The sequence below is a fragment of the Nothobranchius furzeri genome, chromosome 14, assembly GCF_043380555.1.
Source record: "Nothobranchius furzeri strain GRZ-AD chromosome 14, NfurGRZ-RIMD1, whole genome shotgun sequence".
Taxonomy (NCBI): domain Eukaryota; kingdom Metazoa; phylum Chordata; class Actinopteri; order Cyprinodontiformes; family Nothobranchiidae; genus Nothobranchius; species Nothobranchius furzeri.
In genome coordinates, this window is record NC_091754.1 from 62,172,168 (window position 1) to 62,244,256 (window position 72,089).

The window sequence follows — 72,089 nt, forward strand, 5'->3', positions numbered from 1 at the left end:
GCTGACGGCCTTTCTTCTCCCTTCAGGCCTTCCTGGAGCGTTATCTCAACCCAGGCCCCACCCTTCAGTACTTGGACAACAACAGGGGGCGCCAGTGGACACTAGTGAGTGAGGAGCCAGTGACAGCCTCCCTCCGTCATGGTCAGGTCTTCAGCCTGAAACGCCTTGACTTCTCCCTGGTCGTCACGGTAACGCCCCTCCCCTTCCTGCGCGTGGGCGAGGAGTTTATCGACCCCAAAAGCCACAAGTTTGTCATGAAGCTTCAGTCTGAGACATCGGTGTAGGCTGGAGGAAGTTGGTTAGTCAAAGATACTAATCCTGCAGGGCGTTGTTTTTCTTGTCGACTGTTTTAGTATGAAGCTATTTTACATGATGAATGACTGATGACAAACGTGGCCAGCGAGGATTATGTGTTTATCACCAAGCTGTTTGGGCAATGTAGGACCAGAAATACTCACTCATGGTTCTGATTGGTTCAGGGAAGAAAAAAGAGAAGCTGACTGTTTGTGATAATGTGCTGGGCGCTTCCTCTTCCGCCCAGAGTCAAAGACTTAAAAAACGTTGTTGTATGGACTGTGGCTAGAAACAAAAGCTCTCCAAAGTTCACATTAAACACTGGATTCTTGTTTTATTTGATGTCATGTTTGCTTCTTTATATTTTTTACAATTTAAGATGATCAGTGATGTGTGAAGAAGCTGCTTCTGCTTTTATCATGTGAAGCCTCATTTTGTCACAACTGTTCTTATTTCCTCTTTCACTTTTAGCTTGTGACTCAGTTAGCATAACCGTAAAAGCAGTACTTGGAAATCACCTCTTCCTAAGCCCCCTTGATCTTTACTAACCTTTCCATCTGCTTTTGCTGCTCTGAGTCAGAGTAGACAACATTTTAATGTTTAACATTCATACGTACTAGTGGGAGCCTCTGATTGGCGGGTATAATCAACCAGCGGCGGCTTCCCACGTACAAGAGTCATTAGGAATCTGGATGCAGCGCGGACCGTGGCAGAGCTGCAGCAGCAGCACGAGGACCGTCCATGAACGCTCCTGGATGGGAGAGGAGCCCACAGCAGCGCTGCTGCTCCATGAGAAGAGGAAGCTGCGTGCTTCATGTCCGAGTCTCCCAAAAGCAGCACTTTTGTTTACTTATTTGTGGTGGTTCGGAACAACACCACGGACTTCTCCATTAGGCAGACGCCACCCAGCTCAGGCCAACTTGACCAAAGTTTTAATGGGCCAGGAAACAACCAGAACTAAAAACTTGGAAAAAGCCCAAAACTCACGAAGTATCCAAGTTAGTAACTGTTCAGAGCAGAGCACATTCAGGATTAAGACGTCCTGTAAAAACACACACAATAAAATAAACATGATGTTCCCTTTTCTACTATGAAGAGACAATTTCTGTGTTCCCGTATTATCCGGACTATAAGCCGCTACTTTTTCTCACGCTTTGAACCACGCGGCTTATAATGAGGTGCGGCTTTAGTCAACGAGAAAGGATGGATGCTGGAAAGTCTAATGAAGGAATGGTTAAAGGAGCGCTACGGAAAGCGCCCGGGAGGATTTTTTTCACAGTAAAACGGCGCTGCTTGTTTTCCCAGCTTCACTCCGGGATGATGACAGCGACACTGGCATCGCCACAGAAAAGGTATGTGACGAAGCTCTTCTGAGGCTGTTCAACTCCGACAGTGAAGAACACTGAAGGACGATGAATAAACTAATCAATAACTTTTCTGTTTTGTTTGATACTGATCCGTTCAGTTAAACTACATTTTCAATTTAGCAGATATCTGCGGCTTTTAGCCCGGTGCGGCTTATATTGAGGTGCGCTCTATAGTCCGGATATTACGGTAAATAAATGATCCAGAGGAACTGTTTACCGCTTAGTAGTGAATTCATCTCTGATATTCAGGTGAGAAAAACTACTATAGGTAGTACCGACCAGTTCATACCACCACATTCTTCTAGAGCAGGGATTCCCAAAGTGTGGTGCGCGAGCTGCCGCTAGGGGGTGTGCGAGGTGAAAAGTGTAATGGCTGCGGAGCTCAGAGAAGTCTGTCATATGTCACCATTAGCGTAGAAACTCATTTGTGGGTGGGCCTAAGAAAAAGTAAGTGGGCACAATAAATGTAATTGAAAACAAGTATATTTTTGCGCGTGTGTGTCCTCCACATGTGCCCTAACTTCATAATAACAATGCGCCGAGCTTCAGCACTCTGGCCTGCGCACGCCGATATGTTCCGTATTTGATAATTTTTAACGGTGTTGGAGGAATCTGAAGGTGGCGAGTCATTCTGGCAGATTGTAATTAACACCTGTCTCATGCAGGTGTTCTGACATTGTAAACCTCACACACAGAACATTGTGGATGTAACTAAATAAATCAAGAAATGATTCCCATTCAGGCTATTAACAGCGCGCTGACGATCTGAAGTTCAGAGTGCGTCTGTCAGAGGTCAGACGTGTTCCAGCTGAACCACGGCTCACGGGTGCACAAGTGAGCACATCTGGGCTGGGCAGAAGGAATTTTACAACATTGGTTTAAATAGCGCAAGACGCGGTGACTTGAGCGGCTGTGCCGCGCGCACGCGCACACACACGCACACAGATTCAATAAGCTCACACGCTGCTTTAACTCCGGCGCGCCGTCAGACTGAAGGCAGAAATGAACGCTGCCTCCACCGTGATAAAAACTTTTAAGATGTTATTTTTCATTCAAGGTCAAATTAAGATATTAGCTTCTGGGATGAGTCGGGTCCGCTCCAGCCAGTGACTCCTCATGAACCTCACCACATCTCATGTTACTGCAGCATATGTTATTCCGGTCAGCATGACAGCGGATCGCAGATTCAGCCACACCATGAAACAGCAATAAGTCGGTCTGAGGTAAAAGTGAACATCATGGTTATATCTTGTCCCCTATAGACATTTGATTACGCACGAGTAGGTGATCAGCTCAGGTTTACGCAGAGCAGAAGGAAGGAGAGCGCTCTGGCCGCACAGGTTAAACATTCCTACTTTAAGAAAACCGTTAAATTGCATTGTTTATGTGCTACCTGGACACTCTAAATATTTATTTAAAATTAAATCAACGGAAATTGTAATGGTATCGAATGTTTATTAATTACTATTTAAAAAATGAAAGTGATAGGGAATTTTTTTAACCCTCTCTGTTTAGCTTGACATCTGAGAGAGAGAGAGAGAGAGAGAGAGAGAGAGAGAGAGAGAGAGAGAGAGATGTCCCGATGTGGGGGCTGGGGGGGGGGGTCGACATGGTCAGGACATAGAAGGGGGTGCGCGGCTAAATAAGTTTGGGAACCGCTGTTCTAGAGGTACAAAACAGTATCCATGTGTTTGATACTGATCCGTTCAGTTAAACTACATTTTCAATTTAGCAGATATCTGCAGCTTACTGATGGGTAAAACCATGAGACCAACAGTGAGAAGCTAGACTGCTATAAAGTGTACTATAATAGATGAAATCATCTTTCCTGTGGTGGCTGACAGCTGCGAAGCAGAAAGGGGTGAGCCTAACCACAAAGGTCAGGATACGAGGTGATAACTGAAAACACGAGAGAATTAAAAGTTTCCACACAACGTGGTTCACAAAATCCATGTTTCTAAAAAACATAAAAAAAAAAAAAAACAAGATTGTACTATTATTATTACTACCATTTTAAATAAAATGTTTATGAGTCACCAGGTGCAGCTCACAATGGGAAGTTTCTGCAGTTCTTCTTTTTTGTGTCCGTTTCCGGAAAAGCTCGACAGTCAGAGGAACCCACAGCTTACATGAACACGAACGCTCAGTGGAAATGAGTCTTTTAACTGTCTTTCTACTTCTACAAGGTATGTATTGTTAATATTCCCAAAAATTATCACTCAGTAACATTTAAAACTTACAAAATGTTTGAAATATTTAAAACAATTTATTATATTACTGGAAGATAGGTGACTTTCTCAGATCTATTATATAGATAGGTTCAAAAACTAAAGCTATATTCTTTACTATGATACTTTAAAAAATAAGAGAAGGATGGTAAGAAAGTTGTCTTGTGGTGTTAACACCCAAACAAAGCTAAATCGGGAAGTGGAGTAGACGCTACTCTTTGCATTGCCATTTGTTTAAGAGATGACTGTCGATAAATGGCGCCTAAATAAGTGTTTGAGGCTGTGATTATTAAAGTACCAGAAACTACTGTCACAGAGAGAATATTTGAAATGTGGATGCTACATGGTCTAAAATAGATTTCTGTCAGTGATTTGTATTTTTCGGAGTGTAATTTTTGATTGATCTGCCACCCGTCCAGACAGACTAAAACTTTATTTTGAATACAAGTTTTGTCCTCAGAAAATTATTTTTGAAGATGCCTTTAGAACCACAATAAGTTTAATGACTGGAAGGTTTTGTTTCAAATTTAGATACTAGATGGTTTACAGTATTACCCCGTAATTACCCCATGAGTACCTACAGAGGAATATTGTGAAGACATTTTTATTGTTTATTTTTGGATTGGATTAACTGGTGACATAATAGATCCCCATCCACGAACTATGGAATGAAAAGAACTAGGGATGCTTGATATTGGCTTTTTTTCCCCCCAACTCTACTAATTTACTACTTTATTAACTCTTAATTTCAGATACTGACATTTGTTGGATCTAATAAAAAAATTAAAATGAACCATTTGGTGAAGAGGGAGCTGAGCCAGAAAGCCAGGCTCTCGATTTACCGGTCGATCTACGTCCCAATCCTCACCTATGGTCATGAGCTTTGGGTAATGACCGAAAGAACGAGATCGCGGATACAAGCGGCCGAAATGAGTTTCCTCCGTAGGGTGGCCAGGCTCAGCCTTAGAGATAGGGTGAGGAGCTCGGACATTCGGGAGGGACTCGGAGTAGAACCGCTGCTCCTCCGGATCGAAAGGAGCCAGTTGAGGTGGTTTGGGCATCTGGTCAGGATGCCTCCTGGACGCCTCCCTGGGGAGGTATTTCGGGTATGTCCTGCCGACAGGAGGCCCCCGGGTCGACCCAGGACACGTTGGAGAGGTTACATCTCCAATCTGGTCTGGGAACGCCTTGGGGTCCTGCCGGAGGAGCTGGTGGAGGTGGCCGGGGAGAGGACGGTCTGGAGCTCCCTAGTTGGGATGCTGCCCCCGTGACCCGGACCCGAATAAGCGGAGGAAGATGACGACGACATTTGGGTTGCTAACATCACATATCTCCCGTCATGAACTCTTAAGCTTTAAACATTATTAGTGCAAATGACAACTACTTCATGAGGCGGAGGGTCTGAGTTTGGAGTATCCAGACGTTCCCTGGGGGTGGGTTCACTGCGGGGGGGGGGTCTGGGGCTGGGGTGCTGCTGCCTCGCTCTGGAGGTGCTTGGGTTGCCTCGTGGATGGACTACTGGCAGTTGTGAGTGGGTCCACTTGGGGGGTCTTGGCAGTGGCCATGGGTTGCTGCCTGGTGGCTGCATCGCTCCTGAGTGTGTCTGGGTGGGGGCCTGTGGGCTCAAGGTGGGGGTGGTAGGCCCCATGTGAGGATCTGGGCGGGGCCTTGAGGATTGGGTCCTAACTTGTATGCTGCCAGGAAGAAACTGGGAACATGCAACAGGGCATGGCCCAGGTTTAGGGGCCTCAGGAGGACCTTGGCTCCTCTGAAATATTAAAAACTCTGACCCATCATGGGGTAGGGGGATGTCCAGGAGGGGAGGACCTAATCTTACCTAGAAGTCTTATGTCTTACATATTCTGGAAGTTATGCAAATGCAGGGATGGGAGTAGATATTTTTGTTGGGGTGAGGCTGGGTTGGTGCTCTTGGACTCCGTGGGGCTCTGCAATGCTGCTGTTTGGGCCCTGGCTAGATGGGCTGGGGTCTCCATGTCCTGGGTGGCATTTTTGGAATGGAGGGGCCTATTGGGGCCAGTGGGGGAGCTGGCTCGCTGGAGGGCTTAGGCCAACCAACCATTCCTCCACATCCCCATACATTTTTCTCCTCCTGCTTCCTCACATCATCACACAAACACGCACAAAGGACCTTGGGGGGTGGGCAAGTCCGGGGGTGTGGGTATGGATCCCATTTCCACAGTCCTGTGGCAACCTGCCCCCCAATGTTGTTTGCACATTAAAGACTTCCACCAACGACATTCCACACAAACACTTAGTGCCTTAGGAGTGAGCACACTCAACGGCATTTGGCAAGGGGATCTTTCAGCCTCACCCCAGTGCCGGTGCCCACTTCCAATTTTAAATTGCACTTAGACACAGAGGGCTGTGGGGGGAAGTGGGGCTGTGTGGTGGCACCAGCTGGTGCAGGCTCAGCCGGTTTGGGGGTGAGAGGCTGCAGGCAGGCCTGTGGGTTTGCCACTGTTATCTCCTGGGACTTTGCTGGTTGCTGGTTGTGCACATTCAACTACAACACTGATTTCTCTACACAGGTCTTCTGGTGGTGCCCGTTACGTCGATCAGTGAAGCTGTTGGGTATGTTGGTGAAGATATTACCCTGCCCTTTGGAGCCAACGCATCTTTAAGTCTGTCAGTTATTGAGTGGTCAATATTGTCCAATAACACCTTGATTGCCACCTATCGCAATGGGGCTATAAAATTGGACCGTTTCCATCTCTATAAAGGAAGACTTACTCTCAACGCACAAACAGGTAAAACCTGTCCAGTGAAGGTGTATAAAAATGTAAATCACTAATGTTTTTCCCCTACCTTTTGTTCCAAAGGTGACTTGACCATCCTTAATCTGAGCCAGAAAGATGCCATGGAATACACAGTACGAGCAGAACACGCAAGCACAGAAATTCAGAAAAAAATTAGGCTAGCAGTGAAACGTGAGTGTCCATAAAGATACAAATAATTCTGCTTCATCATTGCAAATGTATTTTAATTGATTTATTCATGATTTATTTTACTTTCAAGATTTATTAGCTAAGCAAAGCTTACATTTTAGTTGGTTTTTAACATAAATGCATACATTGTATTAATAATGCAATGTATGTATTTATGTTAAAATGATGTTAACAATATTAGCATGTATCATTCTAATACTTGTAAGTAGTGTTATTTATAAAAACAAAAAGGTTAATGTTGGAAATTTTACTGTTTCAACTTTCAACCCTTGCAGAACGCCTTCAAGCACCAACCATTAGGGTGAACTACACCACAGCAACAGAAACCGGCTGCTTCTTGTTGCTCACTTGTTCTTCTCCAGATGATGGGGTTGGCTTCTTCTGGAAAGTTCAACCTCACTGTTGGCATAGTTGGAATAATACTGAAGGTGACCCTTCACAGCTTGTGGCATATTGCAACACACAAGAGTCTGTCGAATTCACCTGCACCTCCAAAAGGCAAAAGGAAACAATGGAAGCAATATCAACAGAGTTCAAAATAAAGTGCGACGGTAAGGTTTTGACTGTTAACTCATTCACTGCCAGCTGCTTTCTGATCAGAAAGCCCCCGACTGCCAGTGCTTTTGAGCGCTTTTACTGTTTTTGAAGAGTAACAGAACATTGTGCTCTATGATGATGCAAACACCAAAACAACCAAAACAAAGGGTAGACTCACGTCTTACATCAGGATACGTTAGTGTGTTTCTAGCGTTACGCGTTCTTTCACAATCCGTTGTCCAAGTGTGAGCAGCAGAAGCTTTTCCGGTTACTGCCTAGCTTTTTTCACATCAGCATCTCGAAACGATCTCCTAACTCACGGATTTTCTGCTTCCTGATCACGTGTGACATTCGTGGGTGAAGATCAGCTTTAGAGATGTGATGTTGAAGCCTGATTTATACTTCTCTGTGAGCTTCCAATAGGGGGAAATCAAACAGTGTCTGAAAGATTTTCCATGTGAACTTCAGCACAGGCAGCAGAATGTTGCAAAACAATTCCCCGCCAGGACAACAGAGGGCGTAGCGCTTTTCTGTGGTGTCCTGCCACCATAACACTCATGTATCTGGTCCATGATAGTGTATTTACTATGTAATGTATTTATATATTTCAGAGACTTTACAACATAAACAAATTTGTCCTTCATTCTCCTGCACCTCTTCATGCAGTCGCCACCTCAAAGCGCATGTTTCCCGTCATTTCCGTCCATGTTTGCTCCGTATTTTGTAGCCTACTCCTTCAGTCTCGGGTGAATAACCGTTCATATTTTTTGGACATTTTCTGTGATGCGTTTTTTAATCTGTTCTGGGTCTGCTGCTAAATATTTATAAACCTTTTAACAGAGCTACAGCAGTGATGTTGATGAATTTACAGGAAGCGGTGTCCTGACCAATCACAAGCCTGCGGTCTCTGTCATTTTTGACGGATATTTAAAATTTTAGGCATGCCTGTGAGCCCGTCGGAGAGCCCTTGCACGAACACTTAACGGCGTTGCATGTCTCCGCACCGACAATTGACAATTTTAGGCAATGACAGCAAGCGATTTGATTTAAAATGAAGACTAGCTGTAATTGGCAGTAAATTAGTCAAAATGACTTAACTGCTTTAATAAAAAAATTCTTGGAGCGGTTGTTAAAGTCTCGTAGTTGCTACACACACTGGTGAGTGGTGAAAATTGTCGTCTGCAGTTGACCCATCCCCGTGGGGAGCGGTGAGCTGCACCTGTGGCTGTGCTTGGGAACTGTTTGGTGGTGTAACCCCCAATCCAACCCCGTAAATCTGAGTGTCAAGCAGGGAGGATTGGGATTTTAACCCCAATCTCCCAGTCCCAGGGCGGACACTCAACCACTAGGCCACTGCGCTGGTGTTGTACCGTAGTCGGTAGTTTTACGTTTGATCCTCAGCTTCCTGTCAGCCTTTAGTATAATGACACATGTGGGTAGTGCCCTCTAGAGTTTTTTCTTTCCTTTTTGTGAGTTTGAAAAAAAAAGAGTTAAGTGCATGAGCAAACGATTAAACCAAGAAAACAATGCAATAACCTACAGGTTAACTTTCGTCTTCATCTGAGTGTTTCTACATTATTTTTATGTTTCCTGATCCAAACAAGCTGGTGTAAACATGTGCCAAGCCTCAGTGTGACCACTGAAACTGTCGCTCATTTTATTTATGACCAAGTTTTTAAGAAGTATGTTTACAGAGTCCAGAACGTTATGAATAATATTCATGTTCCAGTAAACATAGAAGTTAATCTTTGACGTGAAAATGAACAAAACATCAGTTTAACATGCTTTAAAAATGGTAAATTTGCTGTCATTGTGCTTTTGTAACATTTTTGCTCTTTATTATATTTTTCTCTCTTCTCTTTAGTTCCAAATGAAAAGTGTTTGGTCAGAGATAGATGGGGTCTTTTTTTCATCATCCTTATTCTAAATGTCCTCGTGGTGGTTTTGTGCTTCTTAAAATCAGGTAAGAGAAAACCCCAAACATTCACATTCTTAAAATAAACCTAGCCTCATAACCTAGTCTTCGTTTTACCCAAAGCTGTTTGTCTAGAAACAGTACACGTTCACGGCCAAATCTGCGTACGTACAGGAACTTCCACCTCATCCAACTTAAATCACAACGGTAAAATGATTCCCGAAGCAGAAGCAATTTTACCAAACGTGAGATTAAATCACTGTTTTTGTGGGACGTAGGGATACAAAACATAGAAAAGCTGCTGGCTGTTATTTTATTTTGAGACACGAGCGTTCGTCATCGCCCAAGCAACTCCATAACCACGTTCATAAACTACCTCTGTGTGCAGAACATAAATAGTCTGTCACACCAGTGTGCTAAACATGAGCTGCAGCAGATTAATTTATTGCAGATCAGTTTCACAGACACCACTAGTCCTCGCAGGAGTGGTGACTTCTGGATGGGTAGATGGGTGAAGAGCAGTTCCACTTAAGCCTGATTCATGCTTCTCCGTCTGCGTCAGCGCGGAGACACGCAACGTCCTTGCAGGCCTGCCGGAGAGCTCCGCAAGGACGGACGGAGTCGACCTCTCTTTTCTAAACATCCGTCAGTCGAGATGGACAACGCAAGCTTGTGATTGGTGAAAATATATTCTCATATGAGCTCTTTTATATGAACAAATATGTATCTCTCACTTATGCTCCTTATATATTATCATGAATACATTATTATATGCCTTTTCTTGGAATCATGTTATAATATCAAAGGCCTCTCTGTGCTTCTCTCCTGCACGAGCTCTAAACAGCTGCAGGAACTCCAAAAGGGAGTGAAAGTGTTCCTTCCTTCAGTTCCTCAATACAAGAACAACTGTCTTTGTTAGCAAAGGATGTTGCAGGATGTGTCCTGGTCATCTCAAGGTTGCATGTCCTTGGGATGAATTGGTCTTTCATTAACAAGGCTATTAGCTGACGTGCATCTGCAGGTGCAGATGGCAGAATTACGTGTGTGTATGGCAAACTGCATATGTTACATTCCTGTGCTTTTCAATAAAAATCAGCCGTTTCAGCAGAACGGCGAGAGTCTGTCTGAAGCAACTGTCAGGAGCAGATCGCGGGACCTGCTGGAAGTTGCAAGGCTCTCCCCCTCATGAGTGGTGAAAACAGTGACTGGACTTCTGATCATTTGACTCCACATTCTGCCAACTCAAAAGGTGTTTAACTCCATCTTCTCCGTACCTGTGCTTGGTCTAACAGAAGAAAGACCAACATTGGTCAGGACGCCGCTGTCGTCTACAGCGCCGCCATTGCGCCCTCAAAAACATAAAGAGAGCCGAGGATAACTAGCGGCAGCTTGGAGAACACCTCGCGAAAAAACTCTAAAAACATGAACGTTTAATTCCCCCGTGACTGGAGGAGCGAAAAGATGCTCAGCAAGCGTTTTATTTGTGGACGGAAATGACAGGAAACGTGGGTTTAGAGGTGGCGAGCGCATGAAGAGGTGGAGGAGGATGAGAGACAAATATGTCTGTGTTAAAAAGTCTTATATACACAAAAAACACAATATAAACACACTATCTTGGACCGATACATGACAGGATACCACAGAACAGCGCTACGCCCTCTGCTGTCCTGGCGGGGAATTGCAACACTCTCCAGGAGACGGAGAAGTATGAGAGCAAAATGCTTCTGTCAATCCGTGCGTGTCTGTCCCTTGTGGAGCTGACGGAGAAGCATGAACCAGGCTTTAGTCTTTACAGCCTGAAACAGGTTCGGTAAGCTTTAATTCAAAATGTACAAAAATTTCTTAAACCTAAACTTAATTGTTTATATTTTATTGTGTAACATTGTCTCTCGTCTTTTATTCACTCTTATTTCATCAGTTTGAATGTCATTGTTAAATAAAAACACATTTTTATGTCCAAAAATAGAATATTTTGCTCCTGACTAGTTTTCTTGCTCACAACAAATGATGACGCGTAACTCCATATTTGCACAAATGTAAGCCCTTCACGCAGTCATGAGAAGTTTATTTCTTGTCCATAGGGAGCCCAAGTCTCCTCCCTTTCCGGTCGGCTCACGGGTCCCCAGAAGAACGAAAAAATGAACGCAAGTCAACGGGGCTAAAAACGCTATTTTCTAATCCACTTAGCCTTACGCCCTGGATCGCACATATGTTGTACTGCAATTTAAATGAAAAGTACTGATGGGTGTTTCGACCACGCCAGTCACATCATTTGAGATTTATCAGCTTGTAAAAGTTTGTAATTAGCATAACGACAAATAAGATATCGGCACATTGCATATGTGACGTCACCACATAACCTCCTCTCCGTAGCTGCTAACTCCCACATGGCCAGATTTATGGTGGTTTTTTCCTCCTAAAGGAAGGATTTTAAGTTTGCTAAACTTACAGCCTGCTGTTTTTCTTCGTGTCTGGTTCGATGACGTCACTTTCGTGACATGACATGATCATCCTGAGAGTTTTAGCTGGAAACAGCTGGACGTTTCTGGATATGTTGGAGACGTTTAGCCTCTCATCCCAGAGGCTGCTTCCAGACTTTGGTTGTGGTCAGAAACAAACACACTGGTTGTGCTGCAAGTTTTTCTTTTTTTCTCCAAAACATGTTTTTGTCTAAATGAAGGTGATGTTGTTGTTCATAGAGTTAAAATTCATGTTGAAGTTAAGATTATTTCATCCAGTAGGACCCGTGGTTAGCTGGCTCGTGTAAAGCATGTCATGTCTTCAAAGAATCAGAATCGATAGGAACCGGAATCGAAACGAGGAATTGGAATCGGAACTGTTCAAAATCAAACGATGGCCAACCCTATAAGTGAATATTGTTTTTTAAATATATTTTATGTGCATTTTTTTTAGGGATTTTACGTTTTCTGTAAAGATTGGTATGCTGAGAATCAGTTGATGTTTTGCATAAAGCACGAGGTTTTGGTTCGTAATCGACTGGGAGAATAACAAATGACTGACTTGGATAGTGTTGATCAGACGGAGCTTTATTGCCAGCGTTCCACAGCACAGTGGCTTCAAACACGTATATAATAGTGTTAGTGTTTTCATAAACCACTGGATGAAATTACACAAACTGACTGAGCTCTAGTTAAGGCTCTTGCAATAGTTTGTGTATGTGTGTGTGTATATGTGTTTGGGGGAGGGTACATTGGAACTTTGTCCCCCCAGTTTGAAAATCCTATCTGCGCCCCTGCATACAGTTGTGGTCAGATGTTTATAGTCCTTATGGGTTTTGTCTTTTTCTTATCCAGGTTGCAGGACGGAAGCCTCCACAGCCTAGCCACCCACCATAGGGCTATCGTCAGTGGTGGCTAGTGATGGGAACTCCAGCTCTTTAAGGAGAACCGGTTCTTACGCCTTGGCTCACTAAAATGAAACGGACTCTTTCAGCTCTCAAAAGGCTCCTCACATTTTTTGTTTCTTAACTTAATTTATCAGCAGAAATTACACAGAACAGTGTGTAAACTGAATTACTATACATTATAGCAAATGTTTATTATTTAAATAATTTATTTAATTCAACATGAAGCAGAGTGCTATAAATCACATTTTAAATGACAAAAAAAAACTAAACAAAAATATTGATTGGCTTTTAACTTTTAGAGCCTGTTGGTTATATTTTCCTTTTGCATATTGTCACTGTAGTAAAACTGTGTCCTGCTGTCACTCATGTCCTCGCCTTTCTGTCACGCTGTTTATTTTTCTTTCCTCCTCTTTTCCTCCTTCCGTCTCATGGCAACCAGAGGCATGCTGCGTGTGTGTGTGTGTGTGTGTGCACGCACCACGCGCATGTAAAGTGGCGAACCGGTAATCGGGAGAAACGGGAGACTTCCCGGTGGCCTGGCTGTTAATCTGACCCGCTCAGTGATTGCTGATGGTCATGGCGTGCATGATATCCTAATGAACAATCAGTAATACAGCTCATCAGGGCATCTGCTCTCCTGATGCTCACACAAATGGAGCAAACTAGGCACAAAGACACCCCCAGGTTTGGCAGAGCGCTGCAGAGACCCCCCACCCCAGAGGCAAAATGGACTAAGATGGGCCAGGACAGGTGGAGCAGAAAAGGAGAGACTGAAAAAGAAGAAAGCTCTGGCCACAGATGCATGTCCAGGCTGGCCTGTGATCATGTTGGGAGAACCGGTTTAAGGTGGTTTTGGGGCCAGTGGAAATACCTGGGTGCGCGGGGTGGGTTGGGGAGGGAGAAAATGCGGCTGATCATGATGACCAGGCGCTGATGATAAGGTCATCAGATTAATTTCCTTTTTAGACGGAGAGCAGTGCTTTGGGCCAGTACCCGCACAGCCTCCACTTCTAATTATAACCTTTCAGCATAACAACACTTTTTTCTAAAGCCAGGCGTACGCTGTGCGACTTTTTCACTTTTTTGAGCCGATTTTCCAGTCGTGCGAGAATCCACGACATCGGGGCGAGTTTTGCGCCGAGCGGTCGTGTAGTGTACAGGGGGTTACGAGAGGCGATTAACACCACGTGACCAGCTGCCGATCAGCAGTCGTGAGGTCGCAGGGACTTCTGGTGTGTTTAATATTTCGCTCGTCCCTCGTGAGGGTATCGCACTGTTGAAGCGGCGCTGCGAGCAGCTACGATCCAAAAAGTATCAGAACCGCTCACGGCGCATGCGCAATCCTGCATCAACGCCGGCCGGTCGCTCGCTATTTCCCTAATAACACACGCTGTTCGTTTTTGTTTCTACACGTTTTTTTACTCACAAAGTTTGTCAAGAAAGCGTGTTTGTCGTGTTCATGTCAAATTAAACTGATCACAAAACACAGATTCACTTTCTTTATTTCGTTTTCCTCATCCAACCCCCATAAATCCCTGTGTGTCCTACTGCAGCACTCCCGAAGGACAACAGGCAAAACAAGACAAAAAAGTCTGACGTGTTGAGTAAAAACTGCTATTTTTAGCACATTTTTAGGGCCGACGTGTTGCTAGCAGACGTACAGTGTGAGCAGTCAGGTCGCATGCGAGAACTGGGTCGTGCAGTGTGAGCGCATGACTCGTGAGATCTGCTCTGCGAGGAAGTCGTACAGTTTGAGCTGAAGCTGAACGCTGCGAGTGAAAAAGTCGCACAGTGTACGCCCGGCTTTACGCACTGTTGAAGCGGCGCTGCAAGCAGCTGCGACCCAAAAAGTACCAGAACCGCTCAAGGCGCATACTCAATCCTGCATCAACGCCGCTCGCTCGCTATTTCCCTAATAACACACGTTGTTCGTTTTTGTTTCTACACGTTTTTTTTACTCACAAAGATTGTCAAGAAAGCGTGTTTGTCGTGTTCATGTCAAATTAAACTGATCACAAAACACAGATTCACTTTCTTTATTTCCTTTTCCTCATCCAACCTCCATAAATCCCTGTGTGTCCTCCTGCAGCGCTCCCGAAGGACAACAGGCAAGACAAGACAAAACAGTCTGACGTGTTGTGTAAAAACTGCTATTTTTAGCATATTTTTAGGGCCGACGTGTTGCTACCAGACGTACAGTGTGAGCGCATGACTCGTGAGATCTGCTCTGCGAGGAAGTCGTACAGTTTGAGCTGAAGCTGAGTGCTGCGAGTGAAAAAGTCGTACAGTGTACGCCCGGCTTAAGGAGGAGGGTACTTTGCCACTTTTATCTGGGTCTTAATAATCTACTGCTAAGCAATGAGCAATTTAAAATTAAATAAATTCAGTGATTTATTTCTCTGAAGTTGGCAGTCGGTGTTAAATCTTAACAACTGGCATTGCTGCAGAGAAAATAAATATTACCTCTAGGACCAGAAGCAAAAGAAAAATTCATTGTTTAAAACAGCAAATGTTTGTCACTATTCGGTGTTGGTAGGACCCAAAATGCAGTACCCAGGATGACACAAGGCAGGGATGAAGATTAAGTAAAATCCTTTATTTAAAAGTGAGCCAAAAACAAAAGTAAATCCAAGGCTGAGAGCCAAAAATCCAAAAACCAGATAACGATCTGGAAATCCAAAAACCTTAGAGAACTCGAGAAGACCAAAAAACCCTAATAATCCAAGCGAGACGAGACTGACAGAATTACAAAACAATGGACGGACACAAGACAGAGACAAGACGGGGCTTATATACACAGGGAGGAGTAATTAGGGAAAATGGCAGCAGGTGTGTGGAGTGAGGGCTGGAGGGAAGACAGGTGAATCTGATAATCTAACTGGGAAAACAGAAACAGAGGAGGGCAAATACCTAAACACAAACCTAAACAACAATTATCTAAAGACGAAGGGAAGGGCTCAAACTAGCTGGAGGAGGACATAACACACACACACACACACACACACACTAAATTGGGGAGGATATGCACACACACACACACACTTACACTGAGTTGGGGAGGACATAACACACACACACACACACACACACACACACACACACACACACACACACACACACACACACACACACTTACACTGAGTTGGGGAGGACATAACACACACACACACACACACACACACACACACACACACACACACACACACACACACACACACACACACACACACACACATACACTAAATTGGGGAGGACATGCAGACACACACACACTTACACTGAGTTGGGGAGGACATAACACACACACACACACACACACATACACACACACACACACACACTAAATTGGGGAGGACATGCAGACACACACACACACACACACACACACACACACACACACACATACACTAAATTGGGGAGGACACGCACACACACACACGCACACACACATACACTAAATTGGGGAGGACACTTACACACACACACACACACACACACACACACACACACACACACACACACACACACACACACACACACACACACTTACACTGAGTTGGGGAGGACACACACACACACACACACACACACACACACACACACACACACACTTACACTGAGTTGGGGAGGACACACACACACACACACACACACACACACTTACACTGAGTTGGGGAGGACACACACACACACACACACATACATGTATATATATACTTGTGAGGACACTGACCCTACCTATCTTTGTGAGGACATCCACTTCCTGCATAGCTGTAGTGTTGGGCCATGAAAATCTGACACTAGATGTGAGTGAAGAGTCAGAATCTCACTTCAAATTGTTGAAAAATCAAAGTAAAAAAAATATTTATTTGGTGTACTTGTGAGGACCCACAACCGTTGCTAGGCAGATTAGGTGATGTCCTCACAATTCTGTATTTCCTCCCTAACCAATTTTTGATTAAATTTCCACATGAAAAATTAAAAATTCTTAAACTTTCAAAGCAATTTTAACTAATCAAACTGTTTTTACAAATATGTAACACTTGTTTATTATCAAATTGGCAATAGCAAAGTAAAATTTTAACATCTTGAATCACAGAGAAGCTTTTAATGTTTGCCTATAAAATACTCTATCAGTTTAAAATTTTTGTTTAGTTTTTCTTAAGAAAAAATAAAATATATTAGCTTAATTATTTTCTTGTTTGAGTGTGTAAGTTGCTAGATTTTCTTTATACTTTCAAAATGTTTTGCTTCTAATCCAAAGAGCTTTGTAATATTAAAGTGGAATGAGTGGAGCATCAAGCCCAAGTATTGTAGTGTGATTTTGGAGCTTATCCCTCTCCTTATTCTGGTCAGAATTGACAAAGCTCCTCAAATAAGAAGTGAAACATATTCAAATAACCAAAACAACTCAGTTGCCTCAACCCAAATCTACAAGGAATAACACAAACTGCATTTCGGAGAACCTTCACCAGGATTTAGCTTAAATAATATTAGATAAGGATTTTTTCTGTAATTCCCTATTCCAAGTTGTGCGGTGAAGTCTGAGCAGGTAACAGTTCATCGAGGCACCACACAAATGCTGCAAACTAAAAGGACAGACAATCATCAACATTAGGGATGCACAATCTGCATCAATAAGTTATTTTTAACATATTGGTATTGGTCCGATAAATAAAACTTGGTCAATATTAACAACAAATATTTTTTTTTCCATTTTGTTTCCATTTGTTTATCTGTTTCAGATGGTTAGGGGGGTGGTGTGTATTTGTTTAGCCATGTGACAGTTATTTTAATATTCTCATAAGCGTAAATGTGTGTGGTGTGTGTACATAACAACGTAAATTCAGCTTTAATAATTTTCAATCAGTTCAAAATTTGCTTATTTTAGAAGCATGTCAGTATATCTGTATCAGCAAATATCAGCTATCGGCCATAACAGTGATATCATCCATCCATCCATCCATTGTCGTCCGCTTATCCGGGGTTGGGTCGTGGGGGCAGTAGCCTAAACAAGGGAGCCCAGACTTCCCTCTCCCCAGCCACTTGGGCCGGCTCCTCCGGGGGAATCCCAAAGCGTTCCCTGGCCAGCCATGAGACATAGTATCTCCAGCGTGTCCTGGGTCTTCCTTTAGGCCTTCTCCCGGTTGGACGTGCCCGGAAAACCTCACCAGGGAGGCGTCCAGGAAGCATCCTAACCAGAAGCCCTAGCCACCTCAACTGGCTCCACTCGATGTGGAGGAGCAGCGGGTCTCTAAGGGAGAGCCCAGCCACCCTGCGGAGAAAACTATTTTTGGCCATTTGTATCTGCAATCTCGTTCTTTCAGTCACTACCCTAAACTCATGACCATAGATGAGGGTAGGAACATAGATCGACCGGTAAATCGAGAGCTTTGCCTTCTGGCTCAGCTCTCTCTTCACCACGACAGATCGGTACAACGTCTGCAGTACTGCAGAAGCAGTGATATTAATATCAAATATTGGTATCGGCTCATCGACTAATAAACATAGAATGATTTTGGATGGTGAAAGGTATCAAATTATCCTGGAGGAACCCAGACATACATAGGAAAAATATGCAACCACCATAAAGACTAAGCTGGATTCAAACTGCATTCAGCCGTGCAGCTCCCTGTAAATCTTAGTTACAGAACATAAATAACAGGAAACATGACAGAAATTACTACAAAGTAGTTATTTTATTGAAGTAAAAAGGATTTCATTAAACTTTGCAATTGTGACTGCAACAGTTGAACTAAAATAAACTTTAGGCACCTTTAAACATTACATACATATATGAACTCAGCTCCTGTTTCTTTTAAAATTGAATATGTTTACTTTTTTCTTTTTTGAGCTAAAATGCAGTTATACATGCAGTTTTTAAAATCTTTCTAATTCATCTGCTGATAAAATATAAATTTTAGATACCAAATAAAGTAAACACGGTGCATAAAATTACATAAATGAACTCAGATCCTTCTGCTTTGAAAAAGAAAATTTTCAAATATTGTTTTTATTTTCTTTTTGAGCTGTGATGCTGCTCTACTAGTAGTTCTGACATATTTCTAACTTCTAATAAATTAATACAACTTTAGGTACCATTAAATGCTCTGCATTTAACATTGCATGCATTAACTCAGCTTCTGCTGCTTTTAAAATAAAACATATCAACTACAGTTTTTTTTCTTTTTTGAGCTGTGATGTAGGCTTGCAGAGATTAACCAGTTTGACTATTAACCCCTGATAACCCCCCTTAAAGATGTCTACCACACCAACAATAAAAAAAGGACTATGGCGTGACCCTCATTGACAAAGACAAAAGTGAAACTGAACGTGCTCACGCAGCAGAAGCAGAACCAGTGACAACAACCTTCGGGACTCCTCCATTTCCACCTAAGAAGCGGTTGAAGTCTCCTGTGTGGGATGATATCTAATATATCTAAACTATTTCCACACAGGAGAATTCAACCTCTTCCGAGGTAGAAATGGAGGAGTCCCGATGGTTGTTTTCACTGATCATGCTTCTGCTGCGGGCGCGTGTTCAGTTTCAGTTTTGTTTTTGTACTTACGAGTTACGCTATTGTCTTTTTGTTTTAGTTTGATGGTGTTGAAGATCTATTTACTTGGGGTTAACCAGGGTTAATAGTCAAAACGATTAATCCCTGCAATGCTACTGTGATGCTGTTCTACTTATAGTTTTTAACATCTTTCCAACATGTAATAAAATTTAAATATCTTTAGGTACCATAAAATGCTCTGCTTGTAACATTTTTGATCTGCAATGCTGTTATAATTATAGTTTTTAACATATTTCCAATGTCTCATAAAATAAAAATAACTAGGTATCATTAAATGCTCTGCTTGTAACATTACATGCATTAACTCAGCTCCTGCTGCTTTTAACGCAAAAACTACAGCCTTTTTCTTTTTTGATCAGGGATGTGGTTATAGATGCAGTTTTTTACATCTTTCCAACTTCTGTTCTAAAGTGCTGTCTCTGTACTGAGTGCTTTCACACACAGCATTTTACCAGGAACTCTTTCAAGAGTGATGTACCGACCAAGCTGTTGCCAAACCGCTTCTTTCCCAGATTTGCTCCAAATCTTTCGGTTGAATTTCTTAGAGGTTAAATCCTGTTGATCCATGTCTGTAACAAAAAAAAAAAAAAAAGAAACATGCTTTTATTAGTTAAAGTCATGACATCATGTTTAGGTTGTGTTTTCAATTCTGACTGTTTGGATTAGTTTCAGAAGAGTATCCGGTACGGATAAAGCATTTTTGACAAGTGAAACGAGTAAAAATTGTAAATATCTGTAATCGTGCTGAAGGAAAATCCTCATTGGGTAACTGACTGTTTTCACGCTCTGTGATTGGCCAGTCAAATAGAGCACCCGCCCCTCCCTACACACAAAACTCAGCAGCCGGGAGCTCACAGCTCAGTCCGTGTCCGGTCCATCCAGAAAACTCCAAATCTTGCAAAAATTCATCTTGCAGTGCAAGGTTACAGACTTGGATCAGTGGGAAAACCCCTTTTCTAACCAGCCCAGTCAATTTCCTAAGATGGCAATATTTGGTTAGCTTTAGCTAGCATTTCATATTAAAAAGTGATGAAAAATACTCTGTAAGGATCCTATTTTTTGGTGACCTCAATAATCACAGCCTGCAAATGAAATAACAGGAAGGAATACAGGAGTTATTTTAGACCGGGGACTACATTACGACAACAAACTGCTGCATGGCGCTGCTGCAATGCACAAGAACATCACGCAGCAACCCCAAAAAGACACCTACATTTATAAACACAAATACATAGCTACTGGGCTTATATCTGGGCTTAGATTCCAGTTCCTGAAGGACCTTGGTTCAGCGTGGTTGGACCTACAGAAATATTTGAAATTAAATTACTTACTACAAGTTTTTCAAACGTCTGTAACCCCCAAATTCCACTACCTCCGCTCCGCTCCGCTGCGGTCCGCCCCTGCCTTCCGCAGCCGCTCGCTTCCGAACTCAATTTTTACCGGTATGCGCTCTACAACGGCTCCGCTCCGGTGCGGAGACCTGAGGTGGGCAAACAAGCATGCGCGGGATTTTCAAGATCTTGCGATACAGTCCGAGCAATAAACGCGGAAGTTAGATCCAAACACCCGTTGTGTTGGAGAAGCATCGGCATGAACTGTTTAATCTGCCCATCATTTGTGTAGAGATCAGCAGTGTTTGGATCAACAAAGTGTGACTACTTTGATAGTGAAAACTGTATTTATGGCTAACTTTTGTGCATTTAAACTTCAGCCGCCACTGATAGTTGTTAAAAGTTGTTAAACCTGTGCATATGAAACAAAAAACGCCTTTTGTTTATCGATTTATTGTGAAAAACGGAAGTTGTGCTTGCTCTTTTTCCTGTTGGGCGATGGTGATTTCTGTCCATTGACTGCGGAGGTGCTCCGGCGTCCGGCGAAAATAGGATCGATTCTATTTTTGCCGGACGCCGGAACAGAGGACGGCGCACGGCGCCGCACTGCCGGAGCACAGCCGCAGTAGTGGAATTGCTCTGATTGACTACAACGGGACCGATTTTGCTCCGGCGTTCGTGTCGGAGCGGAGGTAGTGGAATTTGGGGGTTAGACAATGTTTCCCATCCCAAGCGTGAAGCTGACAACGGAGCTGGAGAGTTCCTTCAGTAGCAGACTTACGCATTCTAGGTGTATGAAGGCATTTTGTCATTAATCCTTCCTTTCTGCAGCTGTTAAACTTTATAACTACCAAGATCACCACAAACCAAGTAAACAGCTTTTTTATCCCTGCTGACTTTTGTTATTTGCACAGTTTCTGTGTTTATTATATAATATTAAATGCACTATCTTGGGCAGGATAACACAGAGCAGTGCTACGCCCTGTTGTCCTGGCGGGGAACTGCTTTACAACACTCCCCAGGAGACTGAGAAGTCCGAAAGCAAAACATCTCTGTCCGTGTGTGTGAATGTGGAAACCACGCACCTGTTTTGTCCTTTCCATTTGACTCCTTAGACCACTCAGCTCCTGAAGGTTCTTGGCTCATCATATCTGGATGATCTACAAAAACATTTTAGATTATATGGCTTAATACAAGGTTTTTTTAGACTCTGAACTGTAGCTAGGAAATGTATCAACAGATCTATAATTGTTGTTGATAAACAGAAAAAGTTTAGCATCTAACTGAAGGAAAACTGAAGTCAAGTATCTTTGTGCCTAAAATGTTAATATGGTAATGATTTGATGAACTTCCATCTTTCTATAAAGGTTTATGTGAACTCAAACATCCCAAATACATTTCTGTATTTATAATAAGGACAACAATGTGAAATTAATGGGAATAAATGGCCTGTATAGGTATAGCGCCTTCTAAGGCCCCCAAGGCGCTTCACAACACAATCTGCTGCTGTTGTTTCCTTGGGCAAGGCACTTAACTCGCTTTGCCTGCTGGTGGTGGTCAGAGGGACCGGTGGCGCCAGTGTTCAGCAGGCCATGACAGCAGCACTCTCTGGTTGGAGCTGGGATCAAACCTGCAACCTTCCGGTTTCTGGACAATCCTCTCTACCTCCTGAGCTACTGCTGCCCCTAAGTAGTTAAGTTGTTCATACTTGTTGTAAAATGTCAAACCTCAGTTTCTTTTTTTAAGGTAATCTCTTTCAGTCTTTTATGGGGAGAATGAATTGCATGTTAGCCATTTTCAGTTACTTAAATATTTGAAAATCTGAACCAAACCTTGAGTAAAACCATGGACAGTGAGCAGGGAAGGGGAATGGGTGGGTGTTCCTTTGTTGGTCTGCTTCTTCTTTGATTTCCCTGTAGGCCTTTGGGTGCACAAGGTGGGTTCATCTAGAGTGATATGAAATTTATGAAAAAAAAATCCACTTAAAGCATTATAAAAAGAAACGGAGGCACGCCAATCTCAGTAAGCCATTGATCATTGACTGACCTTCAGAACTTTGGTCGAGCCCATTGCTTTTGTTTCTCAGCTTTTATCTTTTGAAAGATGCTGCAAAGAAAAGAAAAATAGATCTAATGTCAAGCTATAGACATAACAGTAATAATTTCCTTAAAGAGCAAGTCACCCCAGAGTATAACTTCACCCACACTTCCCATTTTAAAAATGCAACAAAAGGAGGAGTTGCCAGCTTCCCCATACTCTGATTTTTTCCATCATCTGTGTGTATTTTTAAATCCACTGAGTCATACTGTTTTCGCATTCTGATTCAGGTGTCTCAACCCACAATCATTACTAGGGGTGTAATGGTACGTTGAACTCGTATTCAGTTTAGTTCAATGTTTAATATTCCGTATATTATTATTATTATTATGATATTTATTTATTTAATATCTGAAGTGACTCGTTACAACCGAGGAATGCAGCAAAGCATTTGTGAAGCCACAACATGCACAACCTTGAGGTGGATGGGCTACAGCAGCAGAAGACCCCACGGGGCACCACTCATCTCCACTACAAATAGGAAAAAGAGGCTACAATTTGCACAAGATCACCAAAATATGATGGTTGAAGACTGGAAAAATGTTGCTGGTCTGATGAGTCTGGATTTCTGTTGAGACATTCAAATGGTAGTCAGAATTTGGTGTAAACAGAATGAGAACATGGATCCATCATGCCTTGTTACCACTGTGCAGGCTGGTGGTGGTGGTGTCATGGTGTGGGGGATGTTTTCTTGGTACACTTTAGGCCCCTTAGTGCCCATTGGGCATGGTTTAAATGCCACAGGCTACCTGAGCATTGTTTCTGACCATGTCCATACCTTCATGACCACCATGTACCCATCCTCTGATGGCTACTTCCAGCAGGATAATGCACCATGTCATAAAGCTCCAATCTTTTGAAATTGGTTTCTTGAACATGGCAATGAGTTCACTGTACTACAATGGCCCCCACAGTCAGCAGATCTAAACCCGATAGAGCATCTGTGGGATGTGGTGGAACGGGAGCTTCGTGCCCTGGATGTGCATCCCACACATCTCCATCAACTGCAAGATGCTATCCTATAAATATGAGCAAACATTTCTAAAGAATGCTTTCAGCAACTTGTTGACTCAGTAGCCATGTTTACATGCACCAAATTTCCTCAATCCAATTCAAATCTTGGTTGATCGGAATTTCTGAATCACTGTTCACATGGACACAAACTGAAATGATCTGATCATGCCGTGCTTATAAATGCATCAAGCATTTAATCCGATTAAATAGGTTGAGCATGCGCAGAAAGTTGCCTTTCCCGGAAGAAAAATTGTAAACAAACACCATGAAACGAAATGAAAAATGTAAAAACAGAAATAACAATTCTTCCTGCTTTCCCGATTCATTTATTCACTTCAATATTTTTATTTTTCTCATAGAAGTTACGTTTTCTTCAGTGAATAACTGCAGATCTATGCTTTGCTGCATTTTTATTGTTGATTAAAATAAGGGAGGGTTATGTTTCTGCCTCTTGATCAGCTGGTCCGTGGGTCTGAAGTGACAGATATGCCGTTGCGCTGCACTGTGGCGCAGAGTGGGGATGGGGGCGTTTAGACTCATGTTTTATTACTGAGCTCTGTTGTGGCTTATTATTCTTAACATGTGACAATCAGCTGAAACTGTTGAGAAAAATCTGTTTAAAATAAAACAACAGAAGACGTTCAGAAAGTTTAGAAGCCTGTGTTCATCATTAACGAACAGCATCTCAGGTCATCTGCGTTAATGTGCTTTTAACACGGACTTTACTGTTGTCCAGAATATTTAACCGATGATGTTTTCCTACCCAACATCAGCCTCCAATCAGGTCTGTAAAACTGATATTATCCTGTCTTCTTTACAAGCGTCTCTGGCGTCTCCATCACCTGCTGCAGAAGTTGCTGCGTTCAAAGCTGACAGAAACGGGGATCTGTGCGCTGCAACCTCCGCAATAAACTTGGGTATTTCCAGTACAGATTTGAAAATGTTTGTCGAGTGATTTGTGCAATAATCAGATTTTTATTTTACTTCTACAAAATGCAAGTTCTGAATTAAATATTACTGAAACGGGACGGCTTGTTATCAAATTTAAAAGCCTCTGCTCATTGATTACGCTGTAATTTTTGAAGTCAGGCAGTCCAAATGACAGCGGAGAGGCCCGCTCGCTGTTGCACACATGCGCAGTGGGCATTATTTTACCCCAACAATCCGAATAGCTGTGTACATGCACGTCAATCAGAATGATGATCGGACAAAACCACCTCCCTCAATCGAATTGAAATTTCAATCCGATCGGGCCAAATCGGATCAGAATATTTGATTGACATGTTTACATGCAGAATTTTTTATCTGATTGGGCATTCAATCTGATGAAATATGCGCATGTAAATGTGGCTACTGCCACGTCGAATTAAGACGGTTCTGAAGGCAAAAGGGGGTCAAACACCGTATTAGTATGGTGTTCCTAATAATCCTTTAGGAAGAATAGAATAGAATACACTTTATTGATCCCACAGTGGGGAAATTCACTTGTTACAGCAGCACCAACACTTAAGGGGATAATCAGAAGAAAATTATGATATAGGTACATGTATATACACATAGGCAGTAATCTAGTAATGTAACCTTCGACCACTAAAAAAACACGAATAAAAATGAAAAAAACTTGGGTTCCAACACTATGCAGCATGCTGTGACAACCTGGGCCGCATTCCGCTTGGCCTGCCGGTACCCATCAGCTGCCTCTGGAGTCCCACAGGCCAAACAGACCCTATAGGACTCTTTATCTTCAGCTTGACGGCATCCCTAACCGTTGGTGTCCACCAGTGGGTTTGGGGGTTGCCACCACGACAGACACCAACAACCCTGCGGCCGTAGCTCCGGTCAGCCACCTCGACAATGAAAGCACGGAACATGGCTCACTCGGACTCCATGTTCCCCTTCTCCCCCAGAACATTTTGGAAGTTCTGTCCGAGGTGAGAATTTAAACTTCTTCTGACAGGAGACTCTGCCAGACGTTCCCAGAAGACCCTCACAATACCTTTGGGCCTGCCAGGTCTGACCGGCATCTTCCCCCACCATCAAAGCCAACTCACCACCAGGTAGTGGTCAGTTGACAGCTCCGCCTCTCTCTTTACCCGAGTGTCCAAGACATGCGGTTGCAGATTAGATGAAATGTCAACAAAGTCGATCATCGAGCTGCGGCCTAAGGTATCCTGGTGCCAAGAGCACATATGGACACCTTTATGTCTGAAAATTGTGTTAGTTATAGACAAGCCATGACGAGCACAGATATCCAACAACAAACACCACTCAAATTCAGATCAGGGGGGCCGTTCCTCCCCACCACACCTCTCCAGGTCTCACTGTCGTTGCCCACGTGAGCGTTAAAGTCCCCCAGCGGAATGAGGGAGTCACCAGAAGGAGTGCTTTCCAGCACCTCCTCCAAGGACTCCAAAAAGGGTGGGTAGTCTGAACTGTAGTTTGGTGCATAAGCACAGACAACAGTCAGAACCCGTCCCCCCACACGTAGGCAGAGGGAGGCTACCCTCTCGTCCACCAAGGTAAACCCCAATGTACAGGCACCAAGATGGGGGGCAACTAGTATGCCCACCCCGCTCGGCGCCTCTCAGTGGGGGCAACTCCAGAGTGGTAGAGTGTCCAGCCCCTCTCAAGGAATCTGGTTCCAGAGCCAGACCCATGTATTGATGTGAGTCCGACTATATCTAGTCGAGGTGACATTCCACGTACCGAGAGCCAGCTTCTGTAGCCAAGGATCAGACCGCATCTGAGCCTTCGGCTTCCACCCATCACACATTGCACCTGACCCCTTTGGCTCTTCCCACAAGTGGTGAGCCCATTGGAAGGGGGACCCACCTTTTCTCTTTGGGCTGTGCCCGGCCGGGCTGGGTGAAAGCCCAGCCACCAGGCGCTCGCCGACGTGCCCCACCTCCAGACCTGGCTCCAGAGTGGGGCCCCGGTGACCCACATCCGGGTGAGTGAACACTGTGTCAATTTATATTATTCATCATAATGGGTCATTGGGCTGCTTTTTGTCTGATCCCTCACCTAGGACCTGTTTGCCATGAGTGACCCTACCAGAGGCATAAGCCTCAGACAATATAGCTCCTAGGATCATTGGGACACACAAACCCTCTCACCGCGGTAAGGTGGCAACCCAGGGAGGGGCGTCTGGCGCAATTACATGTGAAAACTCTCTCGGGATGTAATGGGCTGGAGACCAACAGCCAGTAACTCAATGTCATTTGTGCAGAGTTTATTTTTAATGGTCACATACGCTGGGTTGCACCATTTCTCATTATTAAACACAACCAGACCCCCACTCTTGCGCTTCACACTCCACGCTCCTGTCGGCCCACGTGAGTTTAAATTCTCCCAGTGAAACCTCAGTCAGCTATGAGCTCATCCGTCCACGTTTCCTTAAAAAATAACAGACTACACTGTCTGTAGTCTTGCTGCAACCTGGTCAGTGCTGTGAGCTTGTCCATCTTATTGAGAAGAGAACGGACATTTCCCATAATCACGGAGGGAAAGGGTGAGTGTAGGTTTCCGACAGAGAACCCAGCTTGCTGACTGGTGGACTGTCTTAGGCTGAATTTTTAAACTCTAAATAAGATGCACTAAAAAGCCATAATAATGACCACACATTTCTACAGCACTATTAGACACTCATTGATACAGTTTATCAGCAAAAAATAAGTTGATTTGGGGGTGACTTGCTCTTTAAGTGATGTCTGCCAATATAGTTAGTGGATAGACCAGGAGTCACAACAACTCATACAATCACGTGAATGTGGAAGTCACTCACCTGTTTTCTCTTTCTCATTGAAATCCTCTGGAATCCCAGCTCCTGAGGGGCATTGGCTCTGCATGTCTGGAAAGATGTCAGATTAGATGATTTAACACAAGTTTATCAATAATTTGAACTATGGCTATGACTATTTAGCAGAGTTATTAATAAAGTTAGCAAAGTTTGAAATATGAAGGGCAGTCTAAGGCACTCCTTTACATTATTCAAGCTGTCTAATCAGCCCCTTGATTTGCCACACCTTTGAGGTGGGATGGATTATCTTGGTAAAGAAAAAGTGCTCGAGAACACACATGTAGACAGATTTCAGAATAATATTTGAGGGTCATGGGTGTTTGGTGTATGTAGAAAAAGTTTCAACTGTTTGAGTTCAGCTCATGAAAAATGGGAGCAAAGACAAAAGTGTTGCGTTTATATTTTTGTTCAGTGTAGATAACCAATCTAGCAAAAAAGCCATGTTTGGTGTGTTACAGCTGGCCGTAAGAACTGGTTCTCTTAAAAGATCCAGGGTTCCCATCACTAGTTAAAAGCGTCCGGCATCCGGCCCAAAATGGGTCAATCCAATTGTGTGTCAGCACTTTGCTGTAGGGTGGGAGTTCGTTTTGACGATCGTATCAAGAGCCCTATCCTGGCAGCAGCCAGCTAGTGCCAGCCGGGCACTACCTTCCGCGTCCTTCAGTCAGTTCAAAATATTCTACCACACAGCCCTCCCTCTTTCAGCCGGTTTCTGCTGCAGAGAGTCCAGATCTAAATGTGTAGACTCTACACGAGGCTACACATAGAGATCTGGCTGCTGCTAGGTTAGGGTCTTACAGCTCGGCTCACTAAAATGAACCGGCTCTTTCGGCTCTTAAACAGCTCCTCATATTTTTCGTTTCCTAAATGAATTTATCACCAGAAATTATATAAAACTGTATGTAAACTGAATTACTAATCTACAATATACATTTTATCAAGTGTTTATTGTTTAAATAACTTATTTTATTCAACATGAAGCAGAGAGCTACATAAACACATTTTAAATGACAAAAACAAACTCTGCAAGTAAAATTTGTATTAGTTTTGAACTATTATAGCCTTTTGGATATATTTACCCTTTGCACAATCTACACTCTGTCTTTTAATTGTCACTGTAGTTAAAATTTGTCCAAACCTTGGTGCCTGTCCTGTTTTCACTCATGTCCTCACCTTTCTGAAGCTTTGTTTGATTTTCCTTTCTCCTCTTACAGATTTGTCCCCACCAATATTTACAGGTCTTATCAGTTAATGTAATTTGTCTCACAGGCATTTTGTGCATGCCACCCCTCTCCCTGCCTTCACAGCATCGGAGCTCAGTGAAGCTGATCTCCCCCACTTGAAAAGTAAAAGCAAATAGGTTTGTGCCACTGTCGCCCCAATTTTAACTGCACAAACGAAGAACTAAAATGTAGACTATTTTGGAATGTTTTGGAGCATCACACAACAATAAAACTTGTTATATCTCAGAAACCATAGCAACACAAATTATATTTCAACAGCACAAACCAGCACAAACATAGCACTAAAAAGTAGCCTACTTTGAACTGTTTTGGTGCAGTCTGGGTTAGGGTTAAGAATAACCTATAAAATAAAGTGTAATATCTCAGAAACTAACCGCACAGCCTATTTGCTTTTACTGGAGGTCAGCTTCACTGAGGCCCGCTGCACATGTGCGCTCAAGTTTTGCTGTGTTCTAGTGGCTCCAGGGCCTGCGGGTACAGTCTATGTAACTCACTTTGACTTCTCCAAGAGGGAGCCAGTTCCTGCAGAAGGGACCTTTCTCCTAACGGTCACATAAACAAGTCGGCTCTGAGAGCCGTTTCGTTCGTGGCCAACACGTCACTAGTGGGTTTTTTTAAATGTCAAAAACTGATTATTGTATCCACATTGCCTATGAAAGATTAGATTTCCCAACAAAATAATATTTCTCTCTTTTTAGATTTCATTGTACACCTTCCATCACACTGAATCATTTTTATAATGTTAATGAACCCTATCACAAAATAGAACAACACTGCTCTGGTTGAAATGTACAGCATTATTAATGTTACATAAGACAAAACCATGTCCCTGATACAAAATTACTGAAAACTACACTTTGAGTCCTCACAAATACAGCTCACTTCAGGCCCCGTAGCTTTACCATGCAGACAGCCACTTTGTTTTAATTTAAAAATAAGTTTTAAAAATGTAAGTAGGTAAAGCGTGTCTTTATTTCTTTAAACATACCTTAAAGTTGAAAGAAAACAATAGTCTCTGATAGAAAATTACCTAAAACTCACAAGCACAGCTCAATTCAGTTCAAATTGTTTTAGCATGATAAGAGCTGTAATTGTCTTATTAAAAAAAGTGTAAATGATTTCATGGAATATTTTAAATTATATGTTACCTTTTTGGGCTGTGGAGTTATTCCTCTTTTCCTCTGTAGAATTAGTCAAAGACTGACAAAGTTGGAGAGATCCAGGGCAGCTCCGGTACTTTCCATCTACAATGCACATGCTGCTTTCACGAACAATGAGACTGCAAACTTGATACATTAAAAATTTAGGGTTTTCCAGCTGATAATGTCTTAACAGACTTCAGGCATGAGCTAATTTCATGTGCAATATTTAAGCAATAATCATTTTACAGAAAACTCATAGCATTCACAAATAAACCTCTTTAGATGTTTTTATTTCAGTATAGTTGGACACACCAATTTTCCCTGAATGCATCATGAACTTTTGCTCCCCTGTCCAGTGCAGGTGCAGAGCCACTCCCCACCCCCACTCCCAAAAAGTCTGTTTCTGCTGAAAACTAAAATCACACTTGACCATGTGAGTCTCATATGTATATATTAGATATTTATTAATAAATATATGAGCATATATTTCAACAGCTTACACACACATACATACATACACACACATTATATATATAATATTTATCCTGTTCATTTAATTTATTTTTTATGTATTGGGGCTCAACCAATGAATCAACTGTGATGGTGCAGAGAACAAGAACGTTCATACCTACCATCTCTGAAGGGGTGAAAACTGTGACAAATAAAATCAACCCCTGTAAATGGTCCTTGCATGCTGCAGATGTGAATCAGTAAGTTTTATAGTGGCCTGGGGTGTCATTTATAAAGCTTGCTTACCCACAAAATGGGGTTGCAAAACTGCAAAAGTAACTTGCCATTCAAACTTTGGGATTTATAAAGGAAAAAGTAGTGGGAAAATGTGGGCAACTTTGAGTTGACCTAAGGAGCTGGCTTACGCACATTTTGGACATGGAGAGTTTTTGGATTTTGGACAATGTTAAAAGTATAGGAGCTTTTTTGGGGACATTTGAGGGGGCTCTTTAGACTAAGAATGACATATCAGAATGCAGACACTACCGCCTTAAAGGGAGGGTTATGACGATGAAGTGACCTGATTTCTGACCATTTACATCACTCCTGTGACCCACACCGTGACCTCAAAATTAGTGGAAAAGGCCATGTTAAAGTATGGGATCTTTTTGAAGAACATTTGGGGGGGCTTTTTTGCGTATGAATGACATATCAGAATAAAGACATGACCGCCTCGAAGGGAGGGTTATGACGATGAAGTGACCTGATTTAAGACCCTTTACATTGCTCCTGTGACCCACACCGTGACCTCAAAATTAGTGGAAAAGGCAATGTTAAAGTATGGGATCTTTTTGATCTCATGACACATCTGCGTGACCATCACCCACAACTCTACAGTAAACGCAAGGCAAGTTAACGTTAGCGTTTTAACTAAAATGCGTGATCCGAGGATTTGGGTTGAGGGAGAATGCAACGAGTTGCTATATAAAGCAGCCGAAACACTGCAACCTGCATGTAAACCGTGTCGCAGACACCCCCATATTGAAATGACGCTATGCATTACGGGGCTCCCAGGGACAGTTAAGAGTTGGTCTCTCTCCGAGAATAATTATGAATTTAACAATGATTACTGCCTGATGACATTTTCCCAAATTTGCAAAGCTCACAGGAAGGACACAAACCGAGGACAATTTTTTCCTGATATTCAGGGTTTATGTAGTTGTCTGAAAATGTAACACGTTTAAAAAAATACCACGATAATACTGAAAACCGTGATAATTTTGGTCACAATAACCGTGAGGTTAAAATTTCACACCGTGACAATGCTAGACATGACCACCTCGAAGGGAGGGTTATGATGATGAAGTGACCTGATTTAAGACCCTTTATATCCCTCCTGTGACCCACACCGTGACCTCAAAATTAGTGGAAAAGGCAATGTTAAAGTATGGGATCTTTTTGAAGTACGGGGAAGGGGGAATTTTTTGCGCATGAATGACTATATAAAGCAGCTGCAGCACCGCTACCTGCATGTAAACCGTGTCGCGGACATCCCCATTTTGAAATGACGCTATGCATTACGGGGCTCCCAGGGACAGTTAAGAGTTGGTCTCTCTCCGAGAATAATTATGAATTTAACAATGATTACTGCCTGATGACATTTTCCCAAATTTGCAAAGCTCACCGGAAGGACACAAACCGAGGACAATTTTTTCCTGATATTCAGGGTTTATGTAGTTGTCTGAAAATGTAACACGTTTAAAAAAATACCACGATAATACCGAAAACCGTGATAATTTACGTCACAATAACCGTGAGGTTAAATTTTCACACCGTGACAATGCTAGACATGACCACCCGAAGGGAGGGTTATGATGATGAAGTGACCTGATTTAAGACCCTTTACATCCCTCCTGTGACCCACACCGTGCCCTCAAAATTAGTGGAAAAGGCAATGTTAAAGTATGGGATCTTTTTGAAGTACGAGGAAGGGGGAATTTTTTGCGCATGCATGACTATATAAAGCAGCTGCAGCACCGCTACCTGCATGTAAACCGTGTCGCGGACATCCCCATTTTGAAATGACGCTATACATTACGGGGCTCCCTGGGACAGTTAAGAGTTGGTCTCTCTCCGAGAATGATTATGAATTTAACAATGATTACTGCCTGATGACATTTTCCCAAATCTGCAAAGCTCACCGGAAGGACACAAACCGAGGACAATTTTTCCCTGATATAGGGTTTATGACTCAAGTAAGGGTAAAAAAAAGTATCTGATTAGAAGGCTACTTGAGTACCGAGTATCATCTGATCTAATATTTTTAAAATGATGACATCAAACAGACAAAAAATAAGAAGTTATGGGCAAATATGCTAGAAATGACCGCCTCGAAGGGAGGGTTATGAAGATGAAGTGACTTGATTTAAGACCCTTTACATCCCTCCTGTGACCCACACCGTGACCTCAAAATTAGTGGAAAAGGCAATGTTAAAATATGGGATCTTTTTGAAGAACATTTCGGGGGCTTTTTTTGTGTATGAATGACTTATAAGAATAAAGACATGACCGCCTCGAAGGGAGGGTTATGATGATGAAGTGACCTGATTTAAGACCATTTACATCCCTCCTGTGACCCACACCGTGCCCTCAAAATTAGTGGAAAAGGCAATGTTAAAGTATAGGAGCTTTTTGAAGTACGGGGGTGGGGGAATTTTTTGCGCATGAATGACATATCAGATTGTAGAAATGACCGCCTCAAATGGAGGGTTATGATGATGAAGTGACCTGATTTAAGACCATTTACATCCCTCCTGTGACCCACACCGTGCCCTCAAAATTAGTGGAAAAGGCAATGTTAAAGTATGGGATCTTTTTGAAGTACGAGGAAGGGGGAATTTTTTGCGCATGAATGACTATATAAAGCAGCTGCAGCACCGCTACCTGCATGTAAACCGTGTCGCGGACATCCCCATTTTAAAATGACGCTATACATTACGGGGCTCCCAGGGACAGTTAAGAGTTGGTCTCTCTCCGAGAATAATTATGAATTTAACAATGATTACTGCCTGATGACATTTTCCCAAATCTGCAAAGCTCACCGGAAGGACACAAACCGAGGACAATTTTTTCCTGATATAGGGTTTATGACTCAAGTAAGGGTAAAAAAAAGTATCTGATTAGAAGGCTACTTGAGTACCCAGTATCATCTGATCTAATATTTTTAAAATGATGACATCAAACAGACAAAAAATAAGAAGTTATGGGCAAATATGCTAGAAATGACCGCCTCGAAGGGAGGGTTATGATGATGAAGTGACCTGATTTAAGACCCTTTACATCCCTCCTGTGACCCACACTGTGACCTCAAAATTAGTGGAAAAGGCAATGTTAAAATATGGGATCTTTTTGAAGAACATTTCGGGTTTTTTTTTGTGTATGAATGACTTATAAGAATAAAGACATGACCGCCTCGAAGGGAGGGTTATGATGATGAAGTGACCTGATTTAAGACCCTCTACATCCCTCCTGTGACCCACACCGTGACCTCAAAATTAGTAGAAAATGCAATGTTAAAGTATAGGAGCTTTTTTGAGTACATTTGAGGGGGCTCTTTAGACTAAGAATGACGTATCAGAATGCAGACAATACCGCCTTAAAGGGAGGGTTATGACGATGAAGTTACCTGATTTCTGACAATTTACATCCCTCCTGTGACCCACACCGTGACCTCAAAATTAGTAGAAAATGCAATGTTAAAGTATAGGAGCTTTTTTGAGTACATTTGAGGGGGCTCTTTAGACTAAGAATGACGTATCAGAATGCAGACAATACCGCCTTAAAGGGAGGGTTATGACGATGAAGTTACCTGATTTCTGACAATTTACATCACTCCTGTGACCCACACCGTGACCTCAAAATTAGTGGAAAAGGCAATGTTAAAGTATAGGAGCTTTTTGAAGTACGGGGGTGGGGGAATTTTTTGCGCATGAATGATGTATCAAAATGCAGACACTACCGCCTTAAAGGGAGGGTTATGACGATGAAGTGACCTGATTTCTGACCAGTTACATGACTCCTGTGACCCACACCGTAACCTCAAATTTAGTGGAAAAGGCCATGTTAAAGTATGGGATCTTTTTGAAGAACATTTGGGGGGGCTTTTTTTCCTTTTGAATGACATATCAGAATAAAGACATGACCGCCTCGAAGGGAGGGTTATGACGATGAAGTGACCTGATTTAAGACCCTTTACATCCCTCCTGTGACCCACACCGTGACCTCAAAAATAGTGGAAAAGGCCATGTTAAAGTATGGGATCTTTTTGAAGTACGAGGAAGGGGGAATTTTTTGCGCATCAATGACTATATAAAGCAGCTGCAGCACCGCTACCTGCATGTAAACCGTGTCGCGGACATCCCCATTTTGAAATGACGCTATGCATTACGGGGCTCCCAGGGACAGTTAAGAGTTGGTCTCTCTCCGAGAATAATTATGAATTTAACAATGATTACTGCCTGATGACATTTCCCAAATTTGCAAAGCTCACCGGAAGGACACAAACCGAGGACAATTTTTTCCTGATATAGGGTTTATTACTCAAGTAAGGGTAAAAAAAAAGTATCTGATTAGAAGGCTACTTGAGTACCGAGTATCATCTGATCTAATATTTTTAAAATGATGACATCAAACAGACAAAAAATAAGAAGTTGTGGGCAAATAATGTATTTTAAATACTAAAGGGGAAAAATGTAAACAAATAAACAACATAATTACAAAATAACAAATTTTAGGCAAAATTTAGACACAAACTGAGGACAATATTTTCCTGATATACAGGGTTTATGTAGTTGTCTGAAAATGTAACACGTTTAAAAAAAATACCACGATAATACCGAAAACAGTGATAATTTTGGTCACAATAACCGTGAGGTTAAATTTTCACACCGTGACAATGCTAGACATGACCACCTCGAAGGGAGGGTTATGATGATGAAGTGACCTGATTTAAGACCCTTTACATCCTTCCTGTGACCCACACCGTGACCTCAAAATTAGTGGAAAAGGCCATGTTAAAGTATGGGATCTTTTTGAAGTATGGGGATGGTGGAATTTTTTGTGCATGAATGACTATATAAAGCAGCTGCAGCACCGCTACCTGCATGTAAACCGTGTCGCAGACACCTCCATATTGAAATGACGCTATGCATTACGGGGCTCCCAGGGACAGTTAAGAGTTGGTCTCTCTCCGAGAATAATTATGAATTTAACAATGATTACTGCCTGATGACATTTTCCCAAATTTGCAAAGCTCACCGGAAGGACAAAAACCGAGGACAATTTTTTCCTGATATACAGGGTTTATGTAGTTGTCTGAAAATGTAACACGTTTAAAAAAAATACCATGATAATACCGAAAACCGTGATAATTTTGGTCACAATAACCGTGAGGTTAAATTTTCACACCGTGACAATGCTAGACATGACCACCTCGAAGGGAGGGTATATAATGATGAAGTGACCTGATTTAAGACCCTTTACATCCCTCCTGTGACCCACACCGTGACCTCAAAATTAGTGGAAAAGGCAATGTTAAAGTATGGGATCTTTTTGAAGTACGGGGATGGGGGAATTTTTTGCGCATGAATGACTATATAAAGCAGCTGCAGCACCGCTACCTGCATGTAAACCGTGTCACGGACATCCCCATTTTGAAATGACGCTATGCATTACGGGGCTCCCAGGGACAGTTAAGAGTTGGTCTCTCTGCGAGAATAATTATGAATTTAACAATGATTACTGCCTGATGACATTTTCCCAAATCTGCAAAGCTCACCGAAAGGACACAAACCGAGGACAATTTTTTCCTGATATAGGGTTTATTACTCAAGAAAGGGTAAAAAAAAAGTATCTGATTAGAAGGCTACTTGAGTACCGAGTATCATCTGATCTAATATTTTTAAATTGATGACATCAAACAGACAAAAAATAAGAAGTTGTGGGCAAATAATGTATTTTAAATACTAAAGGGGAAAAATGTAAACAAATAAACAACATAATTACAAAATAACAAATTACAGGCAAAATTTAGACACAAACTGAGGACAATATTTTCCTGACATACAGGGTTTATGTAGTTGTCTGAAAATGTATCACGTTTAAAAACATACCGCGATAATACCGAAAACCATGATGTTTTTGGTCACAATAACCGTGAGGTTAAATTTTCACACCGTGACAATGCTAGACATGACCACCTCGAAGGGAGGGTTATGATGATGAAGTGACCTGATTTAAGACCCTTTACATCCCTCCTGTGACCCACACCGTGACCTCAAAATTAGTGAAAAAGGCAATGTTAAAGTATAGGAGCTTTTTAGAGTACATTTGAGGGGGCTCTTTAGACTAGGAATGACATATCAGAATGCAGACACTAACGCCTTAAAGGGAGGGTTATGACAATGAAGTGACCTGATTTCTGACCAGTTACATCACTCCTGTGACCCACACCGTGACCTTAAAATTAGTGGAAAAGGCAATGTTAAAGTATAGGAGCTTTTTGAAGTACGGGACTTGGGGGGGCTTTTTAGACTAGGAGAGACATACCAGAACGCAAACACTATCGTCTTAAAGGGAGGGTCAGAACACTATTACTAAAACAATAATTTCATCCAACCATTCATCCATTTTCATCCGCTTATCCTGAGTTGAGGCAGCAGCCTAAGCCATGAGGCCCAGCTGTCCTGAGAGAGAGTTTGGAGAAAATCACAATTTCCCATTGAAAGTGGGGATTTTTGGTTAGGGTTAGGGTTTACAACATATGTGAATTTCGTGTCCCTATGTAGAATATAACTATTTTTAATAATTTAAAAGCAACTGGACGTTTGGGCCAAACCCTAGACCCCAAACGAAGCCTGACCTATATTTGTGCCCCTTTTTGGCCGCCGTTCGGCCCACGTTGGTTTGATGCACACAAAAGTTGTTTTGGTGCATCCCGATGCTGGCGCGACCCACAGGTTTTGAATTTGTGCCGGTCGCATTGTTGTAAAGGTTTGTTTGGGCCCAGAGGGCAGTTTCCCCGCCATTTTTGCCATGTGCTCGCAAATGTGTTATTTTTCAACCGATTTTCACCAAACAAACACCGATTCGGCATGCCACCGGCACCCCGAGCTAGCCCAGGCGGATTGGTAGCCATTGCATCGTTCTGGTGGTGTTCTGGGTCAGAGGTCACAACGTTTTGGTACATGCAGAAAAAAGGAAGGTTTTGGTCTGAAAAACAATGTTCTCTTCAACCTAGAGACTTGAACCTTTTACTGTGTCTTTACATAGCTGGCAACTCCAAAATATTCAAGTGTCAAGTTGCTGTCTCATTCAAAAGGGTCATATATGCAGAAAAAAGGAATGATTTGGGCTGAAAAACATGGTTCTCTTCAACCTAGAGAATTGAAACTTTAACTATATCTTTACATAGCTGACAGCTCCAACATATTCAAGTTTCAAGTTGCTGTCTCATTCAGAAGGGCCAGAGTTTACAGCCTATATTGGCTATAGTGTATTATTTAATATGATTTAACAATGAATTTGAATTTATTATTATTGTAATTATTTTTATTTTATATGAATATAAGGAGCAGAATTAGTCATTAGAATTAAATGTTAACCGAGAATTAATTTAAAATATTTTGTCTAAACTTATAAATCCATGTAGTTTTTAAGTTTCATTTCATTTCACTTACTTGTCAAGCAGGTCACATAACTACAAAAGCCAATCAGAAAAATCCATGGCCTCAGCCAATCAGAAAATTGGAGCAAAAAATTCAAGTCCAGAGCTGCAGTACTAGTGTGTGTCCACTAGGTGAGCTCAAGAGTTGATTCCAAAACACACATGTCAGTAATTACTATTTTTCTGAGGTATTTTTCTGAAACTTTGCCAGAACACGTTTGAGTGTAATTAAAGAAGATTTAAGGCAAAATTTTGTGAGGACATGGCAAAATGTCCTCACAAAGGAAAATGTCCTCACAGTACAGGTCGTTTGTCAAGCGTACGTCCTCACAAGTATAGTCATACAAACACACACACACACACACACACACACACACACACTTACACTGAGTTGGGGAGGACACACACACACACACACACACACACACACACACACACACACACACACACACACACACACACACACTTACACTGAGTTGGGGAGGACACACACACACACACACACACACACACACACACACACACACACACACACACACACACACACACACACACACACACACACACACACACACACACACTTACACTGAGTTGGGGAGGACACACACACACACACACACACACACACACTTACACTGAGTTGGGGAGGACACACACACACACACACACACACACACACACACACACACACACACACACACACTTACACTGAGTTGGGGAGGACACACACACACACACACACACACACACACACACACACACACACACACACACACACACACACACACACACTTACACTGAGTTGGGGAGGACACACACACACACACACACACACACACACACACACACACACACACACACACACACACACACACACACACACACACACACACACACACACACACACACACACACTTACACTGAGTTGGGGAGGACACACACACACACACACACACACACACACACACACACACACACACACACTTACACTGAGTTGGGGAGGACACACACACACACACACACACACACACATACACACTGGGCTGGGGACAAAGAGGCTGGGGCTGACCTGGGAGGGATGATTTAAAAGGGTAACAACATTGACACATACTTGAGATGCAGACAAAGGACACATGTGGGCGCTAAGAGACACAGAAGGGAATCTAGAGAGGATGGAGACACATCAGGAGACACATGAAGGAGGGGCAGACACAGACCATGACAATGTTTAGGAGATAGTGCAGAGAAGTTGTGAAGAAAACCTTTGATGGAGGAAGACATTTTCAGCATAAATTACATTCCGTGATATCCAGTGTTACCTTGTGTTTAGTCAGTTTTTCCATTTCGAGATGTTTAACATTTTAAATAACCCTGTTTGATTATTGAGCAGCACGATAATTGGAAGCCTCTCTGATTCACCTTCAGCATGTGTGCTAAAGGATCTACCACCATCTTCTCCTGCCTTCTGACCCTTCCACAACTGGTTCAAAGACATTAAAGTCATGTACTCGTGACCTCAAGCCTACAAGATTATTTGTCCACAGCAATGTCGGAGGTCAAATAGACAGTCAAGTGTCCAGCAGACTTCCTCTGCCAGGAATGTTGTGTTCTTCCCTGTACCAAAACAATTCCATGCTTAACCATCCCTAGCGACACCATCTGGAGATAAGCCATAATAAATTCCTTCTCCTGACTCCCTTATCTGAGCTGCAACTCCAAGGTTCCATGCAGAAGATGAGACTTTGACTCTTGAATAACATTATTCTTATTTTGTCTAATCTACAGGTTTACATTCATTTTTTTGTGCTATCTACAATGAATGTTCCATCAAATTTCTCAGATCTGGTTGTTCAACGTTTATAAATAGCCATTTCATTAAAAGTGAATTCACTTCCTATTTTCCCCAGTTCCAGCCAGAGCTCTGAATTCAGCAAAGGCTCGCAGCTCCTGCTAAATGACCATCCTACGGGGAATCAAACCAGATTCTGCGGTGGAATAATTTTAGCGGCACATCAACCGTCCTATTGAATCAACAATTATTATTTGCTCAGTCCAACTCCCGCTCATCAGACGTGAAACCGACTGCCAGAAGCCACCTGGGCAGTATCTTTTGACCAGTCATGTGTATTTTGAGGGTGCCCTATGATCTTCAAATACATCAGAAGTCCACCCTTCGCTTGCAGACTGGATCACGAAGAACTTCGACGATCCAGTGTGCGTAAACTAATCAATGGCGTCAGAATGGTTAATATTCATTTGATAACTTGTTAAATTACATCAAACAAACGGCCAAATTAATTTTACAAACCCAGACATCAACCTTTCTGTGTCACTTAGTGAAGCTCTTAAAACATACAAGGTCACGTTTCATCAGAGTAGTTCGTTGTCTCATTTAATATCACCGTGACTGACCGTTCAGAATCATTTGCATTTCATCATTATTAATGTAGTAATAAATAGATTTTTACAAACTATGTTTTTCTCTGTGTCAAATTATTATAAAATGTCGTTTCTCTGGCATTTCATCATCAATTGAATATTAAAGTCTCAATAATATTGATATTCACATTTTCATGGATTACATTTTATTGATCACCTTTATTTTCTATTGATAATTTATTTAAAAGTAGTAACCACAGGCTGTTGCAGCCCTGACTTAAGAAATATGCAGGTTAGGCTGTTCTATGACATACCTTTTTTCTTCATTTCATTTATTTCAGGTGCCTTTCTTACGCCTAAGGTCACCGTGCAATACCAAAAAACAAAAAGAACACACAATAAAACACAATAAAATGACTAAACCCAACAATTTCAAAACAATCAGCATAAAGATTCATGCAACATGTTACACATAATAGCGGTGAGGGAGTTATTCAAATAAAAAAAAATTAATTCTTTCCAGTTCTGTTATCGAAAAATGCACCAAACTGTGATGATCACTTCACCAGGTTAAATGGTAAATGGGCTGTATTTGATGTAGGGCCTTCTAGGGTCCTGGAACTCCCCAAGGCACTTTACAATCAGTAATTCACCCATTCACACCCTGGTGGTGCCACAGCTGCCCTGGGGCACACTTACAGACATACGCAGGCGCCCCCAGCAGGTAAGGTTGGTTAGCTGTCTTGCCCAAGGACACAACAACAGCGACAGACTGTGGGCCTCAAACCTGCAACCATATGATTATGGGGCGAACACTTGACTCCTGTGCCACCATCGCCCAGAGGTTTTTTTCTGTTACCTGACCTCTCATGACATTACCTTATAATGGGTGGAAATACTAATTGTGTACTATCCTTGCTGAACTGTACTGTGACTAGATGAATGACTTTAAAGTTTTAAAATAAAATTTTTATCCAGCTCCTCAACCCAGATGAGCGGTGTTACTTCATTTTTATTGAAATAAGGCTCTCATTAAATGAGATTTATATCTCTTATTTCTAGCACTACCAAGTGATGGCAACATCAGGAAACAGGATCAGGGGAAACTTGAGAAGTACCAAGGCCTCAAAGACGACTGGCGAAGGAAGACATCGGTGGTGCACGTGGTCATCGGGGCAGTGACCCCCAAACTGGAGGAGTGGCTAAAGCAGATCCCAGCATACATCTCTCAGTCCAGAAAAGTGCAGAACCCTCAAGCTCCCAGGCGTCTGGTAGAGGACCCAAGCTTGGAAGGATGAGACCACCCACGGAGGGTGAGCTGGGAATTTTATTTATTTGTTTATTTATGATTATATATCATAAATACGTAATAATTCTTTAATATACACACTGCAAATTGAAAGTGAAAAGCAAAGTGTTAAGTCTGGTGAGCCAAAAGACCAAAATATTACTGTTGTCATAATCTCAGGAAATCAGAAAATTGACTAAAATAGATAAAGAAGAATGTATGAAGCAAATTTTAATAAAACTGAAACAGAGTTTTAAATAACCAATTAATAGGATAATAAAATATCTGAAGATGTCAAAGAAAAACAAAAATGACCTTGGTCCCAAGAAGCCTGACAACAGCAAATTACAATACAGCATTACAGCAAATATTAACAAATGATGCAATCAATTTACAAGTAAAAAATATGTGCTATTTAATAATGTACACATTTACAGTATTTACAGCAAAATACCATACAATTTCAAATAGAACTCTGATTTTAATATGAAGACACTCTTCCCACACCAAAAGTTGGTTTGTTCTAAGGCAAGACACTGAAAACAAAAAAGTTTCACTAAATCTCCTTTTTTTTTGAAGAAGAAGAAAGTATTTTATACGTTGTAAAGTTTTTTAAAAATGGAAACAAAAATCTAAGAGAAATACATGAATTAGGAAATGTTCATTCAACATATTCTCAAGTTCAAGCAAGCAGCTAACTGTGATGGATGCTGATTATAAAATTCTGGAACTTTTTGTTTTGTTCATGATTCTAAATGAGAAATAAATTATTACCATCTAAACTTAGCACAGAAATATTGAAATGTTAAATTGGTTTACCATTTCTTTGTTGTATTTTGTCCTACTTAAATATTTTTCTGTTGATAAAATCCTGATTAGTCACCTCTTCAACAGGTAAAACGTGTCATCAGGATTATAGATTGTGGAGCAGAAGAACTAAACATAATACTTTATTAAGGGCAACTATTTAAAAAAAACCTTTAATTAACATCGGATTACCAACGAGAGATATCCAGTGCAAGCCTTTGCATTTACAGATACATGTCCATATTGTAGTGAACTTCCACAACTTGCTGCATAATAAATATTTAGTCCAGTCCAGCGGTGGCGTGGGGGAGTGTGTACGTCAGTGCAATGCAACGCGTCACAGATGAACTTGATGAAACCAGAGGTGTGGTGTGAGAACACATGAAGGCAGTTTTGTGAGTGAGAGATCCACTGAGAAAGGTTTTTGATTGGTCAGTGGGTTAGAGTTAGGGTAGTAACTAGGGTTGTCACGGTGTGAAAATGTATCCTCACGGTTATTGTGACCAAAATTATCACGGTTTTCGGTATTATCGTGGTATTTTTTTTAAACGTGTTACATTTTCAGACAGCTAAATAAACCCTGTATGTCAGGAAATATTGTCCTCAGTTTGTGTCTAAATTTTGCCTAAAATTTGTTATTTTGTAATTATGTTGTTTATTTATTTACATTTTTCCCCTTTAGTATTTAAAATACCAGTATTTGCCCATAACTTCTTATTTTTTGTCTGTTTGATGTCATCATTTTAAAAATATTAGACCAGATGATACTCAGTACTCGAGTAGCCTTCTAATCAGATACTTTTTTACCCTTACTTGAGTAATAAACCCTATATCAGGAAAATATCGTCCTCGGTTTGTGTCCTTCCAGTGAGCTTTGCAGATGTGGGAAAATGTCATCAGGCAGTAATCATTGTTAAATTCATAATTATTCTCGGAGAGAGACCAACTCTTATCTGCCCCTGGGAGTCCCGTAATGCATAGCGTCATTTCAACATGGCGGTGTCCGCGACACGGTTTATATGCAAGTAGCGGCGCTGCGGCTGCTTTATATAGCGACTCGTTGCATTCTCCCTCAACCCAAATCCTCGGATCACCTATTTTAGCTAAAACGCTAACGTTAGCTTGCCTTGCGTTGACTGTAGAGTTGTGGGTGATGGTCACGCAGATGTGTCATGAGATTTGAAGCGTTGCTGCCTTTCACAGACACTTTTTCTGCACGTGCTGCACACAGGATAGCCGTCTTCTATAAACTGTCCCTCGGCATTCTTCAGATATCCAAAAAATGCCCGTACTTCCCACTTTGTCTTCTTTGAGGGTTAAAAAAATGTCCTGAGCACTGCCGTCTCCTCATTTGGCCATTATTTCAGCTTTAGCGTCGAGAAAGTTTTGGTTGTAAACAACAAAGTGCACATGTGCCGCCGGCAACTTCAGCAGATGATACGGTGGCTGGTAAGGGTCACCGCAGCCACGGTAATCCACCAAGATAATATATGTTTTTAAAAACAAGACGGTTATTATTATTGTCAACTTTTTTACCGGGGTTTACCGCTACACTGGTTACCGTGACAACCCTAGCAGTAACAGGATCCTGCTGCACATGCACACATCACTCCTATTCCTAATATCCGGTCCGGAGCGTAAGCAGAGTGTTTTTGCTAGCCTGCGGAGAATATCGACAACAAAGTTCTGCAGAAAGTATTCGCTGTTGTGGCTGTGTATGGGTCTCCTAGGCCATGGCAGAGTAAAATAAGTAAAGCGTAAATATGTTCAAATGTGCTTTCTTCCTGATTGCTGTTGGCCTTCATTCTTGTTCTGAGTTGCTTGGTGGATCGGATGATTAAACTTGAATCTTTTTCTTGAGCTGATCTTGTGGGTAAAAACAAAACACTCCAATGCCACCTAGGACAAATCCTGATAGGGCGACAATGATGGTCCCTTCACTCGATTAAACTGGATCTGGTCATAGACTGTCTGGGGCTAGATGGGAGGCAAAAGAAGGGAGGATTAGTGTCACAAGTCATTACAAGTCCTTCTAAAAATGACTTTGACTCTGAATTATTATACGGGGGGGGTCTGAAAAAATGAGGACCAAAAGCAAACAAGCAGATGGAGTTCTGAAAACAAACTGCCTTTTGGAGAATGTACAAAAGTAATAATTATAAACTGAATACATTTCTCTCCACTGTCGCCGCATGCTTGCTTAGAATGAGGATTGCTGTAAAGACTCTGACACTAGTCAGTGACTTGATGCAACCTGCTGGGTTCCTTATATAGGACCTGAATTGGAATGTTTATCATGTGAAGTGCCTTGAGACGACTTGTCGTGATTTGGCGCTTTATAAATAAAGTTGAATTGAATTGAATTTACTCTGAAAGTCACTCTGGCCTTTATATTAGGTACGCCTCACTGGCACTAGATTGGACCCAATTTCTGCTCTCAAAACCACTTTAGTTGTTCATTACATAGTTCCTACAAGATCTTGGAACTATTCCTCAGATGTTCAGATCGACATCTTCAGTGCTTTACAGCATCACACAGACACATCATGGTAGGACTCTCCCGTTCCTCTACATCTCAAAGGCTCTTGAGATCTGGTGATTGCGCAGGGCATCTAAGTCAGATTAAGTTATTGTCATGTTCAAGAAGAAACGTTGGTTACGCATTGTAACCCCAGATTCTATGAGTCTAGTCGCAGCCCTTAAGCTAGCTGCTATTGGAAGGATTATCTCAGCATCAGCCAATCATGAAGCGCTTAAATGCATGCCCACCAATGGTGGGCACCCCTGTGGGTATATAAGTGGAGCGACTCCACTGTTCACCTCCGATGGCTCTTAGTCCTAACAGAACCAGTGGGGCCAGTGGCTTAAGGGCTGCAACTAGACTCATAGAATCTGGGGTTACAATACGTAACCAACGTTCTATTTCGTCTAGTCTTAGCCCTTAAGCTAGCTGCTATTGGAATAATGCACAGCTGGATGGGTTTACGCCACACTGGTTAGCTCAACCAATGGACACACCCAACATGTCTCCTTTTAGTGAGGGTCGCTCAGCCTCAGCCCAGGGCTTAAAAGGCTGAGGTAGCCAGAGAGAAGAGTGGGCCCCCACTAAAAATATCATCCACAAGAGGATGAAATTCATTCAAGCAGGGCTGATGTGGTGCCATAATGCTTTCACTCAGACTGCTGAGGTCCAAGTGTTGCGAGTCCCCACATGCCAAAGACAGTGGCAAGCTGAAACACACTGGACTGGCTTGTGCGAGCAAAATCAGCCAGTCAACAGGAGCTGGGCTGCAGGTCAAAAAACTGTGGTCAGAAACAAGGGTCACACAAGGGTCACAGGGACAAGAGGACAGAACTGGGCGAAGGGTCAGGAGACTGACCCCACCTCTTTGCCCCACCCCTGGCTTGGAAAGATGGGATTGGAGGAGAACAGAATGAAGACAAGCCCATCAGATCCAGAAGCTCTCTCGGGAACATTGGAGAGAAACTGAAGAATGCTGCAAAAGATGATGCAATGACCTGTGTTAAGAAGGAAAATGACACCAAATGTTTTGTGTTGAGCTACAAAGTGTGTATCTGGTAAATGACCCCATGACCTTAAGCTGGTCCAGGAAGGGTATATAAGAACAGCTCTGAACAGCAGAGAGAGATTGAGAGATTCGACAGCAGCTGGGGCAGAGGACAAGAAGAGACAGAGCAGATTTGGAGGGGTCATCCCCCGTCCTGCTGGATGGGGGATGACAGGCAGTTTTTTGGAGAGAAGCAGAGCTAGACAAGTGAATTCTTGGGGAGATTCTGAGAAGACAAGAGCTGGTGTAAACTAACTCTTATTTAATCATTTTGAACTAATTCCTCCGTGGGGGATAGCAGTTGTTTTTTCATCTACCCATTTTTGTATTTTGATTTTGTAATAAACCTTTTTTGAAAAAGAAACATAATCCTGATTCTTTCAGGTTTTCTCTAAAGCTTCACGAGTGGGGGCTCTGATCATTAATTGCACAGAGGTAAGCACATTAATTATGGGTTCTGGAATTATCAGGACTTACTTTACGGTTTGTGACAGATTAATATAAAGAAACCTTAAGATAACGGGATTGCTTAAAAAGAAGTGAGCTACTACAGAAGGAAAGGTCTTACATATTATTTCACCTTTAAAATAAAAGATATGATTCTAACTTAGGACGCCCAAACCAGGATCTAATACCATAATACTCACCGACATCCCCATCGAACCCTGATGGATGCACCGTCTCATAAGTTCTAACGGAACTGGGTTTTAAAGGAACCGGTAAATGGGACGGGCACACGACACAAGCACTGAACGAGTGATGGATCCTGAAGACACATCTCGTAAATAATAACAAGGAACAGGTGAAGACCATGAAGCAGCCTGACAAATGTCTTCCATCGACACACCACTGTGGAGCGCCATAGAAGAGGAAATCCCTCTGGCTGAGTGAGCCCTGAGTGTCTCAGGAGGATCCCGCCCTGATGATGTGTAAGCGAGTGAAATGGCGTCACACAGCCAGTGTGAAAGACGCTGGGTCGACGGCGCTTGCCCAAGGGAAGAATCTCTGTAGTGCACAAACAGGCTTTGTGAGAGGCGAATCCCTGAAGTGCGTGACACATATCGTGCGAGCGCGCGCACCGGGCAGAGAAGGTGGGAAGCCGCCTCCTCATCAGAATTATGGGGAGAAGGAAAAAGTCCAGCCAATGAAATTGACCTGGATTTGAAGGAAGTATTAATGTTTTTGGGCACAAAGGCTGGGTTGGGGCATAAAACAGCAGACCCGCCATCTTCCCGGATCCTGAGGCATGCGGGAGCCACTGAGAGGGCGGTTAGGTCTCTCACTCTCTTGACTGATGCCAGCGCCAGCAGCAATGCAGTTTTAAGTGACAGGAACTTGAGTGACCTGGTCCAAGGGTTCAAATGGAGCTTCAGATAAGCCGCGCAGAACCACCGTTAGGTCTCACTGGGGAGATAGCGGGCGGGACACAGGTCTGTTCCTCCTGACACCTTTTAGAAAATGTTTTGTGATGGGATGATTGAAAACAGATCTATCTCCAAAACCCTGGTGACAGGATGAAATAGCTGCAGCATATGTTTTAACAGTGCTGAATGCGACGCCCCTGTCCATCAGTATCTGCAGAAACGATAGGACATCCGCCAGCTGGCAGGAGAGCGTTTGAACATTCTGCTCTGTGCACCATTTCTGGAAAGCTGCCCATTTAGCAGCATTCGATGTGACGGTAGAGGGCGCCCGCGCACTCTGAATCGTGGCAACCACATCATGCGGCAGCCCAGAAGCCTCTAAGCGTGACCGCTCAGCGGCCAGACCCACAGCCGTTGGCCTATTTCTGGAGGATGTTTGATTATTGATTATTATTATTATTATTAAAGTGTTGCTCTTACCCCTTCTGTAACCATCTGTGCTCCGTTTTCTATGGTGTCATACAGGGAGCAAGGCTTCAAGGCCATCCTCTGATGATTCATCAGCAAAACAGAGTTAATTCCAAAGTTTTCAAGGGAAGGAATATTATTAAAGAGAGTTAATTCAACACTCACGTCTTCATGTGTGAAATCAGAGACGTCAGCATAAACTGTCAATTCATTTGAGTCACTGGCTGAAGGCAAAAGGAAAATATCAAACGTTAAAATTTAATGAATACATCTTGGGTTTGGCAAAAATAAGGGAAAGTATGTCTGTTTCTTACCTGTCTTTCTCTGTTTACAGCCACAGATAGCTATTAGAATGATTATGATGAGAACCAGGGAACCAAATGTTCCAGTCAGGATCCACATGATGTGAACTCCTGTTGAAAAATATGTAATATTAAATAAAAAGGATAAACCATTAAACAAGAAAACAGCTGCCATAGATGTTTGTAAGTCATTTTTATAGTCACATTTGAATTAATCTGATCAGCTTGACTTGATCTGTGAAAGCTCAGTTTAACGTATTCTTTAGTTTAAATTAAACAGAACCAATCAATCAAAATCAAGTATAATGTTTAAAAAGACTTTTAAAATGAGTGTGATAAGAAGGTATGTAGATTAATCAGGGATGTTGTTTTTTTTCCTTTTATTTCTCCTGATTTCTCGAAATGCAATTTGATGATGTCATATGGTGCTACAATAGAACAGCTGTATGAAGTATTTACTTGTTAAACTTTTGGCATGCTGCTAGGCAGCTGACTCTTAGTTATATTTAATTAGTTAACACAGTTGGTTTTATTGTTATGATTTATTTACTTGTGAGAGTGGGGCAGACTATATATTAGAGTTTCTTCTGTCTGCTCCTTTTCATTTAAGCAATGCAAGTTGTATTATTTTGTGTGAAATAATTTTCTTTTAAAATGAACAAAATAATCAAATTTAAATTGAAAAAAAAAACAGACTTAAAACTTTGAAATGATTGAAATAATCAGTATCCTTTAAAAGTCAACTACTTGGTTATCCAGAGTCCTCTACGGTTATGTGATTCCAAATCACCTTTAACGTTTAGACTGGTACCTTCGGTACGTTCGTTCTGTCTTGTTGATCAGATTCCATCATTTGGTTCTTTTTGGCACATTTTGGTGTAATAAACATTAGTTTTTACCTTTTTGGCTTACAAGTTTCGACTAACTCAGTGGTTAGAACATAGTTGCATTAAACTGGTTTAATAAATGAAAAGGTAATTCCCAATGATATTATTGTTGTTATAATAATAATAATAACAATAATAATAATGATAATAATAATAACAACAATGTAATAATAATAATAATATCATAACAGCAACAACAATAATAATAAGAAGAAGAAGACTGTAATAATAATAATACCAATAGCAACAATAATAATAACAATAATAATAATAACAGGTAAATAATAAATACCTCCATGTCTCTCACTTCTCAGCGTAGTATTTGTAGAGGTTTGGTTTCTACACGTCTGTATTAGAGATGCTGACTTGTTGCTGACGGCATCGGTGATGGTGCAGGTGAAAGTGATGGCTCCATCCTGTGTACTGATGCTGCGTTGCAGCTCAGGGCCTTTGTAGGTCTGGCTCCCCACGGTCCAGCTGTAGGTGATGTTTCTATCAGGAGCTGTTTTGCACTCCAGTAAAACTGTACAGGTTCCATTAAAGGAAGGCTGGATGATTCTGGAGGTGAGGTTGGGCTGCTGTGTTAAAGGCTCTAATGTGGGTAAAAAGAAAAGAGAGAATCAAAGTGACAAATTTATTGTTTTTATTGTTTACGTGTCATGTTTGTACAGAAATAAACCTGCACTCATTCACAATTGCAGCAGTGATCTTACTGTTTTCTTACTCAAACCCAGTTTTGATGTCTACTTGTTGTTAAAATATAAAAAAATTGCCCTTTGATCATCAGGTCAAACACTTGACGGAGCACTTTAATCCTTATTAACATATATATATATATATGTATATATATGTATATATATGTATATATATATATATATATACATACATATATATATATATATATTTTATACATACATAAATATATATATATATATACATATATATACATTTATATATATATTTTATACATACATAAATATATATATATGTGTGTGTGTGTGTGTGTGTGTGTCCTCCACATCAAGAGCAACCAGTTGAGGTGGCTCAGACGTCTATTCATTTCAATTCAAGTTTATTTATATAACATTAAATCACAACAAGAGTCGTCTCAAGGACCTTCACACAGTAAACATTCCAATACAGGTCAGATCATTAAGCCAATCAGAAATAATGTTTCCTATATAAGGAACCCAGCAGGTTGCATTGAGTCACTGACTAGTGTCAGAGTCTTTACAGCAGTCCTCATACTAAGCAAGCATGCAGCGACAGTGGAGAGGAAAACTCCCTTTTAACAGGAAGAAACCTCCAGAGGATCCTGGCTCAGTATAAGCAGCCATCCTCCACGACTCATCTAGTTAGGATGCCTCCTGGACAACTCTCTGGTGAGGTTTTCTGGGCACGTCCAGTTGGCAGGAGACCTTAAGGAAGAGCCAGGGCACGCTAGAGAGACCACGTCTCCCACCTGACATGGGAACACTTTGGGATTTCCCTGGAAAAGATGGCCCAAGTGGCTGGGGAGAGGGACGTCTGGGCCTCTCAACTTGCCTGCTGCCCCCGCCACACGACTCCAGATAAGCGGAAGAGAATGGATGGATGGATGGATATATGATCATTAAAAATGTGTATAATAATTATTCAGACTTATCTTTCATAAACAGTTTTTACGTTTAAAAACAACAACTAGAATCTCACCATGAACTCGTAGAGAGATGGAAACTGTTGGTCTTTGTTGGTCCTTGTCCTCGCTGACAAAACTGAACTCACCAGAATCCGGAAGAGTCAGTTTTCTTATTTTTAAACTATAGTTGGTGTAGATCTCTAGTCTGCCCTGAAATGGGTTGTTTTCTGTGGCAACTGAGTGGTCTTTTGCAACTGTATTTCCTTTATATGTCCATCGTGCAAAAGTGACCCCTTCAGTTGGTTTATCTGGTGAAAGCTCCACAGATTCTCCAACCTGTTTATGAATGACACGTTGTCCATCAGAAGCCCCTGCATCTGAAACACAACAAACAGAGGGTTGTATTGTAGAGAAGAATCATTAAAGGTGCAGTGTGTAAAATTATGGTGAGAATTTTACAGTGAGAAAATCCCAAAAGAGTCTGATGTTTCAGTCATTTTGGAAGAACGGTTATACAGAAGCATGTTTCGTATCCAGCTGCCTGCTGGATGGTTCTCCTTTCAGAACAAAGGAAGGAGGGACGTAACGACTGTTTACCATCAGTGAGTGTGGGGGTGCCGTGTCTCCTGCGAGCTAATGCTGCAGCACCAAAAATTGTAATTTGACTACAGCTGGCAAAAAGCTCCAGAGTTGTTAAACGTGTTTGCATTAACCACATTTTACCACAGGATGTCATTTTTACATCAGATACTCCTCTAAAGGTCAACAAGGTTAAGTCTTTGGTTATAAAATGTTTGTCAGGTGACCTCATGGTGGATGATTTCTACAGGAAAGCAACAACTTCAGTAGTAGATAAATAGGATGCCATCTCCTTTCTAACCCTGGGTGAATTAATTCAAACTTTCTATCATCAATCAATCAATCAATCAATCAATCAATCAATCTTTATATAGCACTTAATCCTGCAATTACATGCAACTCAAAGTGCTTAACAAATTAAAAAGGCCCCGCATACCCACCTTCCCCCCATCCCCAGAAATTAAAAAACAGTCTGACAATAAAAACCCTTCACAACACTCATCCTCCGGCACACACGCGCGCGCGCACACACAGGATGGTGGTGGAGGTGTCATGGTGTGGGGGATGTTTTCTTGGCACACTTTAGGTCCCTTAGTGCCAACTGGGCATGGTTTAAATGCCACGGGCTACCTGAGCATTGTTTCTGACCATGTCCATCCCTTCATGACCACCATGTACCCATCCTCTGATGGCTACTTCCAGCAGGATAATGCATAATTTCAAACTGGTTTCTTGAACATGACGATGAGTTCACTACTACAACGACCCCCACAGTCACTAGATCTCAACCCGATAGAGCATCTTTGGGATGTGGTGGAACGGGAGCTCCGTGCCCTGGATGTGCATCCCACAAACTTAACCTATGTTCGACCTTTTTAATACAGTGGGTTGCAAAAGGTTGGGCAGCCTTGTTAATGTTCATAATTTTCCTGCATAAATTGTTGGTTTTTACAATAAAATAGATTCAGTTAAATATATCATAGGTGACACACACAGTGATATAAACAAACAAACAAAACAAATCCTTCTGATCTTTGAAACCAAACAACCATAAAAACGATATTATTGATTTTATACTGATAACGTCATGAGTACAACTATAGACCAATAACTGAGTAACCTGAAGTTACTGAGATACCAGCCAACCTGCTTCATCCGCCTTGGTTACCACCTCCTATGTTCAAAACTCGACTGGGACCTTTTATTTCCGAGGTTTGCTTGTTCCTCCCATGCAGGTGTGGATTTTCTTTGGCTAGTCCAAAAGCACCCATGTTAGGTTGTCCTTGAGTGTCAAGAGTGGCCGTTTCTGGCTCTAGGTTGGGTTGGTGATTTGTCCACCAGCAACCCTGCCTCCATGCAATGACTAACCCTCGCCCTAACCAACTCACACCCATCCTAAAACAGGGTGAAGCAACTTTAATTAGTTGAAGGTTACAGCTTATCTGAAAGGTTAATAATCGTTGTGCCGTTGCACTTCAAGGGGTGGGGGGGTGTTGATATTTTGGAGAATCGCTGATTATCATAATCATTAGATCTTGTTTGCTGACTGAGGAAGCTCTCTAACAAACCCACTGATGACTGTTCATTTAGCAAAAACCTCAAGTTATGAACTTGATACACAAACAGAGTTTTCTGGTCAAAAACATCTGCAAGACTGAGATGTTCTGTTGATCAAATGACCAAAAGTACATGTTTATGTTAAAGGTTTGGTTCTATTTTATTTTATTTTAGAGTAAATGGTATAAATTAGAATAGGAGAACTGGGACACGTCAAAATTCTTGTGCTGACTTGAAATCGCACAGCATTTAATAAAAATGCATTCAGCAGATTTCATCTACCTGTAGGCTTTTTGGTTGATATAGATTACACTTATTTCACTTTTATATTGAGATTGCAAACTTGTTTATTTACAGATAGTTAACAAAACATAAATCTTTGAAATTTGACGCATCAAGAGAGCAACCTCTGCCCATAGAGTAAAACAAAATACATTTCTAAGTTTACTTAGATGTGTGTGATGGTCAAATCTGCATCATTTAACAGGAACTAGGCCGAGAAACCACACGGTGGAACAACCAGCTTTCGCTCAGTGCTGCTGGTGTTGGCGGAGAACTTGCAGGAAGCGAGTCTCTTCAGTCTGACTCACACGTTTCACACGTCAGCTACTTTCTTTTGTCATGTCGCCAGCAATGTGAAAACGTTAAACTACTTCTTATGTTTGGTCCTCAAACATTTGCGAGTGCAAAGCAGTCAGTCAGACTACCAAAGAGCTGTTTCAACTTGACCTGTAATGTAAAAACAAAGCAGGAAAGGGCAGAAACAGGATAACCTTTCCCCCGTGTTGCAACACTTTCCACACAGATGCAGCAGGAAATCTGCTGGTAGAGAGCACCAGAACACGCAAAGCATAACTGGAAAAGCAGAACCGCTAAATGTCAACTTTCCATTGCCTTTAGAATTACTCCAAACCACCAACGAGGACCATTCTCAATAAACATTGATCTGCATTTAATAAGGATAAGTTAGTGTTTGAAGCATAACACAAGTAATTAATGGTGATTGGCTTTCACTTTTAAAGCTCTTTATCAAGTCCAAGAACTCCAAAGTGCTTACCCCTGCAGCAAGTCTGTCATTCATTCACACACTAATAGTATTAGGCTTCATCGTGGTCACAGCTGCTCTTAGCCAAACTGACAGCGGCAAGGCTGCCAGATAACCAGCATCACCAGTCCCTCCAGCCACCACAAGCAGGCAAGTCTAGTAAAGTGTCTATAGACACAACACGTGAGAAAGACAGGGCAGGGCTTCAAACCTGCACCCCACAGGTTACAGGACAGTTACCCAGCACCTGAGCCAACATGTCCTTTTACCTACATTATTGTTTATTCAGCTTTAAAAATGCAAATATGAAAATCTCTTCCAGCAAGATCCCATTTCCTGAGAATTTAAGCATGCACCCAACCACATACTGACGTATCTGACATATCAAGAAGATAACTACGACTCCAGTCAGTCAGAAAGATATGCTATCAAAAGTGCACATACTGTAGAAGTAGACCCCGAGAAGCAGCCCAAGACTGGATGTGAAGAAGCAGCTTAGACGACCACCAGCCATCTTGGTGAGGAGAGGAAAAACGTCTGCTTCCTCTTCTGTTCTCTGTGTTTTGGCAAGTCAGCATAGAAAGAGAAGAGGGGGGGGGGGGGGGGGGGGTAGGTGGAGGAAGCATCTTTTCACTGAGAAACAAACAGTCTGTGCTGGTGTAGGAGTTGGTAAATGTACTGCCTTAAGAGTAGGGTTGGGCATCGAGAATCGATTGGAACCGCTTCCAACTGTTCTTTTTTCCCAGAATCGCTGAAAGTTTTTTATTTCGATTCCTAGAATGCTGACCAGAAGAGGAATCCGCGGCCGATCTCCGTGAAAAATAAACGTGATCTGCAAACTGTGATCAACGCTTTTCAGAGCTGATCCCACCAGCTGTCTGTGTGCAGCACGAGTCCCCCCTCCCCCCGGCCAAATATAAACAAATGCGTCTGCCGAACTTTTACTCCGTAATGCACCACACCAGGTGCGGCAGGGGGAGGAGAGACGGAGATCTATATCATCAAAAGAAGTCCCAGGAGAAGGGAGGAGTCAAAGGCCCCACCTGACATATACACACAAACACAGTCACACACTCCCTCCCTCATGCTCACTCATACACAAACAACCAAAGACTTACAAAAATGCACGCCGGACACCCACTCATGCTCCCCATACACACCCTATTCACTCTGGTCCCGGTACTGCTGCACATGGGGTACAACCATCACTGGTTACCAGAGTTTGACCCTTTCTGCTGGTGTGCTGATGAGCAGGCTCCCCCGCCCAACGCTGAGCACAGCAACCCACCACCCCAGACCCCAACCAGACGGCCAGATCTCCCTCCTAGCCTCCAGCCCCAGGAAGCCAAGCAACAACAGAGGTGTGCTAAGACCCCTAGTCTCCCTCCGCCTGCTCCAATATAGTGTTAGTGTGTGTTGATGATAGGGATGAGCCGGATACTCGTCTGTTTCAGACGAGTATCCGGTACGGATAAAGCATTTTTGATGAGTACGAGCATGAAACGAGAAAAACTCATAAATATCTGTAATCGTGCTGAAGGAAAATCCTCATTGGGTAACTGACTGTTTTCACGCTCTGTGATTGGCCAGTCAAATAGAGCGCCCGCCCCTCCCTACACACAAAACTCTGCAGCGGGAGCTCATAGCTCAGTCCGCGTCCGGTCCATCGACGCACACACGCAGACAGTAACGGATCTCTCTGTGCTTGCTTCACTGTTCACGTTTCTTCAGTACTCCCTGTTTTCTTTGGTTTGCTTTTTTTTAAAGTAACTTTAAAGTTACTTTTTTAGTAACGTACAAGGTGCATTTGACAAGACAGAGCTGAAAACGGCTCGTGCTGCGTCAGTCACTCACTGCCTCCGATCCGGTCGTTTTTTTTTCCTTTCTCTCTCTCCTCTTCCTCAGGATCCACTTCCTCTTTCCTATTCACTCTTTCTCTTTCTTTACATTTTTAATCACAATTGTCTATTTTTTGCTTATTTTAAATATATTTTAATCATTTTCTAAATTCTTTTTTCTATTTTACATGTTTTGTTTTTGTGAAGCGCCCCTTGATTTTTATCTTGAGAGGCGCTACAGAAAAGATCTTTTCTTCTCTCTCTCACTTAATTCATGGACTTTAATATTCTGATTTTATTGAAAAACTTCTTCTGTAATTGTTCCTTTACTATTGTGATCAAAAACATTTAATCTCAACTCTGAGGCTGCTCTGTAAATAGTTTTCAAATAAACAATACGCATAGAGACTTCTGATCAGACTTAAAATAACTTATTGACTGGAGGAGTGAAAAGATGCGCAGCAAGCGTTTTATTTGTGGACAGAAATGACAGGAAACGTAGGTTTAGAGGTGGGGAGCGCATGAAGAGGTGGAGGAGAATGAGAGAAAAATATGTCCATGTTAAAAAGTCTCTTATATACGAAAAACACAATATAAACACACTATCTTGGACCGATACATGACAGGATACCACAGAACAGTGCAGTTGTGTCCCTTTTTTTTGCCCTTTTGCTTTTGTCTTTTTCTGCAGGTCTAGAAGCAGACTCTTGTTCATTATTGTTTATTTTTGTGGAACCCCCTCTCCTCTCTCCCCTCCTTGTCTTTTCCTTTCTCTTTCACCTCTGTCTCCATGTCTGGTCAGAATTACAAAGCATTCAAAAACAATAACAATAAAGTTTTAAGTATCAGGCGTGACATTAAAAGCAGACGCTTTGATGCTCCACCTGAGAATAAATCTGTAAGGCTTGTCACCAGCATTCAAACATCAATTCTGCTTGCTTCACAGCCAGACAGGACACGGTAAAAAAAAAAAAAAAGAAAAACATCATCTTCATAGAGACTGATCTTATGTTCTATTTTCTTACACTTTATCCCTTTTAATACCTATTGTTTGCCTAATTGCTGCTGCTAGTGGTTCGATAAAGATAGCAAACAGTGAGGGGGAGAGTGGGCATCCCTGCCTGGTCCCCCTCTGAAGACGGGAGACCAGGCAGGTTTCTACTGTAAGAGAAATCTATCAAATTAAGTAATCTACGTGAGTTTGTGGATGACTGTCTACCCTTGATGAAACCAGTTTGGTCAGGGTGTATTATGAAGGGGGTTACCTTCTCTAATCTTTTTGCCAGGGCTTTACAAATTATTTTGAGATCAACATTAATAAGGGAAATTGGGCAATAGCTGTTAGGAAAAGCAGGACCTTTGCCTGGTTTTAACAAGAGACTAATATTGCCTGAATTCATGTTTGGCTGTAATCTGCTACTCTCTTCGATTTCTCTCACCATTCTGAAAAATGTTGAAGCCAGAATGATCCAGAATTCTTTGTAGAACTCTGCTGGATACCCGTCTGGACCTGGAGCCTTCCTATTAGTCATGGATTTAAGGGCTTCCTGGAGCTCCGCTGATGTTAGTGGCGAGTCCAGGACTGTAGCTTGGCTGTCTGATAATTTAGGAAGTGTTATCCTGTCAAGGAACTCATTGATCTCATTATCTGATGGGTTTATCTGTGGTGAGTACAAAGTTTCGTAAAAGTCCCTGAAAGTGTTGTTTATGCTTTCAGGGTCATAAACTATATTCCCGGTTGAGTCTTTAACAGCAGATATGGTAGTTTTCTCTTTATTTATTTTTAATTGGCTAGCTAAAAATTTACCTGATTTATTACTATGTTCAAAGTTTTCTATTCATAGTCTTTGTGCTAAAAATTGTGTATTTTTGTCAATAATTCCATGAAGTTCTAATTTAGCTTTACGTAATTTGCTCAGTAACTCTTCTTCTGTGGATGCCTCTAAAGACTTAATGATTTCCTTTAACTCCTGAATATGTTTGTTTTCTGTTTTGTTTTTTTCTTATGTGATGAGAAAGAGATTATTTTACCTCTCATCACTGCCTTTCCTGCCTCCCAGAGAACAGATGCTGATGTTCCAGGCAGGTCATTATGTTCTAAATTTAAAGCCCACTCCTTTTTTAAAAATTCTACAAAACTTTCATCTTTAAGCAGTGATGACTTCCAGTTTTTGCTTGGTGGGATTGTGTTCTTGTTTACCAGAGTTAAAGAAACAGGAGAATGGTCGCTGACAACTATGGGGTGTATCTCAGTGTCTGAAATGTCAGCCAACAATGAGCTGCTGACTAGAAAATAATCCAAACGTGAATGAGTGTGATGGACATGTGAGAAAAAAGTATACTCTCAACGGTTAGGATGAAGAGATTGCCATGCATCACAATGCCCATAATCACTCATGTGCTGTTTAACTATGTTAGTGGATTGCCAATTGCGCTGACTCCCAGCTGTACTGAGCCTGTCTGTTAAAGTGTCCATCCAAAAATTAAAATCGCCTCCAAGTATAAGTGGACAGTCCAAGTGTTCGGAGAGTACAGAGAAAAAATATGAAAGAATGAAGGGTCATCAATATTTGGACAGTATATGCTGACATTACATAAGCTTTGGTTTTGTACAGATATTTTTAACATTATAAATATACCCTCTGGATCAGAAACTGTGTCCATTACTGTAAAATTGATGTTTTTGTGTATTAAAATAGCTACACCTCTTTGCCTAGAATTATAGCAGGCAGAGAACATTCTGGGAAACTCAGGTGTTTTACGTTCATCTGCAGATGTGGCAGATCTATGAGTCTCTTGTAATAATATTACGTCTGCTTGCACTCTCTTTAGCTGATCAAAAATCTTTAATCTTTTCTCTATGGAGCCAGCTCCATGTACGTTCCATGAGACAAACATTAGTGCACCCATAGATGTGTGTGTGAGTAGCTAGAATATGACGCCTTCATGTGAATAAGATGGAATAAGTAACTTAATTTATAAAATAGTATGTTAATAAATAACAGAAAAGTAAATAATAATAATAATAATAATAATGATGATCCAACAGTGTTTGTGGTTGTATTATTTGACGCATAAATTATGATATTGTGCTGTGGATTTAATGTGTGTGTGTGTGTGTACGTGCGTGCTGAGTCTGACGCAGTGTTGGAAAGTTGTGTGGTTGTGCCATACAGATGTGAAGGTACAGAAGCAGATAAAGAGAGGAATGGACAGAATTATAAAGGTTAAAGAAGAAGAAATAACTAAAAAGAAAAGGTGATAGGGGTGTGAGGTGGTGATGAACAGGTGATCTTATCACCTAGAATACGGATTTAGCAGCTGTTTAATCCTGACGTGCTCAAACCCAGTGAATCCTGATAAGAATAATAAATGTCTGACCTGATGTTGGGCTAATACAGCCAGTCTGTCACTCCTCGCTCCTTGTAAAGCTTATTGTCCACGTAAAGCTTATCCACTGAGATGGCAGCCCTCCTCCCATCCTGGATAAACTTTTTGCGCAGCGGAAAGAGAACTCGGCGCCGATCCAGGATTTCCTTAGGGAACTGGTCATTTACGCTGAAGTCTTTTCCTTTGAGCGCTCTTCCGTGACTTTTAACAAGATCCTTCTGCTTAAAAAGTTCAAATTTAGCCACGATGGGACGAGGTCTTTTGCTGTCCTTTTAGCTCCAAGGCGATGTACCCCGTGAAAGGTGATGTTTTTTTACTGTTTCTTCGGGTATCTTCATTTGGGTCTGAAGAAAGTTCTTTATTGTTTGCTCGCAGTTTTCCGCCCCTCCCGTCTGCCCCGGCAGGCTTGCGAACACCAAATTATCCCTCATGCTACGGGCCTGAAGGTCCAAATCCATCTCCTTCAGAATCTTGTTGTCCTTGGTGATCTGCGTCTTTCCCTCTTCCAGAGAAGAAACGGACTCCCGCAGAGTATTGTTCTTAGCAGCGAGCCGCTCAACATGCCCTTGGCTAACCTCCAAAGATGTTCGGAGGTAGAACCTCAAGCAGATGAAGTCGTCCCTCAAATCCAAGAAGCCGTTTATCTATAGAATCTAATAATTCTAATATGTCCTTTCGGGGAGATGAGGCCTCAGGCGAGTCCTGAGGACGGCTCCTCTTGGTGCCAGATGTTTCGGTCTCAGCTGCTGATTTCTTCGGACCCATAACGAAAAGCTCAAAAACTCTGTCGATATAGTTTTGTAAACTTTCTAAATTTTCTCCACTTACCTCCAGGTTGAGTGAGTTATACTTGCCAGATTATTTTTTGCATTGTCAGTAGATAAATTAGGCGAAAATGCGTCTTAATTGTTTGTGGATGTTTGTTAATGAGCTGCCATCAGCTTCAAACACTGCCGTGTGTCCGGTGATCAGCCGTCAGCGCATGCTCAGCTCCCGAACCTTGATGCAACCTGTTGGGTTGCTTATATAGGAAACTTTTTATTGATTGGCTTAATGAATTGACCTGTATTGGAATGTTTATTATGTGAAGTGCCTTGAGACGATGCTTGTCGTGATTTTGCGCTTTATAAATGTAGAGACGTGAATGGCCTCATTTGTGACCCAAAGGTCACACTTCCTCGGCTGGGTCGAGCTGTACTTCTATTCCCAGATTATCCATCACAGGAGACACAAAGTCTGCTGTAAACCATCTTTAATCTGACTGCCTTTTATCTGACTGCTATTCAGCCAGCAAGATGAAGGACACTTCAAGATTTAAAAGAATCATGTTTAATAAACTCTTTTCACTGTCCTATTACAAGGTTCATAAATAATCATCATGGTTCATTATAAATGTATTTAATTACTGAAATGAATTATTATTATTTGGTTACTAATAATTATTATTTTTGATAATAAGTAATGTTGATCAGTAACATAAGGTCATGTGCACTTATACAGATCATGCAGGACACAGACATCAGGGTCAAAGGTAACTGCACTCACATGTCTTTGCTCCATAACCAAAGCTTTCGATCTCTGAGAGGGCGTGTCCTGAGGTTTAATAAAACCAAAACTCCTCAGTTCAAGTTCAGTTCTTGAAGCTCACCAAAATCTCTCCGTGTCACGAGAGTCCCAGAGGATCGAGACGGCCGCTCAAAGCCTCCACTAAGCTGTTCTGTCACGCTGATAGAATTGCTCCAATAAACACCATCTGCAACCAGCTGACGCAAAAACTCCTTCAGAGTTATTGATTTTTGAGACGCAATCAGTTTCATCAGTCGTCGTGACCCGGAGACATCTCAGGACCGATTTGTTCTTCTACCCATCTCGTGCTCGGAGGTCATCATCTCCTCCTGACATCTCGGATCCAAGAAGGGGGTCTCCTAACTGGGTGAGGTAGACACTTCCGACAGATTGCGTCCGTATGCTGTTTCTTTAAGAAATAACTTAGCTGCAAAACAACTCTTCCACCCAGAATGCGTTTTCTCTCTGAAAAAAAAACCTCCTGACATTCCATTCACACATCCAAACACCCACATTTCATTTTAGTTCTCATCCAGACACAAGTTGCTTTTAATACCAAGTTTTAATATCAAAGTTTTATAAATTGTCATTTATGAATTGTCTTTTAAATTGTCATCTTTAAAATGTTGGTAATAAATTCTTAAATTTTTAAACCTGACTTTTCTTTGAAATGAAACACAGAGTGGTGTACATTTGGTCATTGAACGAGCAAACATTTCTTTAAGTCTTCTGATTTAATAAATAAACTTTTGCTATTAATTCAATCTCTTGAATTAAATATTAACCTTTGGATTAAATATAGACCAAGCCAGTTGGTGTATGAACTTCTATCAATTATATAAATATCCGTGGATATCTATGTAAATATAAGTTCATAGGCCAAATTGTTTGATCTTTTTCAGGATCTAACAGAGCGGAATAGCAAACAGCGTTAAATCCTAGTTATGTAGATTATCTACGCTACATAAATAAACTTGAATTGAAAAACAAAGAATTAACACATTGAAACTGTTATCTTTTAATAACATATTTCAAGAAAGAGTCTAATATAAATGCTTCAGTTTTTTTATGTAGCAGACACTTTTATTCAATGCAACGTACAAATGCGGAAGTATGAATACCGCTAAATAACCCAACATTATCATGACCTGTGTCCCTCTTGTTTTGGTTTTTCTTCAGTTTCCCTGGTAACCTGCACAGCTGTCACTAATCCCAATCAGCACACCTGCTCTGTCTATTTAACCTCTGATCAGTCCCTCATGTTTATTAGCGCTTTGGTGTTTCTGCTTTATGTCTCACTTGAGTTGGCTCCTGTCCGGCACTAAATAAAGCCTGAAGTTGAGTTTGGTGGTTTCCTCCTGGATCAGCTCCTGAACCTGTGGTCTTGTTGTTGCTGCTGAGGCAACTGAGCCACCATTTTTTAGGGAGTCAGAGATGGAACAAGCCATCCTGGTAGATCCACAAACAGAGCAACAATCTATATCAAATATGATATTAGAAAAAATAGTTTCCACCAACAGCTTTACATAACAAAAGGCCCAAAATTGTAATTCTGTTAACTGGACCCTGAACATTACAAAGACAAGTGAAGAGTTGACTCAACTTAAACATTTTTGCAACAAAATGAAAAAAACCAATACAATTCATGGTTCCAGCTTTCTGTTGATCTCCTTTTGTCTCAGTGTCCAAGTCCTTAACTGGAACGCCTGAAGATGTAACCTTTATATTAGAGTTAATTGATGGATGGATTGATTGATCCTAGTCAATGACCAGAATAACCTGTTCATACTTTACCTCATACAAACTTGGCAGCGCCTCTGAAGGTTTCATACACATATGCATTGCCTATAGGTCAGAGATAATTAAGGCAAATTAAACAATGTTTACCTAATTGTATTTGACCAAGAAGGTTAAAGCTAAACAGAGCCACACAGAAAACTAACCGTGAGACAGAGAAGAGTATATTGTTTATTTTGGTCGTGGTTTACTGTGCAAGGCCGTGTGAACCTGAAATGATTAAAGATTGTTTTAAAAAAAATAGGAAGAGAAAGAAAAATAAAATGATTTTTTTATATAGTGCATCTCAAGATGTGCATTGTTTTAAATGAGAGGAAAAGTAAAAATTGTGCTTAAAAATAATAATAATGTCAGGAAAGGGAGAGAGAAAATGAGTAGGAAGGAGGGAAATCAGTGGATCGTGGGGAAAGAGGAAATAAGAGCAGAATAAGGAGAAGGTGGTGACAAAGGTCACACCAAAGCCTGAACAGGTGAGTCTTGAGCTGCTTTTAAATTAGACCACTGGTATCCGGCTCAGGGAGAGAGAGGTCCAGAGTCTGAGGGTTACTTGTGGAGTACTACAGGGTTCAGTGCTTGGACCAATTCTTTTTACTAAAGAAACAAGTCCATGTCAGAAAGCCATCAAATTGAACTGAACTTCACCAATTCTGTCAAGAGGAGTGGTCAAAGATTCAACCAGAAGCTTGCCAGAAGCTTGTGGATGGCTACCAAAAGCGCCTTATTGCAGTGAAAATGGCTAAGGGACATGTAACCAAATATTAGCACTGCTGTATGTATATTTGTGACCCAGCAAATGTGATCACTTTTCTCTGTTAACCCATAATAAAGACATTAAAGAACAAACTTCATGAATGTTTTTTGTGACAAAGAAGTATCTGTTCCAATCACTCTATCAGAGAAAAATCAGAGTTTTAGAAATAACGGGACACTCAGTAGAGCCATTCTGTTAGATTTTTTACAAGTGTATGTAAACTTCTGACCACAACTGTATATAGCGCCAAATTACGACGAGTCATCTCAAGGCACTTCACATAATAAACATTCCAATCCAGGTCAGTTCATTAAGCCATAATCAGAAAAAATGTTTCCTATATAAGGAACCCAGCAAATTGCATCAAGTCACTGACTAGTGTCAGTGTCTAGTGTCAGTGATTTTACAGCAATCCTCATACTAAGCAAGCATATAGTTGCAGTGGAGAGGAAAACTCCCTTTTAACAGGAAGAAACTTCCAGAGGATCCTGGCTCAGTATAAGCAGCCATCCTCCACGACTCACTGCGGATCGAGAAGACAGAACACGCACACACACACACACACACACACACACGCACGCAAGCACGCACACACACACACCAAGCAATGTGTCTATGGTTACATTGTGATTTCTTAGTAAATATTATATTTGGCGAGAGAAACTTTAATTATATATTGACTAGGATATATACAATAAACGGGTAAACTAGCAGTAGCACATCCAACGTCAAGGAAAGCAAAAAGTTATTATCAGGAGAGGGAAAATGTTTTAGTGGTTAGCAGCAGTGTGCTAGATGATGGCCCCCTCCATGAGGCCACACAGCTCAGCAGAACATCGTTGTAGCTTCTTCTGGGGAGAAAACTTTATTTTTTTCTCTAAGTGTTTAACAGCTGAAATTGCAGAAAATAATAAATAATAAAGAGCAGATTGTAGAAGAAGGTGGTAGTAGTACATTCTGTGGACTTCCTGAGAATAATGAAATGACAGTAATCCAGTCTTGATGTAATAAACGCATGAACTAGTTTTTCAGCATCACTCCTGGAAAGGATGCTTCTAATCTTAGCAATATTCCGAAGGTGGAAAAAGGAAATCCTACAAACCTGTTTAACTTGGGATTTGAATGACATGTCCTGGTCAAAGATAACACCAAGGTTCCTTACTTTGTTCTCAGAGATTAATGTAATGCCATTCAGGTCAGGCGATTGACTAAGGAATTTCCTTTTCTGGATTTCTGTTCTGTTCTCATCTTTGGACCAGAAATGTGATATGTGAAGCAATTATGTGAACCCTGTATGAGCTATGTGAAGCAAATTATTTGAAAGGAGTTCAGGTGAGAAAAATTTGCAAAAAGAACAAAATTAACATAACCCTATGATATATGTCAGATAAAAACAAAGCTTAGAGTAACATGTTATCAAAACAGAAAGGCAAAATAATCTGTAGCCCATAACTGGTAAACATCAAAATAAAATGAATTATAATAGAAATGACAAAAGAAATCAGCAGTAATGAAATATGCAAAAATGTATCTGTGAACATATCTTTAAAAGAGTCTCGTCTCGTCTCGTCTTCCTCCGCTTATCCGGGTCCGGGTCGCGGGGGCAGCATCCCAACTAGGGAGCTCCAGGCCGTCCTCTCCCCGGCCTTGTCCACCAGCTCCTCCGGCAGGACCCCAAGGCGTTCCCGGACCAGATTGGAGATGTAACCTCTCCAACGTGTCCTGGGTCGACCCGGGGGCCTTCTGCCGGCAGGACATGCCCGAAACACCTCCCCGGGGAGGCGTCCAGGAGGCATCCTGACCAGATGCCCAAACCACCTCAACTGGCTCCTTTCGATCCGGAGGAGCAGCGGTTCTACTCCGAGTCCCTCCCGAATGTCCGAGCTCCTCACCCTATCTCTAAGGCTGAGCCCGGCCACCCTACGGAGGAAACTCATTTCGGCCGCTTGTATCCGCGATCTCGTTCTTTCGGTCATTACCCAAAGCTCATGACCATAGGTGAGGATTGGGACGTAGATCGATCGGTAAATCGAGAGCCTGGCTTTCTGGCTCAGCTCCCTCTTCCCCACGACAGATCGGCTCAGCATCCGCATCACTGCAGACGCCGAACCAATCCGCCTGTCGATCTCCCGATCCCTCCTACCCTCACTCGTGAACAAGACCCCGAGATACTTAAACTCCTCCACTTGAGGTAGGACCTCTCCCCCGACCCGGAGGTGGCAAGCCACCCTTTTCCGGTCGAGAACCATGGTCTCAGATTTGGAGGTGCTGATCCTCATCCCAGCCGCTTCACATTCGGCCGCGAACCTACCCAGCAAGAGCTGAAGGTCAGAGCTGGATGAAGCTAGGAGGACCACATCATCCGCAAAAAGCAGAGACGAGATTCTCCTGCCACCAAACTCGACACACTCCACACCACGGCTGCGTCTAGAAATTCTGTCCATAAAAGTGATGAACAGAACCGGTGACAAAGGGCAGCCCTGGCGGAGTCCAACCCTCACTGGGAACAGGTCCGACTTACTACCGGCTATGCGGACCAAACTCACGCTCCTTTGGTAAAGGGACTGAATGGCCCTTAACAGAAAGCCACCCACCCCATACTCCTGGAGCGTCCCCCACAGGGTGCCCCTGGGGACACGGTCATAAGCCTTCTCCAAATCCACAAAACACATGTGGATTGGTTGGGCAAACTCCCATGCCCCCTCCATCACCCTTGCAAGGGTATAGAGCTGGTCCACAGTTCCACGGCCAGGACGAAAACCACATTGCTCCTCCTCTATCTGAGATTCAACTATCGATCGGACCCTCCTCTCCAGTACCTTGGCGTAGACCTTTCCAGGGAGGCTGAGGAGTGTGATCCCCCTATAGTTGGAACACACCCTCAGGTCACCCTTCTTAAAGATGGGGACCACCACCCCGGTCTGCCACTCCCTAGGAACTGCCCCCGATGACCACGCAATGTTGTAGAGACGTGTCAACCATGACAGCCCTACAACATCCATAGCCTTGAGATACCCAGGACGAACCTCATCCGCCCCCGGGGCTCCGCCGCTGTGTAGTTGTTTGACTACCTCAGCAACTTCTGCCCCCGAGATCGGACAGTCCATCCCCAGGCCTCCCAGCTCTGGTTCCTCCTCGGAATGCGCATTGGTGGGATTGAGGAGCTCCTCAAAGTATTCCTTCCACCGTCCGACTATAGCCTCAGTTGACGTCAGCAGCTCCCCATCCCCACTGTAAACAGTGTGAGCGAGTTGCTGCCTTCCTCTCCTGAGGCGCCGGACAGTTTGCCAGAACCTCTTTGGAGCCGATCGATAGTCTTTCTCCATGGCCTCACCAAACTCCTCCCACGCCCGAGATTTTGCCTCGGCAACTGCCACTGCTGCACCCCGCTTGGCTATCCGGTACCTGTCTGCTGCCTCCGGAGACCCACAGACCAGCCACGCCCTGTAGGCCTCCTTCTTCAGCCTGACGGCTCCCCGAACCTCTGGTGTCCACCAGTCAATAGAGTCAATAATGTAATTACTAATGATAAAGAAGAAACACTAAAATGTAAATCAGTGTTGTTAGTAATCAAACCTATATGTGAATATACCTAATAAGGACTTATAGATTAGTGGATAAAATTAAAAATGGAATTTGGATAAACATAACACTTTGTGGAATACTCCCTTTAACCATAACAGGACTCCAGGAACCCACAGCATAACCACCTCGTCACCCCAAGTCTGCACGTCATGTATAGACAGGAAATACAACCATACACACACACAAACACAAACAAACTTGTGTAACCTGAAACAGGGAGCTATGTGACTGACGAGTATGGGCAATAGAGATCACCCCCCCTTTTGAGGTTGAAGGCCTAGCTGAAGGCGAAGAAGAAGAAGAAAATATCATTTCTATAGCGCCTCTCAAGATAAAAATCACGAGGAGCTTCACAAAAACAAAAACCAAAAATATAAAAAATTGTAAAAATATAAAAAAGCATTTAAAAAATGTTTAAAAATACATTTAAAATGAGCAAGAATAAGCAATTGCGATTTAAACGAAAAAATGTTAAAGAGAGAGAGTGAACAGGAAAGAGGGAAATCAGTGGATCCTGAGGAAGGTGGAATAGGTGGGGAGAGCAGAATAAAGAGAGAGAGGTGAAGAAGGTCATACAAAAGCCAGCTTGAACAAGTGAGTCTTCAGCTGCTTTTTAAAGGAGACCACTGAGTCCACTGATCTCAGGCTCAGGGGGAGAGAGGTCCAGAGTCTGGGGGCCACAGCAGCAAATGATCTGTCGTGCAATTTCGCAGATTATTTTTTTCTGCTTTTTGTTTGTGATCAAAAAAGGTGCTGGAACAGGAATCTAATCTATCAGGTCCTTCAATGTTGGGAGGGAAATGCTAACCATGTTCTATCACTCGGTGTTGGAGAGCATTGTGTTCTTTGCAGTTGTGTGCTGGGGCGGTGGGGTGAAGATAGCTGATGCCAACCAGCTGAACAAGCTGATTAGAAGAGCTGGGTCTGTCCTGGGTGTTAGACTGGAGAACCTGGAGGAGGTGTCTGAGAGGAGAATGCTAAAAAAGCTTCTTTCTATCATGAACAACCCCTCCCACCCCATGCACGCCCACATGATGGACCACCGAAGCACACGCAGCAAAAGACTCATTGCCCCGAAATGCAGAACTGACCGCCACAGGAAATCCTTTGTACCGGTGGCAATAGGACTGTTTAACTCTTCCTCACGCTGTAGGTGATTCTCCAAATACTATTACCTTGGTTATTCTGTGCCCTCACCGACTGTGCAATATTACCCAAGTTCTGATTGTAAATATGTTTTTATCCCCCCATCATATCATATGCTGCTACAAACCCATATTCTATTACACAATACTTTAATCACTTTTGTGAATCGCCTGCACCGACGGCTTAATTACTTATTCACAAGGATGCAGTCATATATTTAATTATTGAGAAATGCGATTGTTTGTTTGCACTATCCTACATGGTACCACTGTAGATCTTTTTTTTTATGTACATATTGTATATCATATTTCTATTTCACCTGTTCCTTTGTCTCTCCGACTGCTTTGAGCATGTACATGACACAAGAATTTCCCTCGGGATAAATAAAGTTGTTCTTATTCTTATTCTTAATTTTGCAAAATAATTCATTACAGTGTGGAAGTCCCTTTATAGGAAGTGGTGCAAAACTAATTAGAAAAAGACCTAACAAGAGATTTTCTTTTGCCTCAGGAAAAAAAATCGTGTGGAATGGATTCTTTCATGCAAGCTGCTCTCCTCGTTCAGTCGTCTTCCACCAGGAAAAAAAATAGAAAAATAAATAAAAAAAACATTCTGCTTGGTGTCCTCTTGACACTTGGAAACACCAGATCTTTTATCTTCTTTTCCCCTTTCCCTTCTCTCTTTTGCTTAGGGATCCACCTGAATTGCATTCAGCCAAATTGTTAAAGTTTTGCTTTCAACTTTTGTGTTTGTTCCTTTTGTATCGGTGACTGAAAGAGAAAAGGAGCTAAAGAGTTCAGACAGGAAGAACGTGAAGACATGTTTGTGTGATGGAGGAGGGTAGGTGGTTGAGGTTTAAACGGGGGTAGGGGGCATTAGAAAAGGGCCATGGGTTCAAGACGTAGTGGATGAGAGCGGGGCGGGGGGAGGCACTGGTGGGCCCGGACAGGGCAGGGGAGGTCAAAGAGGACTGCCACAGAAATGATGTCAGAGACAAAGCTATAATCCCCTAGTCTTTTTGTCACCCTCATACTCTTGTCTGTGCAAAGGGCTGGCAGCGGGCTCATTTGTGGTTGACAAAGTTGTCCGTGGTGTGCAACACGGGGGGCAGTTTGGTGGGAAGGCTGATCAGTGGCCTGTGGAAGATCGACTGCTCCCGGGCTTTAATCTTCTCCGCCTGTCTTCAAAACTTTTTGGCCCTCAGGATGGCAGGGACGCCTCTCCGGAGCCGCTGGGCCACCTTCCTCTGCCACACATCGTATTTTGGATACTTCACGGTCCCCTGCGGCTTTCTTAGGCCTTCCTGCTTTAGTACGGGCATCACAGGTATGACCTGTAGAGATGTGGCCGATACATCTGATAAGAACAGTTACTGTGTTGCTGCTTCGACCTTTTCTCGTGGACTCCGACTCCACCATCCGAATGTCACAGAGGTGATTCTTCTTTGTGGCTGTGTCCTTGGCTTGCCACCCGCAACCCTGACGATGTCCTCAGGGCTGCAGCCATCCGGATCATAGCCACAGGGGGGATCTGCATGTGTTGTCTCACCAGCAAGTTTCTGGAGGTCCAAATGGCGTCTTTGATGGCGGCTAGGGTGAACCTATCCTCGTCACTGAGTTTTTCTGGCTTTGCCATACTCTGGCTCACCCCGTGGAGCACTAGGTGTGCTGTCAGGAACTCCCTTGCTGGCAAGTACGGGAAGTCCTGGGAGCCGACTGTTACCTACAGGTCGATAGCAGCACTGCACTCCCAGAGGAGGTGCCGTACCGTCTCCGGTGCGCCACAGCCGGATCGGGGGCATGCCGCTTTGGCTGCCATTCCTCTGGAGTGCATAACATCCCTGATGAGGAGGATCCCATGTGCCACTTGCCATGACAGGTCCATCAGTCTGTTTGGGAGACCAGGGCGGCTGATGCCTTTCCACTCCGCCTCCCCACCTGCAAGTCCCGCAACAGGAATCGGGTCACTTCGAGCCTGTACAGCAGAAGTTAAAAAACGCTGGTTTAAAAGAGTGTCCTTACTTTCATTTTCCAGATTAAAATGTGTTAAAAATGTCTTGATGACCTCGTAAGCAGGTGGCAACTGAAAGGCTACAGGTACTCTCAAATTACTTGGCATCAGTTTTAGTTTACGGAGGTATGAACCCATACAATAGTAAGACATTGCACGTGTCTTTACACCGCCCTGTTCAGTCATTACTTGTCGCATGTGGGTGCAGGTGTAATGTGCACCCAGACACAAATATAGGTCTGGAACCCCCATGCCTCCTTTTTCTTTGGGTTTCTTCGTTTCTTCTCTCTTCAGTCTCTCCCACTTGGATCCCCATAAAAACTGGAAGATTGTCCTCTCAAGACTCCTTATCGTTTTCCTAGATGGTAAAAACACACTTGCTGCCAGTAAAAACAAAGGGATAATCACAGCTTTTATAATCAGCACTTTTCCATTCAGGGTTAGGTCTCTTTGTTTCCACAGGCCTGTTCTGTCTCACTTTTGCTGATATTTCTGTCCAATTTACCTCACCTTTACCTTCTTTATCAAATTTAATCCCTAATATCTTTTGTTCATTTGAGTTTACCTTTGCCTGTGTTCTTTCACTTGCTGTCCATGGTCCATACAGCTGTAGTTGTGTTTTGTTCTCATTTAGTTTGGCCCCAGATGCTTTCCCATACTGCTCAGTTAGTATAAAAGCTCTGTTTATAGATGACATGTCAGTACACACGATATTAATATCATCCATATATAAAACACATTTTAGGTCTTGACCTCCACTGGCTGGTATCCTTTGTCCTGTAATCCATTTATCGTTTCTTATCATTTGTGCTAATGGCTCAATGTATATTACGTACAAAATCGCTGACAGCGGGCACCCTTGCCTCACACCTGACCTGATCGGTATTTTTTTTTGTTAGATGTCCATTTAGCAGACATTTACTGTAAACATTACTATATATTAACTTTATCCAGTGTTTGCATCTTTCAGGTACAGTGATCCCTCGTTTATCGCGGTAGATGCGTTCCAGACCTGGCCGCGATAGGTGAAAATCCGCGAAGTAGGGACACCATATTTGCAGTATTTATTTAACAGGTACGTACAGTATTCAGACTTTTAAAACCCTCCCTTTACATAGTACTGTTAACAAACCACCCTTTAATGTACATTTTATGATGAAATTGATGAAAAAAAAACAGGAATTTCTTGATATTTCGCATAGAAAAATACCGCGAATCGGCGAATTTCCCTTGAATAAGCCTCCAAAGAAAAAATCCACGAAGTCGTGAATCCGCGATAAACGAACCGCGAAGTAGCGAGGGATCACTGTAGACCTATTTTCTCTAACAACTCTAACAAAAACACATGTGAAACTCTATCAAAGGCTTTTTCAAAATCTAGGTTGGCTATTATTAACTTGGTGTTCTTTTCTTTAGCCATTGCAATATTGTCCCGTATAAGGATTAGACCATCTGTGATCTTTCTCCCTTTAACTGCACACGTCTGGTCTGAGTGTATAATTTGTCCCCAAAACGGTTTTAGTCTCGTTGCTAAAAGTCTACTAAAAAGTTTGCAGTCTATGTTTAAAAATGTAATCGGTCTCCAGTTCCTCAAGTCCATTTTGTTGTTTCCTTTATAAATTAGGGACACGATTCCACACCTAAAACTCTCAGGTAGCTGGTCCAATTGATCGAATTCTTTAAAAACCTCCAAGATATCTGGTCCCAAGATCTCCCAAAATGTCAGATAAAACTCCACGGGTAAACCGTCTGCTCCTGGTGATTTACCTTTTTTAAAGGCTTTTAAATTCTTTTCCATTTCAATCATATTAAACTCTTTACACATTTCTTCTTTTCCTTTTCTAAACTCTGTCATGTCTTTTAAAATTTCGTTAAACATTTTCATCTCTATCTCCCTTTCGTTGTACAAATCTTCATAAAACTCTTCAACAGTCCTCTTTATTCCTTCCGTGGTTTTTTCTTCTGTTCCTTGTTTGGTTCTCAGAACTGTTATCGTATCTGTTTTACTCATTATTTTCCTAAAGAAGTATCGTGTAGATTTTTCTCCTTCCTCTGCTTCTTTAGTTTTACTTCTTAAAATCATACCTTTAC

The 72,089-nt window shown here is 42.1% G+C and overlaps 3 protein-coding genes, 1 long non-coding RNA gene and 1 pseudogene across 8 annotated transcripts in view; 2 read left to right on the forward strand and 3 right to left on the reverse strand.

Moving 5' to 3' along the window:
* The window catches only part of vangl2 (VANGL planar cell polarity protein 2), a 13,176-nt gene extending 12,545 nt beyond the window's left edge, over positions 1-631 (forward strand). For both annotated transcript variants that reach the window (XM_015946610.3, XM_054747577.2), the window contains exon 8: positions 27-631. In XM_015946610.3, coding sequence (XP_015802096.3) covers positions 27-284 — 258 coding nt within the window. In that variant the 3' untranslated portion in view covers positions 285-631. The remainder of the gene's footprint in view (positions 1-26) is intronic.
* A 3,119-nt stretch (positions 632-3,750) lies between these two features.
* si:cabz01074946.1 (CD48 antigen) lies at positions 3,751-13,036 on the forward strand. 3 transcript variants are annotated; one of them, XM_015946612.3, is made up of 6 exons: positions 3,751-3,847; positions 6,439-6,657; positions 6,730-6,837; positions 7,131-7,406; positions 9,257-9,355; positions 12,622-13,036. In XM_015946612.3, exons 1-6 carry the CDS (start codon positions 3,814-3,816, stop codon positions 12,648-12,650), a joined length of 765 nt encoding a protein of 254 aa, XP_015802098.3. In that variant the 5' UTR covers positions 3,751-3,813; the 3' UTR covers positions 12,651-13,036. The 3 variants fall into 3 exon arrangements, with proteins under 3 accessions (XP_015802098.3, XP_015802099.1, XP_070400393.1); XM_015946613.3 differs by lacking the exon at positions 9,257-9,355 and having other exon boundaries at positions 12,622-12,792; XM_070544292.1 differs by lacking the exon at positions 12,622-13,036 and having other exon boundaries at positions 9,257-9,518.
* A 6,568-nt stretch (positions 13,037-19,604) lies between these two features.
* LOC139062686 (uncharacterized) lies at positions 19,605-29,999 on the reverse strand. 2 transcript variants are annotated; one of them, XR_011516262.1, is made up of 6 exons: positions 29,886-29,999; positions 27,479-27,544; positions 22,630-22,689; positions 22,416-22,529; positions 21,669-21,743; positions 19,605-19,821 (listed from the first exon to the last, which is right to left on the reverse strand). It is a non-coding gene; the product is annotated as an uncharacterized lncRNA (long non-coding RNA). The 2 variants fall into 2 exon arrangements; XR_011516261.1 differs by lacking the exon at positions 29,886-29,999 and having other exon boundaries at positions 27,479-27,640.
* Positions 30,000-44,194: 14,195 nt separating this feature from the next.
* Positions 44,195-54,475, reverse strand: LOC107372835 (SLAM family member 5). The gene is made up of 7 exons (XM_015941038.3): positions 54,360-54,475; positions 50,809-51,111; positions 49,409-49,708; positions 48,242-48,340; positions 48,093-48,151; positions 47,940-48,008; positions 44,195-44,503 (listed from the first exon to the last, which is right to left on the reverse strand). The coding sequence occupies exons 1-7, from the start codon at positions 54,427-54,429 to the stop codon at positions 44,426-44,428; spliced, it is 978 nt and encodes a 325-aa protein (XP_015796524.3). The 5' UTR covers positions 54,430-54,475; the 3' UTR covers positions 44,195-44,425.
* A 14,696-nt stretch (positions 54,476-69,171) lies between these two features.
* Positions 69,172-71,147, reverse strand: LOC107373452 (uncharacterized; annotated as a pseudogene).
* Between the last annotated feature and the right edge of the window lie 942 nt (positions 71,148-72,089).

Coding starts and splice junctions, on each gene's coding strand:
- si:cabz01074946.1 (XM_070544292.1), top strand. CDS start 3,814: ATGAGTCTTTTAACTGTCTTTCTACTTCTACAAG. Junction 3,848..6,438: donor TGTCTTTCTACTTCTACAAG/GTATGTATTGTT, acceptor TTCTCTACACAG/GTCTTCTGGTGGTGCCCGTT. Junction 6,838..7,130: donor AATTAGGCTAGCAGTGAAAC/GTGAGTGTCCAT, acceptor CAACCCTTGCAG/AACGCCTTCAAGCACCAACC.
- LOC107372835 (XM_015941038.3), bottom strand. CDS start 54,429: ATGGCTGGTGGTCGTCTAAGCTGCTTCTTCACATCCAGTCTTGGGCTG. Junction 49,709..50,808: donor CATCTCTCTACGAGTTCATG/GTGAGATTCTAG, acceptor TACCCACATTAG/AGCCTTTAACACAGCAGCCC. Junction 48,341..49,408: donor GAGAAGTGAGAGACATGGAG/GTATTTATTATT, acceptor ATTTTTCAACAG/GAGTTCACATCATGTGGATC.